The 72,089-nt window shown below is 37.5% G+C and overlaps 1 protein-coding gene across 1 annotated transcript; it reads right to left on the bottom strand.

Moving 5' to 3' along the window:
• Window positions 1–35,021: 35,021 nt before the first annotated feature.
• On the bottom strand, window positions 35,022–36,878 carry LOC115927703. Its single transcript, XM_030993879.1, has one exon. The coding sequence runs from the start codon at window positions 36,876–36,878 to the stop codon at window positions 35,022–35,024; it is 1,857 nt and encodes a 618-aa protein (XP_030849739.1).
• Between the last annotated feature and the right edge of the window lie 35,211 nt (window positions 36,879–72,089).

Raw genomic sequence — 72,089 nt, 5'->3', positions numbered from 1 at the left:
TCTTTTGAAATATGTTGTCATCTCAAGCATAAGCGTATTTAACTTGTACATGCAGTACTTACATCCGCTCCCTGCTGTACTCCTCATCACTCTATAATGAATCAATGTTACAATGTCAAAAGTATAATTATCCTTGCACACGTGTAGTAAAAAATATACCTAGTAGGTTACTTACATGATAGACAATCACCATGGGTGATTTCTGTGAAATAAGAAGCTCACTGACGTGACGTCCTAGTCTACCGCCTTCTTTTGTACCACAGTCAAGAAACCTGCAACATATCAATAAAGTGTAAGATTGCTTAGAAAGGAAGAATGGATAGAAGATATTGCAACCATTTTGTAGATGAGTACATTTAAGAATTGTGTATTGTAAAACAATTGCATAAAGTACAAATGAAAAGTCTTTAGATAGAGGCTAGGTGTCGATTGCCCATGGTAAAATTATGTTAACAAAAAAGGAATCTGTTCAGTATAGTATCGTTGATACTATTTGCGTTACAATCAGGTTATTATGGTTACTAATTGTTAAATGAATATTATTGTTGCTATCAGTAGGCCTATTATTATCATTGACTGACTCAACTTGTGTATAATAAACTCACATTAGATTTGTCAGTGTCTTCACATTTCTACAGGACTCGACGAGTTCAACCAAGTCTTCCTCCTTTGTGCAATTCACTCTTGAAAGCAAAAGCCACTGCATGTTCTTGGTTTGTTCTCTGATCAGATGACCTAGTCCTCTCATCCTCTCTGTCGACACACTCTTATTCTCTGATGGAAGTGATGATGGTGCTTCAAGTATTATGGTTGTGAGCCGCTGTCCTCCAGTCCGACGAAGACCAGCCGTGATCTGATATATGTCTCTCTCTGCATCACCGATGATGATATCGATATCTGTCACGCCAGGGAGCGATGAGAGCAGACCTTCATAGCTTCGTGACGTCACTCTCTCGGTTGATAGCTTCATGACGGATGGAAGCTTAGGGGGAGATGGGGGGAAACTTAGAGAGGAGTCTGATATGGTGAGCTGGTTCAGTGAGGTGAAGGATCTAAGACAGTTCCAAATCCTGACAGTAATCTCAGAAGATGAGTGGCAATTATTCACCACGAGTTCACCATTATCCTGGAATTAGAGAGTAATTTAACATGTAAGTCATATAAGATACCGAAAAGGTAGTTAACGGATTGAATTTCAAGGAATGAACCCGTCTTTATTGATTTTTTACTAACATTTTAGAGATGAAAATCCAGGCCTATCAATACCCATGACACCTGTTGACTTGAATTCATGGTGAATAATTCGTAATCCATCTCTCTACAAATTTGTTACATAAAATGCTCTTAACGTTTCTTTAATCTAAAGCCATGCTTTCATGGGCCAAGTTGTTATGGTTATGTGGCCAATAAAACAATCACTTTCGCTTGCATACACGTGTATCTGCAAATGGCTGGTGGATTTGTTTAGATAGGCAACCTAATTCTTATTCCGAAAACATCGTTTATTATATATTTGTTTGTCATAAGTTTTTTTTTATTAGGGTTAGTATTGAATTTTAGTTTAATTTTAAATCTGTTAAAATCTGTTGCCATCTTAAGCATAAGCATAAGTTACTTGTACATGCAGTACCTACATCCGCTTCTAGCAGTACTCCTCATCACTCTATAATGAATCAATGTTACAATGTCAAAAGTATAATTATCCTTGCACACGTGTAGTAAAAAATATACCTAGTAGGTTACCTACATGATAGACTATCACCATGAGTGATTTATGTGAGATACGAAGCTCACTGACGTGACGTCCTAGGCTACCGCCTGCTTTTGTACCACAGTCAAGAAACCTGCAACATATAAATAAAGTGTAAGATTACTAAGAAAGGAAGAATGGGTAGAAGATATTGCAACCATTTTGTACGTGAGTACATTTAGGAATTGTGTATTGTGAAACAATTGCATGAAGTACAAATGAAGAGTCTTTAGATAGAGGCTAGGTGTCGATTGTCCATGGTAAAATGATGTAAACAAAAAAGGCATCTGTTCAGTACAGTATCGTTGATACTGTTTGCTTTACAATCAGGATATTATGGTAATTAATTGTTAAATGAATATTATTGTTGTTATCAGTAGGTCTATTATTATCATTGACTGACTCAACTTTTGTATAATAAACTCACATTAGATTTGTCAGTGTCTTCACATGTCTACAGGACTCGACGAGTTGAACCAAGTCTTCCTCCTTTCTGCAATTCACCCTGGAAAGCAAAAGCAACTGCAGGTTCTTGGTTTGTTCTCTGATCAGAAGACCCAGTCCTCTCATCGTCTCTGTCGACACACTCTTATTCTCTGATGGAAGTGATGATGGTGCTTCAAGTATTATGGTTGTGAGCCGCTGTCCTCCAGTCCGACGAAGACCAGCCGTGATCTGATGTATGTCTCTCTCTGCATCACCGATGATGATATCGATATCTGTCACGCCAGGGAGCGATGAGAGCAGACCTTCATAGCTTCGTGACGTCACTCTCTCGGTTGATAGCTTTATGACGGATGGAAGCTTAGGGGGAGATGGGGGGAAACTTAGAGAGGAGTCTGATATGGTGAGCTGGTTCAGTGAGATGAAGGATCTAAGACAGGACCAAATCCTGACTGTAATCGCAGAAGATAAGTTGCAATTATTCACGACGAGTTGACCATTATCCTGGAATTAGAGAGTTAATTTAATATGTAAGTCATCTAAGATACCAGCAAAAGCAGTAAACGGAATGAATTTCAAGGAATTGAAACGTCTTTGTTATTTTTGCATTAACATTTAAGACATGAAAAACCAGGCCTATCAATACCCATGACACCAGTTGACTTGAATTCATGGTGAATAAATCGTAATTCATCTCTATATAAATTTGTCACATAGAACGGTCTATACGTTTCTTTAATCTAAAGCCACGCTTTCATGGGCCGCGTTGTCATGGTTATGTGGCAAATAACACAATCACTTTCGCTTGCATGAACGTAAATCTGCCTTGGTTGGTAGATTTGTTTAGATAGGCATTCTTATTCTTATTTCGAAAACATCGTTCATTATATTTTGTTTTTTCATAAGTATTATTATTAGAGGTAGTATTGAATTTCAGTTTAATGTTCAATCTTTTGAAATATGTTGTCATGACAAGCATAAGCATAACTAACTTGTACATGCAGAACCTACATCCGCTCCCTGCAGCACTCCACATCACTCTATATCAAATAAATCTTACAATGTCAAAAGTATATCCTTGCACACGTGTAGTAAAAACAATATATACCTAGTAGTTTACTTACATGAAAGACAATAACCATGAGTGATTTATGTGAGATAAGAAGCTCGCTGACGTGAAGTTCTAGTCTACCGCCTGTTTTTGTACCACAGCCAAGAAACCTGCAACACATCAATACAGTGTAAGATTGCTTTGAAAGGAAAAATGGATAGAAGATATTGCAATCATTTGTAGATGAGTACATTTAAGAATTTTGTATTGTGAAATAACTGCATGAACATACAAATGAAGAGTCCTTAGATATAGGCTACGTGTCAATTGCCCACTTGTAGATGGGTACATTTCAGAATTGTGTATTGTGAAATAAATGCGTAAATATACAACAGAAGAGTCTTTAGATAGGGCTAGGTGTCGATTGCCAATTGTAAAATAATGCTAAACTTTTGTATAATAAACTCACATTAGATAATTCAGTGACTTCACATGTCTACAGGACTCGACGAGTGCAACCAAGTCTTCCTCCTTTCTGCAATTCACTTTGGAAAGCAAAAGCCACTGCATTTTCATGGTTTGTCCTCTGATCAGATGACCCAGTTCTCTCATTGTCTCTGTCGATACACTCTTCTTCTGTGATGGTAGTGATAATGGTGCTTCAAGTCTTAAAGTTGTGAGCTGCTGTCCTCTGGTCCGACGAAGACCAGCCGTGATCTGAGGTATGTCTCTCTCTGCATCATCGATAATGATATCGATATCTATCAAGCCCGGGAGCGATGTAAGCAGACCTTTATAGCTTTGCGACGTCACTCTATCGGTCGATAGCTTTGTGATGGATGGAAGCTCAGGGGAAGATAAATGGAAGCTGAGAGAGGAGTCCGAGATGGTGAGAGTACGTAGCATCGAAAATGATCGCAGGCAGGACCATAGTCCTCTCGTCATGTCGGCAGTTAAAGTTGATCCCTCTAACTTTACTGTCCTAACCTAGTTTTAATATAGATAGAGAGAGAGAGAGTAAAGGAAAGAGAATTAAAGACAGATTGTACGAATAAAATAACATTAGTTAGTTTATCTCTTGATCGTTGTGGTAATCATTAATGCAATAATAATGATAATAATTATAAGCATTTCTATAGCGCCGTCTATCTAGAAATTCTATTTCGAGGTGCATCAATTATTACACCGGCTTTAGCCTTGCTGCCATTACAGCGCTCCAGTATTTTTAAGGAATAAATTCCTGCCAGGCACCCATTTAGCTCACCTGGGTCGGGTGTGGCAAATTAAGGTGAATGCCTTGCCAAAGGACATAAGTGCCGTTTCGGGGATCGAACCACGATCTTTGAATTTCAAGTCAAGTGTTTAAACCACTCGACTACGACACTTCTACGGTAATCAAAACGGTAGCCTGATCTTAGAATATTCTCCGATAAGCTCCCCTTCACTGCTTTACATCATTAACTAATTCATTTTTGTTCGTTTATGTTGAAGATACAGCTCCTTTGTTTTACATAGGCTGCATCCCTATATTGATTGTCCCTTGTCAATTTGTCAACATTAATAGGCCCTAGGAATTTAAAAACAAATGTTAATAATTTGTTTTAAATTGGTAATTATTTGTTTAAAATTATTGTTTTTGTTTCTGCCATGCAGTACCTTGATTGAGGCCTTAGTTGGGTAAACTGAGAGTAACAATGAAATAAAAATCATGAGTATTGATCTTTATTTCATGCAGTAAGATTTATTAACAAATAGCCTGCCATAATGCTGCATGCACGCTATCGTTATGCTGCTTTGTCCATGCGAGAGAGCTACCGTTTGAGTGCCATGTGCGTGCAATGCAGCATTCGTAATAGCAGTTATTATACAACGCCTACTAAGATTCTTGCAACCTCATTGGTCAATTCTTGATCACATGACATGCGCTAAAAGTACCATTGAACGGCATCATTCTCCAGCCGTGCAATTCCGTTTGATCCTTTCGCACCATTGCACTCTGACGTCACTACGATGTACAAAGTATTATGGTGAGCTAAGTGACGTCAGAGTCCAATGGTGCGAAAGGATCAAACGAAATTGCACTCCGCGTCACATTAAACATAAAGGTTGGTACGCACGGCGCATGGTACGCGCATGGTTTGCTGCCTGCTTAATAATGCGCGCTCACTATGGGCAATTTCATCAATAATATTGAGGGGGAAAAAAATCGCTGAGATTTTTAATAGGCCTCGGAAAACTGTTTTAAGCCCGTTAACGTCCGAGGTGTTGTATAAAACAAATATTGAATGGTCTTTATTCGTGCAATGGAACAATATTTTGCATTCGGTGAAAGATGAGTCGCTCCATTCAACTCGGCTGCGCCTCGTTGAATATTATACAAATAATGAATGGTTATGAGTTCAATAGTGCGAATATTTTCATGAGTTGAAAGATTAACATTATATTCAACGAGGCGTCAGCCGAGTTGAATAGAATTAACGTTAATCTTTCAACGAATGAAAATATTTACACCATTGAACGAATGAAAATATTCATTATTTGTTTTATACAACATCGAAGAAGATCTAATAGAACGTTAATCAACAAATTATGCTTTACTCCTTATATAAAAGATAAATTAAAGTTGGAGTCAAGCCTTCTTGATTACATTCAGATTGCCTTCGCGTCAGATACACGCAGGGATACGCGCGCGCACGGCTGAGAGGTACGCAGTCTGCATATAACCAAAAATGCACGGCGCATATAACCAAAACTGCACGACCGTGCAATATAACATCTATTGAATATCATGTGACCATCAATCCTCCAATCAAATGACAAGGATCCACGTAGGTGTTGTATAAAGCGTCTCTTATCTTTCACCTCGTGCAAAATCTTGTACCATTGCACTCATGGCCATTCACTATTTGTATAATGGCGAGCTATTAAAGTGACGTCAGAGTGCAATGGTGCGAAAGGATCAAACGAAATTGCATTTCGCGTAACAATAAACATAAAGGTTGGTACGCGCGTGGTTTGCTGCCTGCTTAATAATGCGCGCTCACTATGGGCAATTTTATCAATAATATTGAGAAGAAGAAAAAAATCGCTGAGAATTTTAATAGGCCTTGGAAAACTGTGTTAAGGCCGTTAACGTCCGAGGTGTTGTATAAAACAAATAGTGAATGGTCTTTATTCGTGCAATGGAACAATATTTTGCATTCGGTGAAAGATGAGACGCTCCATTCAACTCGGCTGCGCCTCGTTGAATATAGCGTCTCTTATCTTTTACCTCAAGCAAAATCGTATACCATTGCACTCATGACCATTCACTATTTGTATATTGTTCATGCTCATTAGACTGTGCTTTTTTTTTTGCACTCGCTGTTCATAGAACCATCGCGTTAATCAGATTATCTCCAAAACAACCTGGCACGGGGGGATTTGGGGCTTGGCACAATGGGGATTAGCCCTGTGGCATGATAAGAGTTAAGATGTAATTGATTATGAATTTTAAAAAATGATACATGAATCAATATTAGCTCTTTGACTTATAGTTACAGCAGAGAAATAAAAACATTTGTTTATGAAATGATTATTGTTAACATATTTTGTCGAATGAAAATGTGCATACCTCACGTTTAAGTTGCTTTGGGAGATTTTGCATCCCAACGGCGGTGTAGACAGTCGGTGACTTTAGAACAATACTTTCTGCATTCACACATCTTCGAACCAACGAAGACACATTTTCTTCTGTACTCGTGGTCTCTGATGAACAGTCAATGAGAATGCGATAACGCTCGCTCTCATCCAAAAAGCTGTTTGTAAGGAGCACCTCCATTATGCGTATACAAAGGTTGCTGTCCGTGCCAGCGGCGAATCGGATAAGATTCTCGTAGTCTCCGATGTTTGCTTTGATCTTGCGTAGTACCGTATCTAATTTAGACATCTTGAAATGTAACAGAAAGTGGTACGTTTGATCAGCGAGGAATTTTCCCGCCGAGTGTTCTTGTGCGATTTTGTGATAAAACTCAATCGTAGTGGAAGTGGTCTCGTTGGACTGAGGAAGGCTTGTTGATGAAACAGTCGTCTTGGATAATACCCCAAGTTCACACGCCATATCAAGTATTGCGGGAACCCCTTGAAAATCATTAGGCGTAAATACTAGTTTTTTAGCATCGTCGAGCAGACCAGTTAGAGCAACTTCTCCTAGTTGGATAATTATTGTCCTTAACATTTCGGTTGTGATTGTCACTCTCGACTTTGATCGGGCGTTTGCATGTTGCATCAGAAAAACATTCACGCTGTCCAGCAATTCTGTTTGAGTAGTAGTACCACTGTGAAGTAGGCCCTTACTCCACAAGTGACATACCATAAGACAAAATAGAGGGGTTTTAACAAGTTCATTAATAAGTGGTTGGCTATCAAGGTAAACCTTTAGACCTTGTCCACTAATAGGATTCGAACTTAAAGCAAAGAATTTGTCGATGTAATCTCGAGAGCTCTCGAGAGAGAATCCTTCGATCCACATCTTTGTGTACACCCTTGGAAGTTCCGCTTGACTGAAGAAGTTCTCTAGGTGAGGGCGTGTCGTTACAAGAACTCGACAGTGTGGAAACTCCTCCCAGCGGATGACATGGACAATGTTGCTCATTAAGCTTCGATGTGAAAAGGAAATACCGGCATACTCATCTAGCCCGTCTAGTATGATGTGACAGATTCCCTGATTCTTTCTGATGAAACTCTCTAGACCCTCTGGTGTGAGATCATCAACATCACTCAAAAGCTGGGATTTGATGGCTTCTCCAATCGATGTAAGCTGACCTGTGTTTCGGAATTTCACAACAAACAGAAGTGGCAGGTGTTCTAATGCTGACCCCCTTTCTCTATGAACCCAGTCGTAAGCCATCTTAGCAACAGCCGTGGTCTTCCCTCGTCCAGCCGGGGCCGAAATGAGGATTCGAGCTGGCAGTCTGCCATTTACTTTCGTTGAGAATATGTCAGATATAGAACCCTGAAGTACTTCCTTCTTTTTCGTGTCTTGTCCACGGGCGTCCTTTTTCACCATTGTGACCACAGTGTGCATATCTTTGAACTCAGCATAGTCATTCTGATCCCAAGGCTTCATTTGAATTTTGCATAATTGATGTAGGTACTTGTTTTCCAACTTTTCACGACATTCCTGAACTGTCAAGGACTCCGAGATCTTCTTACTGTAGTCTTCTAGAATGATGAAAGCACATAAGACAACATTATCTGAATGCATTCTTACCCCTTCACCCTCCGACATTGTTCCGACATTTGTCCGCTTTCCCATGAACTAAAGCAAACGGCTCTGACAAAAAGCAGAACAAATAGAAGCAGACTTGCAAAAATGTAAACGATATAGGACAAAAAATAAGAGCATTTTGAAGGTTTTTAAAGTTGCAATCGGTATACGTATATGACGTATGAGAATTCAAATTAGCTGAATGTTACTGAACTGAATAGTGGCGGACAACAGATCACTCTCCCAATTTGTTCCAACACACGGAATTACTATAACTTCAATTAGTCGAAATGTATTACTCCGGAGGATCTTCCCTTTTTAAAAGACATGTATTGACATGCTATTCACAATAAATGTTGAGTAGTGACTCAAAGGCACAAGGTGCGTATGAAACAAACATAGATTCATATTATTTTTTCATTCGACGAACTGGAGAGTTGTTCGTGACTACATAACAATTTACCGGCAAAATTGCAAAATGTCATGATTTTAACTTTTTATCAATGTTACGTGTTATTGATAGAAGATAAACCGATGAACCCCAACAATATACATTAAATCTAACATAATTTATAAATCAAAAGCAGGCCGGGCTGCTTTACTAATGGTCACTTTATGAACAGTAAACTACAGTTAAACATCTAAATGCCCCCTCACCCAACGCGCTGCGAAGAGACTTAAAAAAAAAGAGAAACAGATAGAGAGACAAAGAGTTAAGGACAAAGGGCAACCCTGTCCTTTTATGTTCAGTGCCACTGGACCCTCGCTACGCCAGTGAGAAATGGAAATGCTATGATTTTATGATCTAAAAACAATTTAAGGCTGAGAGAAGTGATTATAAGCACAATTTTGGGTTTGTTTTATGTTTCGATAGTACAAAGCGTATTCATTTTTATTTTATACAACTCACTCCTAGATCTTAATGAAATTATTGGTCATGCACGGTCACGTGTGATTCATTTGAGACTATCCCACGTTTTTTTCATGAAAAAGCGTTTCCAGTATTATCCAACCATGTTTGTAGTGCGCATCCCGCGTAGAGGTAAAAGCGATTGTACTGTGTGTGCGAAGCACTATGCGTTAATGCGTATGGAGGTATTAAAGTGTGCACTAAATCAAGCCCATTCAACTTGAGATTTATTTTTCAGCCATACTGTCACGAAACAATCTTGAATGGATTCTGTTTACGTCAAATAACAAGGATCTAGGAGTTTCGTTGTATAAAACAAATGATACATGTTTTAATTCGTTCATTATACGATCCACCCCAGCTGACGTATGCAATTAATAGTATATATTTTTATGTCGATCCCACCATTATCTGTTATGTTATATTTATTGTGTATTCTTGTTTGTCTTTTGATTGTTTTTTTATTTTTTATCAGATTGTGGAAATAAACTAAACTTAAACTTGAACTTAATTAACAAATATGCTTGCTGCTTGCATACTTTTCAAAAACTGGTAACTTTCAAGCAAGATTGAGAATTGCAGTTACTGAATCATTAGCATATATCGTAGTATAGCAAAATACGTGTTTTATAATCACCGAAAGTTAGCATGTCTGCAGAATCAACGGGGTATCGGAGGCGCAAAGCATGTGGGAATGTTTATTGCTATATGCGGTAGCGAGATTTTGAGTACTGCTAGGAAGGTCTTGAGGGGGGGGGGGGCTGCCTCCCCAAAAACACAAATATATATTTGTATAGAGAGAGAGAGAGAGAGAGACAGAAAGAGAGAGAGAGAGAGAGAAAGGCAAAAGGTAATGAAAGGGGTGTATCTCATGATATATGTTTTCTATCCAACAGTTTTTTTTCACAAAGATTGTTCGCTTCACGCACTCGGGAACAAGATGGATATAGTGAACTAAATGCCCGAATTTCCTAATATTCGTGTATCCAGATGACCGAATATATGATTTTTGTATTCTTTTATTCGGCACCGAATAATAATAATTAATTAATAATGTATATAATGCTGTCTAGTGTGTTACAACATAACATTTGTATCATACTTATATGTCATTCTTTAGAAAGAAATGTGTCCATACGTGTGTACATGACATTTTAAGAGTACCAAAATGATGCAAAATGATCTCCTGTTATGATTTTTATGATTAGGCTGACGGTTTAAAAACTCTTTGGTAGAGCACACTATATTTCGTCTCTGATGTTCTTTAAGAACTCAAAAATATCAACAATAAAACATCCCGCTCGCATGATATATTTTGGATGATAATAATAATTATAATAACAGTGATAATAATGATAGTAATATAATGAAAGAATTGTATAGCTTTTGTTTGATGTCTACATGACTTGCATGATTTGCATGCCTGGTTACCTGACTTAGCAACAAGGCATGTAGTCAGGAAGTAAATTGTACTGAAATGACTATGTAGCTTTTTTAATGTCTGTCTGACTTGCATACCTGATTGTATGACATATCAACCATTATATATCAACCTATTATTTATGTGATGCAAATTTGTTGTACTCATGCTCTCTTGTGCCTGGATTACCATGCCAGAAGAAAGGATAAAGGGCGCTTGTGTATTGGCACGGGGCAGATAGACTAGGGCCTGACGAGATGTGATGTACCAGTAGGGAGTGGCGAGATTGCCAATAGATAGAGTCTATTAGACCGCCTGTGCTGTCATGTTTGATATTTTGCCTGAAGCAGAATGACTTTGAGCTGTATACACCTGAGCTTGCGTTATTATATTCTGGTGTCACTACAGTAATGATATAAAAATAATAATGTAAAAATGTTTGATAGCGTCAAAAGAGAAATTGGTTTAAACTCTTTGACATAAGTCTGACAGCTATCGGACAAGTCATCTGAACTTTCGCAAGTTTAAATCACAACTCTATGCCTAACATGTGATTCTAAAATCGGCGATTTTGCTATTCCAATTGTTAGAATAATTTCGTTTTCTTTTTCTTCTAAATAACATTCTGGCGTCTGGACGGCATACTGTTGTATAAGCCCCCTCTCCCCTTGAACGGAGACGAATCGCTGTTTTAAGACAATCATACCTGAGCTACTTTGCAGTGGAGTCGCCTCTTGTTTATGTGGGTCCTGCTGCTTTGGGAGATATTCACCTACAGGAAATGTATATACAGTAATTTATGATGTTATTTATGCATCCATGGCTCGAGAGATTCGAACATCTTAACATATTTTAGATTTAGATACGAATAATATTTAAATTTCAGAAATCAAACAAAACAAATACACCTAAATACAAGTAGACTGCTAAATATAGACTGATCAAATTTACTTTGAATTTCATAACGAAATCAAACAATATGGATATTTTTCATACTGCATTTAAGGGACTGTTTACCTTCGGACAATTTCTTTCCCAAACCACCAAGATTCACGGCATGAAGCTTTGCCACCAGGATCGATCGTGATTGGCTTGTCTCTGCTTGATCAGTATTCCACTTGATCAGGATTTCCGTCACAGCCTCATTGTAGTTACCTCGATGATTTGCGAGAATTGATTGATTCCAATTATAGGCGTACCCCATAGCGTCGCACAGTTCTGAGTAACTAGTATGAGGTATTTCTCTAGAAAGATGTATTAACTCGACTTGTTGTAAACATGGTATAGGCTCCATTGCTCTGTGAAAAGTAAAAGATAATTGCATTACACGGATCAACCTGGTTATTAAATGAAACCAAGGAATAACAAGGCGACCAAACAGGTATTGAACAGATATTATGAATTAATTATAATTATTACAAGAAATAGATATAGTACTCAAATAGTGTTTCAAATATTCATGCTTTTTTAGACTAGAAAACTTTTCAGATCGATGAGCTTCTGCACTCAACGTTTCTTTTATTCCTCTCATGCAATCAAAGTCCCCTTGTCCCGTCATGTCAAATATCAAGATTTTTCCTCTACAAAAGTCAAAGAAAATAGTTATCACTGATCTATTAATTTATTTTTAGATTTTTAGATTAATTTTACCCAAAATAAAAACCCAGACGGGGAAACAAAGTTTTTCATTTGATGGTGCGGCTTTCTGGAATACTTTACCTAATTAAAAAAAAAAAATGCGCCATCAAATTCTTCATTTACTCTTTTGTTTTGGCGCTATAATAATTTAAATCATTGAACTGGTCCATAGGGTTTTTTTTTTTTTTTTTTTCGTTCGAAAATGTTTTAATTTAATTGTTTTTGTTTCTATTTTTTTTTTTTGCAATTTGTTTGTTAATTTTGTATTCATGTTGTAGGGTCTCCACGGAAAAAAGTATTTAACTACTGATGGAGCCACCCTACAAAAAAGACTAATATATAAATAAATATCATGTACTATATGTATTCATCTTGTTAAAATATCTCTCTTTGTCATGATAAATACAGTTGCTTTGGTATCTATGCGTATTATTTTATGGTGGGTTCCCACTGCCGATCAAACCAACCCGACCAAGCCCAATCAAGCCCGATCACCTATTGTTTCCCGACCAATCTCGACCACATTCCTAATCACAAGCTCTTGCCGACCGCTATTCGACCATTGACGACCCACATTCGACCATTCACGACTCCTGCACGACATATAGTAAGATGACTCGTGAATTGAGTGGTTGCACAAAATATTATCGTCAGCTGATGGTAAAGTACTCATTTTTTATCAGCGATCAGTTCATCTCAGAAACTCAAGAGATGTAATCGAACAGTAACAGTTGTGGGCAGTGGCGGATCCAGGGTGTGCGGGGGGGGGAGGGGGTGTGGGAGGGCTATCCGTCCCCCCCCCCCCCCCCCTCTGTCATAACAAAAATCGATTCCATAACTGTCCCAATTATATTATTACAATTTAATTACATTTTTGGTGAATGAAAATCGTCACAAAACAATGAACAGTTGGGAAAATTCAAAATTGGTTTGGAGAATAGTGACTCCTTCAAAAAAAAACGTAAATATATTTGTGGTTTGAGAATTTTTTTCTCAGGATTTTTGGCATGTTAGAGAGTTAGTACAGTAGAAGGAATATAATAAGTTACATTTCAAAAAAAAATTAGGCAGTTTTTTCATCAACCTTTAACAATGTTACCGAAAAATTCTCAAACCACATCATTTGTTTTTCTTTCAAAATTGGTTGGGAGAATAGTCACTCCTTCAAAGAAAACCGTAAATATGTTTGTGGTTTGAGAATTTTGTTCTCAGGATTTTTGGCATGTTAGAGAGTTAGTACAGTAGAAGGAATATAATAAGTAACATTTCATAGAAAAATTAAGCAGTTTTTTCATCAACCTTTAACAATGTTACCGAAAAATTCTCAAACCACATCATTTGTTTTTCTTTCAAAATTGGTTGGGAGAATAGTGACGCCTTCAAAGAAAACCGTAAATAAATTTGTGGTTTGAGAATTTTGTTCTCAGAATTTTTGGCATGTTAGAGAGTTAGTACAGTAGAAGGAATATACTAACTAACATTTCATAGAAAAATTAGGCAGTTTTTTCATCAACCTTCAACAATGTTATCGAGTCACTTTCATGCCGCCTTCCACCGCCCCCTCCCCCTCCCCCCCCCCCCCCCAACCCTTAACCGGCTGAATGACTGATAACAAATCACAAGAGGCTAAATCTTCAGGTCTGCGTGTAATTTTGCAAATAATTTGTTTTCTGAAATAAAATCAATAATATAGAGAAGGGCACACCAAAGTTTTAAAAAAGCTGTGCTATACTTCTATTATATTATGTCCTTGATAATACCTCAGTAACACCGGGAACCAGATTTTAAAAAAACGACCAACTCTTCGCCATCAAGAGTAATTTAATTTTGTTTCATGTCCTGTTGGTCTGGAGAATTAGGTCTCTTTGACCTAACTAGCGTTTAAAGTGTAGCTTGTTATTGTCAAGAGTTGAGGTTGAATAAAGCACATTCTTTGACAGATTTTAAACAAAACATTAATACATATTTTCGCCTTCGTTATGCTCTAGTTCGCCTACGCTTTATATGAATATTCATAATGTATTTATATACAAGTATACCTACTTTCTGTATCAAACTTATCTCTCCTATTGTCTTTTCATTTGCTACGTTTCTCTGTCTGTCTGTCTCTGTATCTTTCGTTATGTCTCTCTCTATATCTACACCCACAACAAAAAGTGAGTCATTTGACACATTTAAGCATAATTTTCGTGAGTCAGGTGTAAATTGACTCATTAGTAACAACCAATGAGTCTCTATTGACTCATTTATATTTCACCAGTGTGTCAATCATGAGCTGACGCATTTGCAAAATGTTTCGACTGACTCACATGGTCGTAAAAAATGAGTCAAGATCGACATAAGAGCATTTTAGAAGAAAAAAGTGAGTCAACTTGAAAGTGAGGCTGTATGCATGCGCGCGCATGCTTTCGTGACGTCATCCAAAATGCGCATTCTCGAGCCATATTTGAATTCCCGATCGACGACGCGACGTCGCCATCTTATATCTTGGATTCAGAAGAGTTTTGACTGCAGCTAGTGAAAAATTGGTACGCATAATTATTCATATGGTTTTAAACGATGATTTTTATGACTGGATTCGTGGGCTGAATCTTCTGATTATTATACAAATGATGCATGCGTTCATTTTACGATATCCGCACTCGAGTTGATGAGGCTGTGTGTAACTTAACTATCACTATGAGCATGACTGACAATGAGAGCGGACAAAATATACAGTTCCTCAGGTAGACAAAGGAACATCCCTTATGTAAAAATGTGTAGAACAGGTGTCACATGCATATTCACCTTTTTACATAATAGCTGTGAAGGGATGTTCTTTTGTCTACCTGAGGAACTGTATATTTTGTCCGCTCTCATTGTCAGTCATGTTCATAGTGTATAGATTCTACTGTATCGCACGAAGCCGTGTCGAATGAAAACATGCATGATCTTGCATCATTGTTTTATACAACGAAACTCCTAGATTCTTGTTATTTGATGTAAAACGAATTAATTCAAGATTGTTTCGTGACTGTATGGGTGACAAATAAATCTCAAGTTAAGGCTTAATTTAGTGCGTACAAAGTAGATTTTTCAGATTCGGGTAGCGGGACCACCGATTACATCGCTAAAATGTGATATTTTAGGATATATTTTCCATTGCAAATGTGGACAGTGACTCTGGCATGGTATGGTGTGTGTGTGTGATAGGCCTAGGGAGTAGGGGGTCTATGTCATGATGCACCCACAACAAACAGTGAGTCACCCTTACTCAAATTGATGAGTCACTGGTTTGTCCGTACAGCGAAACACTTGAAGGATCATGTGAGTCACTATGACTCGATACAAATGAGTCTCTTAGATAAATAAGACTCATTTGTATCGAGTCATAGTGACTCACATGATCCTTCAAGTGTTTCGCTGTACGGACAAACCAGTGACTCATCAATTTGAGTAAGGGTGACTCACTTTTTGTTGTGGGTGTATCATTCATGGTCATACGAAGAATTTCATTCCAAAAGGGGCAAAAATCCATTTTAAGCGTAAAAAAAGAAGAAGAGATATAAAATCAAGGATTTTTAATTTACCACTTTTTCTTGTAAGGTATAGCCTCTATATTTTCACACACAATACATATAGGTATATATATTCAGGATATTGCCTTACAAAATATTTATCGTCTTTGAGCAAAATAAGCAATTAATTTTATATTTTCAGAAATGTATAATTTTTTTTGTTTTGTGGATTTATTTTACCACCTTTTGGAATGAAACTGCGGTTGACCGTTCTCTTTTCGGCGCGTTTAACCTCCTTAAACGAATGAGATTGAATTCAAAACACATTAATATTGCTAGCAGAGCATGTTTTATTTTATTTTCCGATGTTTATTGGTTTGAGGGAAACAAATCCTGGAGAAACAACGCTTTTAAATGTTTCATCCAAAAAGGGCTTAATCTAAAAAGATCGTTTACATAATTTGAATCTGTTACATTGATTGAAATTCTGTACTAATCGTCTAGACCTGGTAATTGTACCATAATCGTGAGACCTAGCTTTAGAAAACGTGGTTTAAATTAATGAATACATTCTTAATCTTCGCAGTGGATATAACTCCAATTGGAATGAAACGAGTTTGGATTTAGCCCTTTTGGAATGAAACGAAAATTGTTATCGACATTTACTTATTTTTACAGGTACAGAATATATCACAGACAAATTAATTTACATAAAATATAAGCCTATATAATAATACTCACTTGGCTTGATGTTGGATTCCAGTGATTCGAAGTAGATAATTGTGAAGCCTAAGGAAGATTAACCTGACAAAGCGAAGCAGTGGGATAACGTAGCTTTCTTACAGCTCTCTCTTCATCGGTCATTATGAGATTTCGTTTTTCGGTAGGATTATGGGCAACCAACCATATCTTGGCCGAGATTGATGACACTCAAAATGGACTTCACGAGGCCGGTCGGGATATTTTGAAAGTAGTGTATTAAACGCAAATATTTCAACACGAATCTTGATCAATAGTACTCCTTTATCACGATTACCTCTTCGTGAAATGAAAATGAAGAATATTGTGTCAGTGAAAGAATGTTCCTTCGTATAACTCGCAGTTACGATGACCGAGTTTCCTCAATTCTTCAGAAGTCCTGTAGACCACTCATTAAGAAGACTCAGACGGCAATGATAAATATTCAATGTGCAAGATAATAACACCTGACAGTCAATTTTCCACGCCCTAGACAAAAAAAAATCTTCCACGTGTCATTATGCAAATGTGACCTCTTTAAACAACCAATCAGAATGATTGCCGCGTTTCCTTAACCGGTTATAGCCAGTTTTGCACACGGTTTAAGGTCACATGGCACCAGGGTTAAAGAAGTCCTCTTGATAAGTTTGAATGTAAACATTTATTTCTAGAGGTGTCGTGGTCTAGTACATATACGTCGTCGAACCGCGAATCAGAATATGTATTTTTGTCAGCAAAGAATGAACAATATTCGTTCCTTTATACTCGTTATCGCAAAATAGCTGATACGGAGACTTTCACGATTGATGAATTTTTGCGGAGTTAACAAATATATCAATATTTGCGGTTTCCCTTTATGTGTGGGTAAATTGTATTTCGCTGAGGAGAATATTACAGCAGCAAAAAAAACAGCAGCAAACAAAAGAGAGAGAGAGAGAGTGAGAAATGTAGACAGAGATAGACAGAGAGAAAGATTCACGATATTTTATATATCCATGACAATTAAAACATACAAACAATAATACAACAATACAGTATGGAATATGGAAAGGAGCAATAGCAAAGCAATTGTTTGTGAGGAATGACCTCAACCAAAAAAAGAAACTACGACGAACAAGAAGTCAAAATGATATTATTAGGCTTGTTGATCTAGATTGAACGATATGTGTACTAAATACAGGGTATACTAAAGAAAAGGCCTTAAAATATACAATTCAATTTAAAAATAAAAACGCGTGCATGATAGCAGTGTGTCAATAACTACGTGTATTTGTATTGCAGGCTCATTCGGAGTTTTATGGCCAAACACTAAATGTTTATGATTTCATAATGATCAAGAGAAGTGGTTGACAATGTTAGAATAATGCAAACTCAGCAAGCTACAATTTACCATCCTTCTTTATCACACGTGGTACGTCTTTTTTAATTCTTTGTTTGGAGAAGCGACGTGTATGATAGTGGTATAAATTATAACGGTAACATCATTGCGAAACTTTGGAAAACATTCATTGCACATTCAGGAACATAAAATAAAAGGATAAAGGAGGTTAACCCTGATAACCTTGAACTGTATTGATACAAAAGCAACATATGGATTTAGGCAAAGTGTCCTTTCAAATACAAAATAATATAAATATCGTTTATCCTAAACTCCGCTTACAATACAATTTACGTCTGTTATTGTTGGCCAAAAAAAAAAGGGACTCTTTTTAAAGCAAAAACAATAATAATAATGATAATATGAAGAAGAAAAATAGCAAGGGTTAACCTTTAAATGAAATATATAAAGCTTTAGTAGTAAAACATTTCTAACATTACAAGAGGTTAGATCTGAGTTGTTTATAGATAAACGAGAAATGATTACGTTATAAAGATCTGCGGAGAGCAGGTGGGTGTTTCACAAAACTTTTCATCAGTGAAAAATGACAGTTTTTGTTATAAACTAGTGACATCCTTGCTTACGATTTGGTTATCAGCAGATTTTTCACTGATGTTTGTTACTTGTCATTGAAAAAATGTATTGTGAAACACCCCCAGATCTTCATATAAAGCGGAAACTCAATAAAGCAATGCACTTGTTGAGGAGGCGGCCTTAACATAAAATTTTCTTCGTATGTTTTGGTCCAGACCAAAACAAAAAGATCATTTTGGTATTAACTAGGTGTTATCATATTTAGACAATCAAAACATTTTACCCACGACCAATTTCAAGTGCTTAAAGGTAAAAAAAAACAGTTTTGGAAACGCCCCCTCTCAAAAATGAAATGGATGCTCTTATTACCAATCATTTTAAAGAATATGTTTTCACTAACACGTGATGATACAAATTTTGCCGGGAAACCGCCTACTAATTGATATATTTGATAAATTACCATACTGATCCGGCCTGGCTAATCGCGAATGCAATTCAACATTGGACATTTGGGCATATATTTCTTCTCTTTTTGCGGATTTAGGTTGAAGTATTGCCATCTAAACCTCTGAAGGCAGTATTTAAACAATATTGAATGGATATTTTGCACCCAGAACCCTTGAACCGCAATTTTACCATTACCGATCTATATTCTAAAACTGATGTTTTCGATGCCACTGAATATGATCAATATATAAAATATCATTTGCGTTATATGCAAATGTGAGCAATGGAGGAAAACCACATTTTGTATAAGTTTGCATTGAAATGTTTTTGTGTCGATCCCATTATACTAATGAGTGATGATAAGAATTAGAGTTTATTACTTTGTTCTTCGTATATTTTTGCAACACGTCTTCCTTTTCTTTCTTTTTTTTGCACTATTGATCCAGATATTATGTTATCGTAGGTATTTTTTATTTGTTTGTTTGTTTGTTGTTGTTGTTTTTGTTTTTTGTGGGGGGGGGGGGGTTCTTAATCGAGTGTTTTTTTGTTATTATTATCTAACGTTTTTGTTAGCATTGTTGATAGCGTTTTTTAATTCGGATTAAAAAACGTTCACCACTCCTAATCCAATCATTCTTCTTTAATGATATGTGAGTACTGTTAACGACTCTCTAAATTGAAGACATGTGGTTTATCTATTATAATTTATGTTTAACATCATGTCTCTCCACTCCTATAAAGATGCGTTAAGTGGATGTTTACAAATTCTAATCAAATTACTATTTTATGGTATATGATAAATTGCCTGCAATCTAGTAGCAAAGATCGATATTTTTGATCATGCGATCATCATTTGCATATCTCTATTGACTATTTGAACGAGAATCATGACGATCACGCATGTCACTTTTTTACCAGCGGTAAAGAGGAGGGGTGGGGTGTTCATTAAGCGATGAGGGGCGTTGCGGCATGGGCAGTTCATCTCCTGCGCATGTTTGCATCTTAATGTATGATCAATGGAAAATGCAGTGTATATCCAAAGTCAATATTCACTCGAGTGACACGTAACCTACATGTAGTCACAATACATTTTTAATTAGTTATGTTACATTATTCACTTTGAAAAGGGTGCGCGCGTGGCTGATCAATATCTTTTTGGGTTTATTAAATCCACTATTAAACAATTCATGGATAGGTGCTCATTAATGATAGGTAATGAAAAGTAATATTTTTACACTCAATTTTGCATAAATTTTGAGTTATTTGTAAACAGAAAATGCGAAGACACATTGCTACATTTTGTCGAATAAATACCAAAATATTCCAATAATAGCCTCTTATCTATGATGCCACGTGGATTTTTATTTATCAGATGGATTGGAAGGAAGCGAGACGTGATACATCTTATAAATACAATAATATTTATAGTGTGTGTAAACCTCATTTATTGGGAGGGGCACAAATGGCTTGTCCCTGCTTTCCTCCAACCCTTCCCTACTATCGCTGCTCATGATCTGATGGTCGCCAGTGAAGTTGGTTGAGACCGTGGAAATCTGCATGAACACAAGTTTTAATGGTATTTGTCGTGCTCGTTGATGATGTTGGTATTAGTCATAAATGTTGTCGAATTTATTACTAGATGTTTTTATGTGTTTATTTATATCTGGGTTATCGAACGGCTTGCAATAAAAGGGACGAACCTTTGGTTAGCAGATGTAGGTGAAATGTTATTCGTTTGAAACTTAAGTTAATGAAGCACACGCGTTTCCACAAATTATGGCCATTCAAAGGAAATATAAAAGCTGGACACTATACCCTGTGTCCACACACACAAAATTCATCGTATAGCTATAGGTATAGGTATACCGTTTTGGGATTGCCATACGATGAAATTGTGTGTGTGTACGCTTACTAACGATCCGTCGTATAAAGAAACGTCGTATAACGAAACTAGGGCCTGGGCATCGTTTCGAACTAGAAATCGATAAAGAATCACGGAATGTTTTGATGTGTACACGTATAGTCGAACTACAACGGTATAACTGGCCGGGCTTAACGTGACCGCACACTCATGATTGGCCGGCTGTCATGTCAACCGATCTCGTCAAATCAGTTTCGTTATACATTTCTGTAAACGATGTTGCTTACCTTGTGTGTGTGGACGCTCTGTTCACTTTACGATGATTCTGTATACGACTTTTCTTTATACAGTTTTTGGATAATTGTGTTTGTGTGTGGACACGCTGACAGCCAATTTGCCTTTCTAGAGAGGTAGCCGCTGAGAGAAGATTGAGAGTATTATCATTGGGAGGGGGGTATATGTTTTAAAAGAGGTTCCCAGTTGTAACATAAATTTTTAATAATACTTTTGGTATTTAATTTGAAGAATACATCTAGTCTGTTATGAATCGTAGAGAAGTTAGACGTGTTAAAGGAACCATATACATATATAAATCTCCCACTCACAGACTGGCAGACCCACTTTACTTTCCTCTCCCTTATCCCTTTTTTCTCTGTCCCTCTTGCCTCCATTCTCTCCAATTCAACACCGTCTACCACTTGTCCTTTACGTTATCACTTAATTTTATTTTGGGGGTGGAAACCACAGTAACTGTGCATCTACCCCATCCAATTAGCTGTTTCTAGTTCGTTTATGATGTTACATCACATGATTTTGTGTTCAATGACCCTGTTATAGGTTGCTCCTGATTATCTTTATTTCGGTGGGTGTGCGTTTGAGAGAAGGGGGGGGGGGGGACTCCCATGAAAAATATTGAATTGCTATTTAGTACTACTAGTAGTAATACAAAAAGCATGCATTAAGGCTCGTTCAGATATGACGTTGCAAAACTGCGGCAAAAGCCCGGTAGTTTTTATCTTAAGATGACGTAAACTGTAATGCGCTTTATGTTCTTTTATCTCAATAATACAGAGCTCAGTGAATACGCGCAGTTGTCATTCATTTACACATTAAACAAAATAACATAATACAAAGTTTTAAATTGCAGTGATTTTTTTTTTTTTTTGTGGCGGCTTACCACGCCAATTCTGAACAAGATTTCAATGGGCAAAATATAATATGATAATATTCATCAGTCATGTTAGTTCAAATAGTGTTTTTTGTATGAGTTCAAGAATGTAGCCAGTATGAAGCGTCGAAATGGATCACTTGTGCGTGCCTTAAATGTTACCAAATGCACGGGGAGTGCACTTTGGTGATAACAACCTTTAATTCCTCGACTTTATACTCATATTGTAGACCCATCTTTTAAAACAAATAATACACGTCTTTTTTAGCTCGTGCACTGACCATAATTTATGCACTGCACTTCAGGACGTTACAATGAGATGAACAATGAACTGAACAAGTCACGTTCATTATCCTACTGTGACTTAGTCACCTGCATGCAGTGCATATTCACTAACGCACTCGCAAACATGTACATTTATAGTGCTACAGCAAGTTTCCTTTTTGGAAATATATCTTGGCATGCTCAAAGGATAATAGCGAAATATTTAGTTCTTTATTGGTGCTTGGACACTGTTAGAAAAAAATTTAACAAGTTGTTTAAAATTTTAAACAACCACAAGTTAACCGGTGAATCGCTCAACTGTTGTTTAAAAATTAAACAACTTAAGGTTGTTTACGTTTTGAACACTTAGTTGTTTAAAAATTAGAAAAACTTTTAAACAACAGTTGTTTAGTAATAAAATTGCACAACTCGGTTGTTTAAAGCAAGTTGTGTAAATGTTAAACAATAATGTTTGAATTACTAAGCAACTGTTGTTTATTCAATATTACTGCACAACTGGGTTGTTTAAAAGGAGTTGCTTAAATTTTAAACAGAGCTGTTTAATGGTTATTACCTCATTTGTTTAAATTTGTGAAATGACCTACCGGAACCACTCCTGCAATAATCACAAAGATTACACTGTAACATGTAGAGCTTGTTGCCAATTAACTTCAACATTTGTTCATCATATTCATTTAACAGTGACAGACAATATTATTATTTGTCTCTATAACTTCACCTAAACCCCATCGGCGAAGCCGAAAAGAACCAAGTCGTCGCCTTGCCCTTGTTCCGCCATTTTCATCTGCACTGCACTGCACTAGCACTAGCATTGCATGCTGCATGCGCTATGCATATGTACGTACTTTGTGCATATCGCATGTGTGCGCCCAAATTTCAATCGCGTATCGAGAAAATGTCAACGCGAAGTCATGATTGGTTAAATCTATCTCGTCATTTTTCCCCCGGGACTTTTTAAACAACTCTGTTTAACTAAATCTTTTTGTTTTTCAATACATAGTTGTTTAAGCAAATCGAGCACTGATTTTTCGATTTTGAACAACGTTGTTTACGTTTTTAAACAACATTATTTTAAACAGTGATATTTTAAACACCGTTCTAACTGTGTATAGTTTCAGCATAAAAATAAATCCAACGCCCTAAGGAATCATATCAAAAATAGATACTGATCCCACGGCTATTACTCTACCAAGTGGCTATGACAACAAATTTGAATATGCTAATCATAGTCATATACTCTAAAATATGTGGTTAAATTTATGTGCATATATTTTGTTAGTCGTGGGTCCATACTGCCTCGTGTCAGAAAGTATAATATACTTTCTGACACGAGGCAGTATTATGTAAGTGCCGCCATTGCAGTCACATCAACGAAACCGACATCAGACCGACAAGACCGAACAAAAGATTACAGCAACTGGCAAGGAATCGATCGGTTTGGCGTTGGTGTGAAGTCGGTTGTGGCGGTGTGACTGAGGTATATTGATAAAGGAATGCGCCGTGTCCCTTGTTTTATCTCGCAATCATTAACATATGCTTGACAAAAGAGTAACGAAGTGAGACGTCATACAGGCCAAGTTTTCAATGAAGGTTGCTGGTACCGACCAATTTGGTGCTAAACAATGACGTGGTGATCACAACGGCCCCCAAACTGTGAACATGCCCTTCTCGCCCGGTGCGTTGCTTGAATGCTTTCGCGTAAATCTCACGCACAGGCTCTTTTGTTAAGAACCAGTCATAAACCTGGACGACGATGGGATATAACGTTAACAATTAGATACTTTGTAATGCTCTCTACTGTTGTGCAAAGCAATGCTAAAGCTGTTTTTTCGTGTTCTTGTGTCGATGCCAACCCTTTCACAAACCATGACTCGGTGGTGGATCACGTGACCACGAAGCCTCCACTTACAACCATAGAGCAGCGAAAGAACTCGCTCTTCAAACTGGTCCACACCGGACGATGTCTGAAGAACCACGTGATCAAGGTCAAACCTGATATGACCTCGGTCAAGTGCGGGTCAGAGTGCAACAATTTGGACGAGTGTGTCTCGTTTAATATTGGCACGGGTGTATGTCAGTTGAACTCCCGATTGGTTGGTGATCGTGACGTCACAGCAGGTGACCTCAAAGTAGACGAGGGGTCGAAATATTACGAGAAAGTAGAGAAGAAATAAGTTTTTAGAAGACAAATATTGGAACGAATGAACTAATAACGATTGATTTATCTTTATTATAGCATTGTATTATGAATCAAGATAGAATATTCATGTGGTATCAGTTTGTCTTTTTGGTTTGACTTGTAATGTAGTCCTTACTACAATAGTTTTGCCTAAGTATATTATTTTATGAGCATTTAATTTATCATTTTTCCGTATAGGTTGCTCACCAAATCTGAAATTTAGCATTTAAATAATTTATACATATTTCTATCGTATTCTCCTTTACCATTGCACTAAATTATAATATTTTTTTAATCTCAGTTTTCATGCAAAGATAAATTAAACTTTATTCACTTTTTTAATCAGTTAACATTCTTCAAGCATAAAAAATATTGGCAGAGTATATTTCATTCAAATTGGATTAGTATGTCAACCTTTGGTTGGATGTAGTGACGTCAGAGCACTTGACCTCCGACTTATCTGGGGTGACGAGGGGTCAAAATGTTATGAAAATAAGCAGTTGCAGATCTAAAGATGAGCGAATTATTTAATTACCAAATTATTTAGCCAGATCAACTGTATCATAGGATCGCAAATTTGATGCAAAATAATAATTACTTCATAATGAAAAATATTCTTAAGTGGGACAAATTGGTTATTCATAACTTGATTAACCTTTAAATCGTGCTCTTATAACCTTTCTGTAAATGTATAAACAAAATAAGACATCAACATGGTTTTAGACCAGTGCGTTAACCGTGTCATATATCAGTATCACTATTTACGAACGCATTAGTGAAAGAACATTTTGTTGTGATATCATTATAGTAATATATCACAATAAAATGAATTTTTTTCACAAGAAATAGTTTTATTAATGCATTCCGTATATAGTGCTATTGATGATTTGTTTTGTAAATACAAAATTATGTTAGATTTAGGAAAATTAGGCCTATTTCATTTAAAGACGTTCAAGTGTATTCGGATAAAAACAATAAATGAGTAGATATTGGTAGGCATAGTAACCAATTGCATTGAAGCGTTGTTATTGTCAATATTAAGTTTTGCTCCACTACTATATCACAGTGACATAACCGATGCGGCTAATTTATATCTCTCAAATGTCAATAGCTGTGATATCTTAGGGACGATACGAAATACGCGTTGGCTTCTGGGTATCAACTGCTTAGTTTATCATGTGGTTTATCACGAAATTAGTCACAAGGTGGCGCTAGAACATATTATCTCTTCATAATGAAAGAGTCATCAATTCTTTGGACGTCTGTGATAACATTCATGTTTGCTTGTATCACAATTTCGGGAATCAAGTACCAGACTGATCACTTGCCATAACCTGATAACTAAATGTTCATAATTATATCATTTTGTTAAGATATATGTCATTTAAGTTTTAATTGTCGTAGAGTTATAATAAAACCCATGTTTACTAATGCATTGTATCTTTATGTCTTTGCAATATTTGTTCCATCCCCCTTTTTAGGACGCATACACGACACAAGTGCCATAGTGTAGACCCATATATTCATATATTGATCGTTAGGTTGTGATAGGCCTTCATTGCTCATATCAGACAGCCAATTATCAGTAGATTATAATAACCGTGGATGCATCAACCCACGTGCATTCATTACCTGCCGTCTTGTTTTATGGCATGCATGGCCCCATGTAATCACTTTGATGTTGGGTTGTAATTACGATAGGTGTCATTATCCCCATACAGATATTAATATTACGCAAGATCACGATGAAATACTGGTACTCACATTACCATAGTAGATAAATCGTTTGGAATCATGGCTGAATGATATAACCATGGCTCTTCCCCCTCTTCTAGGGTAGAAGAAAGCTTTAGTAACGTGAGTTGACGAGACTAAATGTGGTATCAATTATATATAATGGGTAACTTGATACGATTAATATGAAGGTCAACGTCGTTCTGGAGTTGAATCCACTTTTATTATAGCAGAATCCAATACAATGCATTACTTTTCTTGAGAATTGGTTCCACCATTTTGATCGTGGATTTCGTTTATAAAACGAAGTTAAACCTAATATAATTACAAGAAGATTGAATTGTTTTCAAATTGTATTCTTTGACTTTGCATGTTTCTATTTTGTATATAAATTCAATTGATTTTGTTATAAAAATAATTTCAATTCTATAAAGTAGATTCATCCATCTGAATTTCTAGTTTAGAGAGAGAAATCACCTGCTAGACTTGTATAACCTACAGTTTTCCCTAGTGTAGATTTGAGCTACACATCCATGACAACGAAATTATCATTCTTTCTTGCATTCGTCTCTCAAACCAATTAGACACATACAAGGTATAGAGTGAGGAACAAGACATTTAATCATCTGCGGGTATTTGTATTTTTAATAGAATATACAGACGCATAAACGTATTTACAATGCAGTTGTCCAAAATTATTTCAAAAACGAAAACAAAAACGTGTATGCATTCTTAAACTCTTCAAGGGTGTATTTCATAAATATAGTGCAATGTTGTCGTCACAATCCACTATAAAGTTAGCACAATCATATCAATTACATTTAATATATATCTGTAAAGCGCATTGAGAGGGCCTGCGGTCCTGAAATGCGCTTTATAAGGACGAACTATTATTATTATTATTATATAAACTGTTCATCATACTGTTTGTACTGCTCATTTAACTGTCCATTATACTGTCTGTTTTTAACATGAAGAACGAAGACGCCCTCCAAAAATATGTGTATTTGTCAAACATGGATAATAAGCTGTTTGATAATGTTAACATAAAACTTGCAAGAATGTTTTTGTTCATTAATTGACTATAGATTCATGTATAATATACAGGCGTTTACACACACTTATGTTATGAATATATATAGCAATCATATATCTAATGTACATCATTACGGCAACAAGTGTTGCTGAATTGTTCAAAGCTTAACAGTGATTTGGAGTACTGGCAGTAAGTTCCATACTTATAGAAATATGAGAATACAATGTATGATCCAAAATGTTATATACATGATTAATTATAATATAAGGCAAAAAATACATTTTTTTTCTGTTCCAGGAGTATCCTACTTGGCAAGAACTAAACATAATGAGACAAATAAACTAACATATTGCTCTTACCTTAAGAACAATAAATCTCTCTATGTAAGTGGTAAATGAGACAATTCTTTACTACCGCTGCTACGAACTTTTTTCTTTCTTCCTTTTTCTTCTTCTGTATCTTCTTCTCCCTACTTTCATTATTATTATCATAATCATTATCATTGGTATTTTAATTCTTCTTCTACTGCTTTATATTGCAACTCATACAACTGGAACTATCAATATTCACAATGCTTCTGTAATGGTACTATAGTATTCATGATAAATTATGATGACATAAATCTCAAATTGTCCTTATCATAGAATTCGTATATTGTTACAGTTGTAGATAATTCTTTGGCACCTATAAAAGAACGGTTTTAACCAAATCTGCTTATTTCCAGGGCACGTTCGAACAGATTGAACACTATTACAATTATTACATTTAGGCTAATCGTTCGTTTTGTAATTTGTCCCTTCTTTTTGTCTATTATTACACTAAGGCGACTCGAACATTCCTAATGTTTGTATCACGCATATTCATTACCTCAATAGACATTTCACTGTCCATTATACTGTCTGTTTTTAACATTAAGAAGGAAGACGCCTTCCGAAAAGAAAAAAATCCTGCCAAACATGAACAATAAACAGTTTGATAATGTATTATAGGTTCGTGTAACATTTACATGCGTAAATACACACCTATTATACAAATATAACTAGCAATCATTAATATAATGTACATCATTACGGCAACAAGTGTTGCTGAATTGTCCAAAGTTTAACAGTGATTTGGAATACTGGCAGTAAGTTCCGTACTTATAGAAGTATGAGAATACACTGATTGATCACAAATTGTATATACATGAAAAATATAATACAAGGCAAAATAAACATTATTTCCGTTCGAGGAGTTTCCTACTTGGCAAGAACTAAACAGAAGTACATAAATCAACTGAAATATTTCGCTCAACTAATAGAACAATAAATTAGACATTTCATTACTACCGCGACTACGATTTGTTCTTCTGTTTTTCTTCTTCTTCTTATTCTGATTCTTCATCTTCTTTTCCTTCTTTTCATTATTATTATCATAATCATTTTCATTATCATTGATATTATTCTTGTTTTCTTTTACTGCTTCAATTGCAACTCCTTCAAACTGCTACTACCACTATTCACAATGTTTCTGTGATGGTACTATAATAATAATAATAACAAATTATAATGAAATAGATCTCAAGTTTATTATAGTATTCTTATATTTTCCATGGGCGTTGTTGTAGATATTTCTTTGGCAATTTCTAATAGAACGGGTTTAAAAAAATCTGCTTATTTCTAAAAACCCGTTTGAACACATTGAACACTAGTTTAATTATTACATTTTGGTTAATCGTACGTTTTGTTAATATTTCCTTCTTTTTCATATTATTACACAGCCGGCGAAAAAAGAGGTGAGCTCAAGCGGCTCGAATATTCCAATTGTTTGTATCACATATATTCATTACCTCAATAAACATATCCCTAAAGGTTTTCTTAAATTGTAGTTTTCCTACAGTAGCTCCGGTGCGCCTATATTATCAATGAATTATAAATCATATTTTGTTCCACAATCCTATATTTGTGTTCAATGCATAACTGATTATCATTACACCTAATTTAGCGAGAACATTCATCATATTTACATTATTGTTTCTATATCCTTATGCAAGAAGAACTTTGAAGTTTAGGGGAAAGAATTACTAAGAAAACGCTCGTGAAAGTGATTGCACTTTAATGAATTCAAACTTAAAACAAATGATACTATCTAAATCTCTTGGATTGTGTGCCATGAGTTAACCCCGTTCGCGTTACACGGTGCAGCTAGCCTGTTGTGCACTTTTAAGCTAAAAGGCCTCTATCTCCTTACATATACAGTACGTATTATGATGGCAAATCACAGGAAGAATTTAAATATGCACTAAAAACAACTTAAGATGTAAGACAAAAGTGTAACATTGACTTAAATATTACGATATTGATATTTTGATACTTTTTGTTATATTAGTGTTTTAGCAAAATCTTTGTATGCGGCCTCAATAATAATTTAATAACCGTGCAAAACACATTGAGATCAACAAGGTATAATTGTTTAGGGTTTATGAATGTGTAGTAATGAACAACATCACCAAAAATATTCAACAATTTCAGGAGTCGCTTTATAATTTATGTTAAAGCATGTGTTATTGCGCGCTTAGCCAAACCTATTTTTCATTCATAAAACTGCGCAGAAGAATTTTTTTTTCGATTGTGCAGTAACAGTCATTTCCTTAAACATAGTGACGTATATCCGATTGACTGTATTGTGCCTAGTCATTAGTGTGACTTAAACAATGTAAGAAATTACGTATGAGATCCGTCAACGAGCATAGTGATGTATGTCAGGAATAAGGCATGGTACATGTCAGCTTAACCGGTGGTGTGTAGTCATCAATACAATTTAACCGATGTAAGGAACGTGATACCAAATAGGATTCACTGTACCATCCTGTAGAAGAAGACAAGTGATATAATAATAATAATTCCGCTTTTATATAGTGCTTAATACATATATGATGTCTCTAAAGCGCTTTACAGATTTATTATTACTCCGGTCATTGGATTCAATAATTGCCCACAGACACTGTGTGCACAATTTCCACTTCCTGGGGAGCATTCCAGCCAGGCGTTATGATAAGCTCAACATATAATTTAGGCATAACCACATAAACCATAATTACCTCATTCTGAAAAGAAAAAAAAACAATAGTTACAAATATAAATACATCAAGAAATTTATTATCGATAATATTTTCTAATCTCTTATTTCAATAAGATAACCGGTAGTGTACACAGATCCCTTGTTATTATAAGCTTTCATCATAAGGAAATACAGGGACTTACTTCAGTAGCATCACATGGAACTAGGCACTAATACTGGCTCCATTGGGGGACTCACACCACTCTTACTAGGTGGATAAAATGCAAGTTAAAAGTCCATCCTGATATTAAGTTGGTTTAAAACAAAAACAGAAAATTGAGAAAAAACAAATTTCGAGCAAAAATACTAAAGTTATGAAATGTTGAAGTTGCATTAGTGAAACACACATTTGCAACACCGCGACGTATCTCGCGAGCCCCTTTCCAATTTGCTCTGTACAGAAAAATGTCATAAAGTTTCATTTGTTTAGTTATTCATGACGGAACAGATTTGTATAAAACCGTATTTGCAGTACTTATATTTAGGGTAAATGTATGATTGAAAATGATTGTGGAGCACTAGGAGGGTCAAGTGTGACAGACAGGTCTGGAGCGCTATACATTACAAGAACCTATTATTAGTAGTAGTAGTAGTAGTATTTGAATGTTTTAAGCACAGAGCAAATGGGAGGGAAGCTCGCAAAATACGGCACAGAGTTGCCAGTTTCTGTTTGTTTGTTTGCACTATCATAAATGCACATTTTCTTATTTTTCATCGGTTTCTGCTTTAACTATCACTGACCTGTTTATCTCATTTGTCTGTTTCTTTCAAAACCAACTTATTATCAAGGTGGAATACCCACTTAACAAAGGCATCGAATAGGGGAGGATAGGGAAGGTTCTCCAACTTGTTCTTCTTCTTATCCTCCTCCTTATTTACACTCTCTCTTTCTCTCGCTTTGTCTCTCTCTCTCTCTCTCTCTTTCAATTCCCCCTCCATCCCTCCCTCTCTCTGTCTGTCTGTCTCTCTCTTTTGTAATGTTTCAGTATACGATGTGTTGACATGTACGTACACCAGTCGCCCGAATTAGCTACGCCACAAATTTACTTACAGATTAATTTTGTTTAAGAAGTACTTAAGAAGTATGTTTATGTAACAATATTAACAAAAATATATAAAAAATGCAACTTGTTAAGATTTAACATAATCGAGAACACTCCGACAACATATACATGCATCATGAGCAGGAGAGGCACCTGACGGACATAATAGACAGAAGAGATCAAAGAATTATTATGTGATTTTAGGAATATGAACAAATACAGAGAATTTGAAAACGGAAACGAAAATAAGGGCGACGGAACGTCTTTCAAGGGGGGGCACCATAACAATATGAAATTACATGATAAGACCTCCGATATATTACATCTACTTAATGAGAGATGAACAACAAAGTGTTGGGGAAAGTTCAAAACGAAAAAAGCTCTCAGTTGTTTTGAATGAGGGGCATGTGTTACGGTGTTAGAGAGGCTTTGACAAATATATTGTTTCGTGGTAGATGAGGCTTGATAAACATATTTTTGTCACAGCGCGTATGATAGTTCATGTTATTTTTTTAACATGAAGGATATATTTTGTAAATGAAAATGCAATTACATTGACTTTGAAAACTCCTTCATTGTCTAAACTGTTATATTCTTAAACATAGGGCACTTGATTACATTCATAGTCTATGACGTTCAAAAGGGCGTAGTTTATAAAGGAAAAGAGGTTCGAAGACGCCATTTAAGCAGTTAAGTATAATATGTCACGGTAGTTTATAGGGACAAACAGAATGTTGTAAAGGGCACACTCATTAAAATGACTTATCTGGAGAAGGGACATTTAAAGATATAGACGTGTTTTGGAAACGCCCCCTCTAAACAAAAAAGAAATGGAAGCTCTTCTTACCGATCATGTGAAAGAATATGTTTTGACCAATACGTGATGATACATATTCTGCTGGGATTCCGCCTACTTATTAATATATTTGGTAAATAATGTCATGTCGATCCGGCCTGGATAGATATCGCAAATGCTCTTCAACATTGAACGTTTGGGCATATTCTTCTGCTTTTTTTGCAAATTTAGGTTAAAGTATTGCTATCTAAACCTCCCAAGGCAATATTTAAACAATATATATTTCGCACCCAAACCCCTTGAACCGCAATATTACCACTCTCGGTCTTTACCTTTAAAAAGCGTTGGAAACGAGCGCGGTTATATTTCTGAATATAGAACCGTTCGTTATCATGAATTCGGGGCATTGCAGCTCTACTGCCTTCATTGTGATGGTAGAAATATGAAACCTGCTATGATACACAAAGCTTTTCACATTGTTTAAAAATATATATGATTCTTTACATGACAGTGGGGAAAAGGGAGACTTATCAGAGAGCAATAATTAGAAAGCTAAAGCCTCCATCACACCAAACTACTTCTAACTGTGTGATAACGGAATGAACGGAGTAACAACTGTTTATGATCTGTTTAATACTTTCATGGACGGGCTCGGACTGGTTTGGACGGAAAGGGTGCTCTAGAACTGCAATTAGACGGAGTGACACTGACCTCAAAACGCGACGGACGTACTATGAACGTGTTACAACGTGACATGGTCTTTTGGACAATTTGCATATATTTGTTTTTAAAGACGTGCATGGTTATTATTTTAATCCATGTCAGCTCAGATGCATAACTGCGATCATGGAATGTTCTCAAAAAACTTTCAAGTCAATCATTCAAATGTGAAAAGGGGTACTTATCATAAATAAATATGATTGCTTGTACTTAGGGAAAAGGGGAATTCATAAGAAAGAAAAGCTTAATTTGTCAAAGTAATACTAATTATAATAAACCACAACATTTATTAGGCGCTTAATACTATCTAAAGCTTATTATAAACACACAAATTATAAATATGTTCTTCATTCAATGAATCATGCATATATAATAATAAAACATAAATGAGATCAAAACATAGGGTCAAACATATTAAGATCAAACAAACAAACAAGGAATACGATGGTGTGCCCCTCCTTCGACCGACTCACAACTGCAGGATATCATTCATATTAAAAAGGTGTGTTTTCAGCAAGGACTTAAACTGGTCAAGAGAATTAGTATTATGAATATGCGCTGGTAAATTATTCCAAAGGATAGGGGCATTCGCTGTAAAGGTTCGATCGCTATCTTTTGTAACAGTACGAGGGCCAAGGGTTAACTGCAAGGTTGATGATGATCGAAGACGTCTCAAAGAACTAGAGGAACGTAAGGAAATCAAATCTGAAAGATATTTAGGGGCTTGGCCATGGAGAATTTGTTTATGTAGAAGCAGGTGTGAATGAGGAAGGCTACACGAAATTGAATTACAATAATCAAGGTGGGAGGATACACAGGCATGAGTTAATTTTGCAGTTGTGGGTCGGTCAATTAGTTTTTTAATTTTCCCAATTTTAAAGAATCCAAAAGATGCAGATTTACAGATGGGTCACCTTTCACATTTTAATAGAGGCACATACAAAAGGGGAAGGGACACTTATTACAAAGAAAAAACAGCACTCATCTGAAATAAAAAGGGAAACTTTTCTTCTGTAAAAGGGTGCTCTGTTAGTGTACTTTATTACGAAAGAACTCATTGTGCCCCCTTCCCCGTGATCGCTGCCTCGCCTTCTGATGCAGATTAAGAACGCCCCCAAAAGAAAGAAATATACAGACGGACAGCAAGATGGGAGGGGTATTAAAACAAGTACAACATACAAAACAGAAAGAATCAGCAGTAATATTAACAATATGGATTAAGAGTAGAAGCATGACTGAGAATAATAGTTAAATAGAAAAAAATGAGAATTAAAATGAACCAAAATGCAACAAAATAAGGTAGAGAGAATGAGATCATGTAATAAAGAAAGTTGGACAAACTGATGCAACGAACAGCCAAACAATGAAGTGATTAAAGACAGAAACTTTAAAATTGCATTCAAGGATAACTCATACGGAAAAGGCATAGCGTCAAAACAACAAAAGTAAAAAACAAACATAATATTGGATGATGTTTGAAGGTTTGCATGGTGGTATGAATAATCACGGAAGAGGTTTACGGTACACCATGTGTAAAGTCCTCGAGGGACTGAGGAAAGTAGATAGAAAATAGAGGTGAGATGGAAGGCGAGAAAGTGGAGGTTAGAAGGAAGAGTATCTTTCGGAAGTGAGTTTAGTCCTGAAAAGGACTGTAAACCAGAAAGTTTGGGCAGGATGAGAGGTTTGAGTAGAAGACTGGATTGAGTTGGAGTAGGCGAGTAGAATTGCAGAGCAGGAGCAGGAGAGTAGACTCGACGTTTCGGACAGGTTGACTGTCCGTCTTCAGGAGTGAGTGTTCGCTAGGCGTGCGGCGGTTCTTATGGCGTGGATGCGGACTTGGGGGAAAGCAATGAGCCGGCGGGCTCGGCAGGTTGGCAGGCAGCTGTCGGTGGTGGCGTGCGGTTGCGTGAATTGGCGGGAAACGAGTGGGCGGCGGTTATGCGGACGTCGTGTGGTAGGTGTCGGCGGGGTAGCGGGGGGGGGGGGGGGGGGGGGGGGTGTGTCGGTCGTTGAGTGGGTGTATCGATCGGCGGTGAGGATAGCTATTAGTGGTGTCGGTCTGTGTGTGTTGGTCGGCGGTTTCGGCGTTGGCGTAGGTTGTAGCGAGGTGTGGGCGTGGGCGGTGCTTGTGTGCGTGAAGTGGCTAGTTGAGAACGTGTAGTGCTTGGTTGAGTGGGTGTGGTTGGGTGGTTGTAGGTGGTGTCCGGGCTAACGGATGGCTGGATTGGTGAAGTGTTGGTGGTTGGCGTGTTGGTTGTGGAGTTGGTTGAAGATTGGTCGGAAGTAGGATGGTGAGGGAGGATTGGGTGCCAGATACTGTTGATGTGAAGGCCTGGGTCTTGGGGTACGGTGTTGTGTTGGTGGATCTCGATGGCTTCTCGGATCCTTCGGGTGTGCCAATGTCGGATGGGGGTGATGAGGTGACTTTTATCCCAGTGAATGTGGTGGAGCTCTTGTTGTGCGTGCTTGACGATGGCTGACTTGTCCCATTCGCTGCGTCGGTGGTGGGTCTTGTGTTCTTTTAGTCGGGTGTCGAAATCGCGGCCGGTTTCTCCAATGTAGACTTTGCCGCCATTGCAGGAAATCTTGTAGATGCCTGGTTGTTTGTTGGATGGGTGCTTGTCCTTGTGAGAGTGAAGAGTGGAGTAAAGCTTGTGGTTGGATTGGTGTCTGACGAGGATGTTAGCTGAGCGGAGGATGCGTTGTAGTCGGTGTGATGTCTTGCCGATGTAGGGAAGTACGATGGTGGCGGTGGGTTTGGTATCAGGTTGGGTTCCGGTGGTGATGTTGTTGGTCTTGTGGTAGGGAGTTCGGGTGTTGATTTTCCTTCTTGGGTACTGGTTGATGGAAGTAAGTGCGTGCGTGATGTGCTTGAGTTCTTGCTGGAGATGTGCTTTATCACTAAGTTGGTGGGCTCGTCTGATGAGTGAGTTGGAGACTGATTGGTGGACTGATGGATGGTGGTGAGATCGGAAGTTGAGGTAGCGGTCTGTGTGGGTTGGTTTCCGGTATACTTGGTGCGCGGGGAATCCTGATGGTGTCTTAGTGATGAGTACGTCTAGGAAAGGGATTGAGTTGTCGTGTTCGGTCTCCATGGTGAACTTAATGCTGGGGTGTTGGTTGTTGATGTGGTCGAGGAACTGGTGGAGGTCTGGTGTGCTGTTTGGCCAGATGACGAAGGTGTCGTCGACGTAGCGTAGCCAGAGTGAAGGAGACTTGTCGGCGGACTTGAGTGCTTGGTGCTCGAGGTGTTCCATGAAGATGTTGGCGATGATTGGTGAGAGTGGAGATCCCATGGTTGCTCCTTGAAGTTGTTTATAGAAGTTGCTGCGCCACTTGAAAGAGTTGGAGTGGAGGCAGGTGAGAAGGAGGTCGTGGATCTGGTCAGGTGTGAGCTTGGTCCTAGATTCGAGGTCTGGGTCTGAGATGAGGCGTTGTTTGATGATGTCGCATGCTTGGTCTACAGGAACGTTGGTAAATAGAGAGGTGACATCGAAGCTGACGAGTGTGTCGGATGGCTGGATCTTGGTTTTGGAGAGGATGTCGATGAAGTGCTTAGAGTTGGTGACGTGGTGCTGGGTTTGGCCTACGAGTGGTTGTAGAATGTTGGCGAGATGACGTGCAGTGTTGTAGCAGGATGATCCTCGGGTAGAGATGATAGGGCGGAGAGGGATAAGCGGCTTATGAATCTTGGGCTGTCCGAAGAGGATGGGTGACTTAGCTGACGAGGATCTGAGTTGAAAGTAAAGTGCCTTGGGTAGTACGTCGGATCTGTGTAGGGTCAAAAGTTGTTGGTTGATCTTCCTTTCGTTGGCCGGGGTTGGGTCCCTCTTAAGTTTGGAGTAGGTTTCCTTATCTTTGAGTAGGTCGCAGATCTTATCTTCGTATGTATCTTGGTCCATGACGACGCTGGCGTTTCCCTTGTCTGCTTATAGGATGTGGATGGATTGGTTCTTGCGGAGGTCTTGAATAGCGGATCGTTCTTCTTTAGATAGGTTGGGTTTGGGTGGTTTAGCTTCGGCGAGAGCGTTGGAAATTTTGAGTCGGATGTCGTTGGCAGCAGCTTTGGAGAGGAAACGGAGCTTGGGTTCTACTTGTTGCACGATGTCGGAGAATGGTATCTTCTTGGGAGCTACGGCGAAGTTGAGTCCTAGGGATAGAACCTTGTGTTCGGCTTGGGAGAGTCTGTGTTGAGTGAGGTTGACTACTGTGTCCTTAATGGGTTGATTCGTTGGAGGGTCGTTGGTGCGGATCCGCTTGCGTGAACGTAATTGGTCGAACTTCCTAATTTGCTTGAGTTTGGTGGTCTGAAAGGCGAGTTGGGCGGTGTGTTCGTTGAAGGACTGTACTTTGCTGAGGTCATCGGGATTCAGTTGTTGGTTGATCTTGGACTGAGATGCAGAGGTAGCGGTGTTGAGATCGTGGAGTTGGTGGCGTGTGTGTACGATGCGTTCTCGGGTAAGGTCAATACTGGCTTGGTGTAGTATGCGCTGGGCTTTGGGGGTGTCAACGGCGGATTTGAGTTGAAGGCCTAGAGGGATGGTGTCGGAGTCGCGGCAGCGTTTGAGGAAGGTTAGGTGGTTGGTGAGCTTGGCTGACTTAACTAGATCGCGCTGGAGTTGTCTGACGCTGAGTTGAGTAGGCTCCCCGTAGAGCTGAATCAGATGATGTTTGAAGGTTTGCATGGTGGTATGAATAATCACGGAAGAGGTTTACGGTACACCATGTGTAAAGTCCTCGAGGGACTGAGGAAAGTAGATAGAAAATAGAGGTGAGATGGAAGGCGAGAAAGTGGAGGTTAGAAGGAAGAGTATCTTTCGGAAGTGAGTTTAGTCCTGAAAAGGACTGTAAACCAGAAAGTTTGGGCAGGATGAGAGGTTTGAGTAGAAGACTGGATTGAGTTGGAGTAGGCGAGTAGAATTGCAGAGCAGGAGCAGGAGAGTAGACTCGACGTTTCGGACAGGTTGACTGTCCGTCACGTTCTCAACTAGCCACTTCACGCACACAAGCACCGCCCAAGCCCACACCTCGCTACAACCTACGCCAACGCCGAAACCGCCGACCAACACACACAGACCGACACCACTAATAGCTATCCTCACCGCCGATCGATACACCCACTCAACGACCGACACAACCCCCCCCCCCCCCCGATACCCCGCCGACACCTACCACACGACGTCCGCATAACCGCCGCCCACTCGTTTCCCGCCAATTCACGCAATCGCACGCCACCACCGACAGCTGCCTGCCAACCTGCCGAGCCCGCCGGCTCATTGCTTTCCCCCAAGTCCGCATCCACGCCATAAGAACCGCCGCACGCCTAGCGAACACTCACTCCTGAAGACGGACAGTCAACCTGTCCGAAACGTCGAGTCTACTCTCCTGCTCCTGCTCTGCAATTCTACTCGCCTACTCCAACTCAATCCAGTCTTCTACTCAAACCTCGCCAACGCCGAAACCGCCGACCAACACACACAGACCGACACCACTAATAGCTATCCTCACCGCCGATCGATACACCCACTCAACGACCGACACAACCCCCCCCCCCCCCCCCGATACCCCGCCGACACCTACCACACGACGTCCGCATAACCGCCGCCCACTCGTTTCCCGCCAATTCACGCAATCGCACGCCACCACCGACAGCTGCCTGCCAACCTGCCGAGCCCGCCGGCTCATTGCTTTCCCCCAAGTCCGCATCCACGCCATAAGAACCGCCGCACGCCTAGCGAACACTCACTCCTGAAGACGGACAGTCAACCTGTCCGAAACGTCGAGTCTACTCTCCTGCTCCTGCTCTGCAATTCTACTCGCCTACTCCAACTCAATCCAGTCTTCTACTCAAACCTCTCATCCTGCCCAAACTTTCTGGTTTACAGTCCTTTTCAGGACTAAACTCACTTCCGAAAGATACTCTTCCTTCTAACCTCCACTTTCTCGCCTTCCATCTCACCTCTATTTTCTATCTACTTTCCTCAGTCCCTCGAGGACTTTACACATGGTGTACCGTAAACCTCTTCCGTGATTAAACATAATATTATATACAATATTTAATAATATTTGATATATATTGAAGCACAAATCCTGACATAGGAAACAAAGTGAACTTCATGTGAAAACCTCATAGGAACAAATAGTAGGTAAATAAAGAAACATAATTATCAAAAATGAATTATGTTATTTAGCATTTGCTGTCTAGGAAATGGGATGACAATCAACAACAATTGAGACAGAGACCTGGGACAGAGACAAAAAGAGCTCGCAAAATAAAGAAACAGTTTGGAAAAATAATGAAGCAGAAGGAGAAGATTTTGCAGAAAAAAATAACAAAAAGGAAATGTTAACATATAAAAAGGACTTACAGATTGAGGTAAATTGAAAAATTATATATAAACAATGATAATACAGAACAATATTAGCATCATAGCGGTTGTTATAAAGATGACAATAAGAGAAAAAGGGTGAACATGTACCGTTGAGCAATACTTACATGAACAACCCAAACAGAAAGGTTGCAGTGTGGTGTGTGAAGACCTTTGAGATGAGATACCAGTCTGCGGCCCTTTCTAGTTCCACAGTTGTATAACCTATGTTCATAAAACAGTGATGGAGGAATTCGGTGCGTTGGGTGTTAGAGTATAGAGAAAAAATAGAGAGAGGAATACATACAGAGGCGGCGCTCCCGGGGGCAGGGGTGGACAGTGCCTCCACCACTTGTTATAAGTACCCCAAAAGTGCTCCTTCTCCCTGTTCATCTCCGATTAGTGCCCCTTCGTGTTTACACGTGCCCATTCTTCTAAGACAAAATCCCATTTTCCTTTGCAATAAATGTCCATTTCACATTAAGTGCCCTGTTTAATCTATAACATATGCCCTGTTCAGGTACGAAGAGTGCCCAGTTTCAATTTTCATAACATATGGCTCCGGTTGTCTCATTTTCGCTCGCTGGAACATTGCCAGCATAAAACACTGACCTCTACCTCCTGGACGGATCATCGCCCATTCCCATTCACTATACGTTACGTTACGTACCGTTCATGAATATTCATGTTTTTGCTTACCTCGGCAAAATGTTTGGTTTAACTAAATGGAAAAATTACGGTGGGGGGGGGGGGGTTGAATGAAATGGACTAAATGAACCAAGCAGAAGTGATCTAGGATAATTCATGCTTCTTATCCTCCGTGTGCTTGACCTATAATCTTAAAATCGCTTGGCAAACTGAGTCCAAAGTTCGACTTGTTTCACATGTGTATTATAGGCAATGACGAGCTTGCAACCTATTTTGATCAAATTACGGAGGGTGAACTTTCAAAAGTCAATGGGACATGAGGGTTCCAATGAAAGAGCTAGGGATAACGTACGTCGGGGTGGATGTCCTTTTCGTTTAAACAAAAAAAAATGAATTTGTAACGATTTTTGTTTGGAACATTCCATAGGCTAACATGTTAGGCTGCTGACTCTGACGATAGGGGGCGTTGTGAAATAAGACTTAACGGAGTAATATGGTGCCCCTTCGCCTGTGATAATTGCTCTATTCAAATCTAAGAAGTGCCCATTTTACTTTGACATGTGCCCCCTTCCATTTGTAAAAAATGCCTCTTCCTCTTTTAATAAAACCAATTTTATACTCAGATAAGCGCACCTTAAATTTCCACAAGTACCCATTTGCTTTTCTAATAAGTGCCCCTTTTACTTATGATATGTGCCTCCATTTAAAAAATAAAAAAAAACATCTCCTTCTCATAAATGCCCCTTTTCATCTATGGCAAATAACCATTTTCTGGTACGAGAAGTTACTCCTCTTTACTTTTCCTTAACTTGGCACTTTGAAAGATTTGAAAATATACCAAAAAAAATGTAAGTCGAAGAGTTAGAGCTGACGGTGGGACTGGGGGGGGGGGGACATCATGAAACTTGATGTTCTTTAGACGATGCACCCAAAAAACGATGTATAATCTTATAAAAAATGAAGTTTGTTTTTAACGGTTCATTGCAGAGCACGAAACTTCATGTCCAAAGAAGGCAAAAAATGGACGAAGAGACTCTTCCTAGATTTAAACTTCTTGATGATGATCAATCACAGGACTTGATTAATTCTGCGGACAGCAAGAACACCAAAAGTTCCGTCAAATTTTCTGTAAAATATTCAAAGACTACCTGCAAGCGATCCACACAAACCTCGAAAGCGTAAACAAAATTTCGAATTCGGATCTGGACAGCATACTCCAAATATACGCTGGTTCTAGACGGAAAAACTGTTCTGTATACATGAAGAAGTCAATGTTAACTATTAGATTCGGACCTTCAGGGTCATTTTCTCAACTCTCAGAATGTGGACATTATCATGCATGAAGACTTTTCAAATTCGTCGAGAGTTTTCAAATGTTGTTCAGCAATGCTTAAACAAAAAGGAAAAGGACTTGTTATTCAAAAACTAGCTATCTCACAAGAAGACATTGACACAATCTAAGATTCGCCTGATTTGGATGATCCTGTTGGTCTTCAGGAAGAGGTATGATGTTATATTGCATTTTTGCAACCGTGGGAGTGAGAGTTTGCGTGAAATGACCCTCGACAGCTTTGACATTTATGAGGAAGGGGAAAATGCTGTATAACTCTCAAAGATACACTCACCAAAAAAAAATCGTGCAGATAAACTAGAGAAAATCCAAGGTGGTGTCATGACTCCAAATAATGGTCCACGATGTCCTGTTGCCTTTTTCTTACGCTACAAGGATAAATTGAACCCCCAATGTAAGTGCTTTTGGCAGAGACAGGCAAATGCAAAGGGAAATACAGCATCGGAGACAAGATGAAAACAATTTCATCCAGTGCAGGTACCAAGGCTTACACCACCATTGCCTAAGGGCAACCAGCATCAGTACCCTACACAATGCAGGGTTCCGAGAAAGAGAGATCATGAGTGTCTGGACACCGCTCAGAAAGTAGTCTAAAGCACTATGCTATGACCAGCAGTGAAGCAAAATAGAACATGAGTATCGCGGCAGATGTTGCTCCGAAATCAGTACCATCGTCATCGGCATCCACTGGTGGCACTGTTAGTTAGCGTAGTGAGAGCCAGGAACTCCGAGAACTAAGTGAAATTGTGAATGAGATCACAAATAACCCAGAGATCTTCCCTCGTATGTGTAACATCACTGCAAGTAGCCATGACCATGTTTCAAGCCAGCAGGTCCAAGCCCCTACATTCAATATCCAGAACTGCGTTGTAAACGTCTACAACAAGTAGTCTAGACCAGGGCTCACATTTTGTCCACGGGGCTCTTTTAGTGCTGACGGAGGCTCTTATTTTAATACAAAAAAAACGAGGCGCAGCCAAGTTGAATAAAGCGTCTTATTTTTCACCGAATTAAAAATCTGGTTCCATTGCACGAATAAAGGCCATTCACTATTTGTTTTATACAACACCTCGGACGTTAATGGGCTAAGAACAGTTTTTTTGTTTTTAATTCATGAAATTGCCGATAGTAAGCGCGCACTATTAAGCAGGCAGCAAACCATGCGCATACCATGCGCCGCGCGTACAAAGATTTATGTTTATTTTGACGCGGAGTGCAATTTCGTTTGATCTTTTCGCTCCATTGCACGGTGACTTCACTTACCTCACCATATACTTTGTACATCGTTAGTGACGTCAGCGTGCAATGGTGCGAAAGGATTAAACGGAATTGCACGGCTGGCGAATGTTGCCGTTCAACAGTACTGTCTTGAAGCGCATATCATGCGCCGCGCGTACAAAGATTTATGTTTATTTTGACGCGGAGTGCAATTTCGTTTGATCTTTTCGCACCATTGCACGGTGACTTCACTTACCTCACCATATACTTTGTACATCGTTAGTGACGTCAGCGTGCAATGGTGCGAAAGGATTAAACGGAATTGCACGGCTGGCGAATGTTGCCGTTCAACAGTACTGTCTTGAAGCGCATATCATGTGATCAATAATTGACCAATGAGGTTGCAAGAATCTTAGTAGGCGTTGTATAATAGTAATTAAACGCAATAATAGTATAGTATTAATGACTGCTTTGAGAGAAATGGTTGTGTTTATACGCTCAAGGGAAGGTTTGAATTGTGCTATTGCCCGAGGCGTGCCCCGGGCAATAGCCCAATTGTAACCTTCCCGAGAGCGTATAAAAACAACTATTTCTCGAATATTAAAGCAGTCATTAATACTTTTATATGCCGAAAACAAAAGAGTCAACTAATGACACCACCTTGGCCTTTCTCTAGTTTATCTGCACGGTTGTTTTTTTATGAGTGTATCTTTGAGAGTAGACTAGATCTAGATTCTAGTCTAAGCAAGATATTTTTACAATTTTGGGGGTGGGCCGGCCCTGTGGGGAATATGGAGAAGAACCTGCGCTTTCATATGACACCTCACTTATTGAGTATCACCTTCAGGATCACAACAGATTATAAAGGTTTGAATCTCGAATTGAAAAAAAACATGACCTTTTTTGCATGGTCGCGGAATGCACGTAGACTGCACGTAGACTGCATTGCGTACAACACATAAAGAAATGAGTGGTCGAGCTGATAATTAAGAAGGACCAATAAAAAAAAAAAGAAGAAGAAAAGAAGAGAAAGAAAATTCCTCAAGTAAAAGACGTGTCCGGCAGAATGAAAAAAAAAAGAAATAAAGAAAAACCCGACATATTTTGTTGAATTTTCAACCCTTGGTACTAGCCGACAAAAGTTAGTGTTAAATAGAGCCATAGCATAGTGTGTCTATACCCTCCCCCCCCCCCCCCCATTCCGCTACATACAGTGGCAGATCTGTTGCGCCCCCTTGTTTGGAAACCACTAATTTCACGTACATTTTTACGTACATGTAGGCCTAATATCAGAAAACTATCGCCTGCCCCCCCCCCTCGTTTTTCAAATTTTCGGGCTGCGCCCGGCCCCTATTTTCGAATCCTGGATCCGCCGCTGTAGTGCGCACCCTTTCCTTACTTATTCCAAGTGCCATTTTAATATAAATTGTCACAGTTGCTACGTGCACCTTATACTTTGACAAAGTGGCCCTTGTACCTTTTATGCATTTCCCTTGTAAGCATGCCCTTTGAATCTGTGATGGGTGTCCCATCTGTAAGTTACACTTTTTTTTCTTTCCCTTTTTTTTTTAATTAGAATACTTCAGTCTCAGAAAGGCCTCATTCTCTGAAATTTCAGATAATTTTCTCATTGCCCATGTAACTGGCCTGCATGGAGTGGTTATCTTTATTCTCATGTGCTTTCGATGTAAAAACTGTGAAGCCAGTCAGTGTGGTGTAAGGAAATACTTGTGATTAACTGATCATCCATAAAAAAATAAAAAAAAGAAACCATGAGCCTGCATGCATGTAACGCAGCAAAAAAGAAAAAAGAAAAAAAAAAGGGGGGATATGGGACAGCGTAACAAGGGTTGCGTTAGTGGGGGGGGGGGGGGGGGGGGCAGGGGGGAAATCTAAATTTTATTTCAAAGGGTCCCAAATGAGAGGTGGTTTTATAAGGGGGAAGGTACCTAAAAGGGACGAGGTCGATCTATCGATAGGTTGACCTCGTAGTCATACTCATACTCAATCATAGTCGTACTCGTAATTAGTTGTACGCAGTCGCGTACACAGGGGGGGGGGTTAACCCCCCCCCCTTTGGTAATTTTGTGTGTGTAAACCCCCCCCCCCCTAAATTTCTCTAACCCCCCCCCCCCCCCCCCCCCCCCCCCCCAACGGAGCAAAATGTCAAATTTTCAAATTTCGAGACCAAAAAAAAAAAAAAAAATGACCTCGAAGTTGGCTGCTTTCTTCCGGAGCCCCCTCTTCTTGTTGTCACTCATCCCTTCCGGAAAACTCCTATTCGCAAGAAACCTTTCGATGTTCCTGCAATCATCAACAAATTGCTCATCTGCCATTTTTTATGACTATCGCTCATACGTACGACTACGAGGTTGACCTACGACTACGATGACAATGAATGCTGAAGGTCGATGCTGTCGAAATTCACGTTGACGTTATCGAGTTCGCGCCCAGATCAGCATGCTGTGTCGCAATATATCGTGCCGAGTATGCACGTGCGTGCATGCATATGATATACATGTACTCTATGCGCATATACTAGTCAGTAGGTTATTTATTTATTTATTTTTCGTACCGCGCGCGGGTAATTCCGTACGAGGTTATAAACCTTATTATTAAGTAATATTTCAAAACAAATAATATTGGTTTTCATTCCAACAATAAATACAAAAGTATCAAGATAAAGCTAAAATTTATTTTTACCATGTTTATTCGACACAAGTAATAAAAATATACGCGATTATATAAGCAGAAACGTTCGGCCAATGTCGGATAAGAACCGCGGCTTTCGAACGTATCTGCGAACGAGTCGATCCAGTAGATTCGTTCCGCGGAACAAATCGCCTACCACACCGGCCCTGTGGGGAATATGGAGAAGAACCTGCGCTTTCATGTGACATCTCACTTTATCACCTTCAGGATCACAACAGATTATAAAGGTTTGAATCTCGAATTGAAAAAAAAAAATTGACCTTTTTGCATGGTCGCGGAATGCACGTAGACTGCACGTAGACTGCATTGCGTACAATCTCTATGGGAATAATTTTAACACACAACATGCATCGGGTGCGCGATCAGACACCCTGACAACTATAGATCTATTTTCGTCTAGAGTCTCACGTCTATGCTTTTTCAGCAACTAAACGAACATGTTTATGGATAATTTCACGTACCCTTTTTGTTGTTCTTGCTGTCAGCGAGTCTTGCATTTGATAAGTTGAAATCTTGGGAGAGATTCTTGAGCCATTTTTGTCTTGTTTGGAATTGTCTTGTCTTGTATGAAAATACCGACCAATTCTTCGCACACGTACGGTATCCTCGATCGCTCAAACCATTTGTTAACATGTAAACCTATGGGGTAACCATGGAGACTGACCTATTTTCCCAATAACCATGGTTATTGGGATTTTGAACTGTTTTAACCATGGTTACCGGGAATTTTACAGGAACAGTTAAAGTTTATGAATGCAATTTCGACCAATCAGATGGCTGGATTTCTTAACTCTTATCGTGCCAAGAACACTGTTCTGTGCATGCGCTGGCGTGCCACGCACACATAATCGGGTTTCTGTTGACTTGCCATGGACACATAAACTCTCATCCGCTCGCGTGCCACGGACACATTTTCGTGCATAAGTACACAAGCTAATTGTTTATGCCTATTGTGCGATGCGCATTGCGTGCACGCATGAATGCTTACTGTATTTGTGGAGGGGGTTTATTGTTGTTTTGATTTTGCGTGCTTCACGTATACCGTTACATTGGATTTTCCTGAGAAAATTGCGATATTTTATCATCAAATTAGTCAGTTTTGATCATGGCCCCTCAGATTGTGTGCGGGAAATGAGACAACGGATTGGTTTGACAACTCACTGATAGTGCTTATTTACTTTACCAAAATTACAGATTCATGAAATGATATTGGTATCAACAGAAAGAGAGTTAAATTTCCTACAACTTTAACGTACAATTCTTTTTTATACAATATACAGATGAGATGTTATAGTGGATCAAACATAGTAACAATTTAAACTACACGCACTTGAACCAACCCTAAATTAACTTAGCACACAGGAGATTAGTAGCGGGCACAATAGGGATTAGCACTGTGGCACTGGGTGAATTGCATAGGGGCAGCTTAAGAGTTAAGTGAGGTATATAACATATGTTAATGATGACAAGGGTACTGATAACGGTGATAATGATGATAGAAGTGGCAGAAATAATAATAACAATAATTATAAAAATATATGATGATGATAATTAATTGTATAAGGATATGAATTTTTATGTCAAAATGGATTGTTCAAAATTATTTAAAAAAACTGAATATTAAAATTTTGCATCGTCAATACAGGTATTCAAATTCTAGTTATTGCAACTTTACATTGAAAATTCTAAAATAACGATAAGGAGCGATAATAAAACTAAACCCATCCTAACTTTAAAGGTAAAGACCAGTTATGGCCATGCGATTGCATTGTGAAAGAAACGTTGTGGAATCGATCAGAAAAGGTTGATCATCTAGCATCTAGCATCTGCAAGGTTCTGGAATCATCAAAATGATAATAAATTTGACCCATTCTTTGTAAAGTTACAAGCACTATACACAGAAAGATGTATATGTGACTACCCTATATCTCTCACAGACCATGAGAGAAACAAATTCACCAAATATATAAATTAGTAGGCGGTTTCCCGGCAAATTTGTTATCATCATGTATTAGTCAAAACATATTCTTTCACATGATTGGTAATGAGAGCTTCCTTTTCATTTTTTGAAATTGGGGCGTTTCCAATACTGGTCTTTACCTTTAAATCAAGAACTTCGAGGTTACGCCCTTGTTTAACGTATTGGATCCCTGCACGCATGTATCATTATGCTTTACCACTGTAGACTAACTGGATAGAATCAGATCATAGGACTTCAATCTATTTTGTAAAAGAGTTGACCAAGAACCTACCACACATCTGTCAATGTCTTCACATGTCTGCAGCACTCGATGAGGTAAACCAAGCCTTCCTCGTCTGTGCCCTTCACCCAGCTCAGATCTAGCCGCTGCAGGTTCTCGGTCTGTTCTCTGATCAGAAGACCCAGTCCTCTCATCGTCTCTCTTGATACGCTCTTCTTCACTGATGATAGTGACGAGGGTGCTGTAAGGTTGATGTATGTGAGCAGCTGTCCTCCGGGCCAACGAAAACCAGTCGTAATCTGAGGTATGTCTCTCTCTGCATCATCGATAGTGATATCGATATTTCTTAAGCCAGGGAGCGATGAAAGCAGACCTTCATAGCTTTGTGACGTCACACTCTCAGCTGATAGCTCTGTGACGGATAGAAGCTCAGGGGTAGATGGGGGGAAATTGAGAGAGGAGTCTGAAATGGTGAGCTGCTTCAGTGAGGCGAAGGATCTAAGACAGGACCACACCCTGGCAGTCATCTCAGAAGAAAAGTGGCATTTATTTACGACGAGTTGACCATTATCCTGGAATTAGAGAGTAATTTAATATGTAAGTCATAAGATACCAAAAGAGCAGTAAATTAATTGAATTTCAAGGAATGGACCCGTCTTTATTAATTTTCCATTAACGTTCAAAAGATGAAAATCTAGGCCTATCGATACCAATGATACCAGTTGTCTCGAATTGTGTGTCAATAATTCGTAATCCATCTCTCTACAAATCTGTCACATAAAACGCTCCATACGTTTCTTTTATCTAAAGCCACGCTTTAATGGGCGATGTTGTCATGGTTGTGTGGCCAACAAAAATTAATCACTTTCGTTTGCATACACGTAAATCTGCAAATGATTGGTAGTTCTGTTTAGATAGGCACCCTAATTCTTATTCCGAGAACATAGTATACAAATATACACTGCCTTGAGAGGTTCTGGTTAAAACTATGCGCAAGAGGTGACTCCAATAGTACTATTTGCTGAGGGGCGCAGCCCCGAAGCAAATGGTACTTTTGGAGTCACCGAGGTCCATAGTTTAACCAGTACCTCGAATAGAAGGCAAGGTATATTTGTTTTATATCCTGCATCAAAAATTTATTTAAAAAAAAAAAAAAATTGGGAAAAAAAAAAAAAAAAAAAAAAATTGGGAAAAAAAAATTTAGAACAAAAAAAATGTCAATTTTTATCTAAAAAGATTTAAAATATTTTGTTTTCATTAAATTAAGATTTAAAAAAAAAAAATAATTTAATTTAAAAAAAAAATCACATTTTTTTTTTTCAACTCCCAAATAGTAAACCAAAATAGTACTCTCATATAGTACTTTCTAAAAATAGCTCAAATATTTTTTGTCATGTGATGAGCTCTCAACCAATCAAAAGCCAACAATTTTTTGATGCAGGATATAATTTATTATATTTTTGGTCATAAGTACTATTATTAGGGGTAGTATTGAATTTCGGTTAAATTTTCGATCTTTTGAAATCTGTTGTCACCACATTTAGCATAAGCATAATTAACTTGTACATGCAGAACCTACATCCGCTCCCTGAAGTACTCCTCATCACTCTATAATAAATCAATGTTACAATGTCAAAAGTATGTCCTTGCAACCGTGTAGAAAAAAACACCTAGTAGGTTACTTACATGATAGACAATCACCATGAGTGATTTCTGTGAGATAAGAAGCTTACTGACGTGAAGTCCTAGTCTACCGTTTGTTTTTGTACCACAGCCAAGAAACCTGCAACATATCAATAAATTGTAAGATTGCTTAGAGGAATGGATAAAAGAAATTGCAACCATTTGTAGATGAGTAAATTTAAGAATTGTGTATTGTGAAATAAATGCATAAACATACAAATGAAGAGACCTTAAATACAGGCTAGGTGTCGATTGCCAATTTGTAGATGAGTACATTTAAACATTGTGTATTGCGAAGTAAATGCATTAAGTACAAATGAAGAGTCTTTAGATAAAGGCTTGGTGTCGATTGCCCATTGTTAACTAATGTAAACAAAAAAGGCATATGTTCAGTAAAATATCTTTGATATTTTTTGCGTTATAATCAGGTTATTATGGTTATTAATTGTTAAATAGATAGTATTGTTATTATCAGTAGGCCTATTATAATCATTGACTGGCTCAGGTTTTGTGTAATAATCTCACATTATATGATTCAGTGTCTTCACATGTCTGCAAGACTCGACGAGTTCAACCAAGTCTTCTTCCTTTCTGCAATTCACTCTGGATAGCCAAAGCCACTGCAGGTTCTTGGTTTGTTTTCTGATCAGATGACCCAGTCATCTCATCGTCTCTGTCGACACACTCTTTTTCTCTGATGGTAGTGATGATGGTGCTTCAAGTCTTATAGTTGTGAGCTGCTGTCCTCCGGTCCGACGAAGACCAGCCGTGATCTGAGGTATGTCTCTCTCCGCATCATCGATAATGATATCGATATCTCTCAAGCCAGGAAGCGACGAGAGCAGACCTTCATAGCTTTGTGACGTCACTCTCTCGGATGATAGATGTGTGACGGATGGAAGCATAGGAGGAGATGGAGGGAAACTGAGAGAGGAGTCTGAGAAGGTGAGCTGGATCAGCGAGGTGAAGGATCTAAGGCGGGACCAAATCCTGACAGTAATCTCAGAAGATAAGTGGCATTTATTTACGACGAGGTGACTATTATCCTGGAATTAGAGAGTAATTTAATATGTAAGTCATATAAGATACCAAAAAAGAGCAGTGAGCGGATCGAATTTCAAGGAATGGACCCGTCTTCATTAATTTTTCATTAACCTTTTAGAGATGAATATCCAGGCCTATCTATACCCATGACACCAGGTGACTTGAATTAATGTCGAATAATTCGTAATCCATCTCTCTGCAAATTTGTCATATAAAACGCTCTATATGTTTCTTTAATCCAAAGCCACGCTTTCATGGGCCGAGTTGTCATGGTTATGTGGCCAACAATCACTTTCGCTTGCAAACACCTGAATCTGCAAATGGCTGGTAGATTTCTTTAAATAGGCACCCTTCTTCTTATTCCGGAAATATCGTTTATTATATTTGTTGTCATACTGTTGTAAGTATTATTATCAGAGTTAGTACTATTATTACATTTCAGTTTAATTTTTAATCTTTTGAAATCTGTTGTCATCTCAAGCATTTAGCATATTTAACTTGTACATGCATGCAGTACCTACATCCGTTCCCTGCAGTACTCCTCATCACTCTATAATGAATCAATGTTACAATGTCAAAAGTATATCTTTGCACACGTGTAATAAAAAATATACCTAGTAAGTTATTTACATGGAAGACAATCACCATGAGTGATTTCAGTGAGAGAAGCTCACTGACGTGAAGTCCTAGTCTACCGCCTGTTTTTGTACCACAGCCAAAAAACCTGCAACATATCAATAAAGTGTAAGATTGCTTAGAAAGGACGAACGGATAGAAGAAACTGAAACCATTTGTAAATGAGCACAAAAAAAAGTCATGTAAGAATTGTGTATTGTGAAATCAATGCATAAAATACAAATGAAGAGTCTTTAGATAGAGACTAGGTGACGATTGCTCATTGTAAACTAATGTTTAAAAAAAGCATCTGTTCAGTACAGCATTAGGTTACAATTAGGTTATTATGGTTAATAATTGTTAAACGAATATTATTGTTATTATCAGTAGGCATATTACTTATCATTGACTGATTCAACTTTTGTATAATAAACTCACATTAGACTATTCAGTGTCTTCACATGTTTCAAAGACTCGACGAGTTCAACCAAGTCTTCCTCCTTACTGCACTTCACTCCGAATAGCAAAAGCCACTGCAGGCTCCTGGTTTGTTTTATGATCAGATGACCCAGCCCTCTCATCGTCTCTGTCGATACACTCTTCTTCTCTGATGGTAGTGATGATGGTGCTTCAAGTCTGATGCTTGTGAGTTGCTGTTCTCCGGTCCGACGAAGACCAGCCGTGATCTGAGGTATGTCTCTCTCTGCATCATCGATAGTAATGTCGATATCTTTCAAGCCAGGGAGCGATGAGAGCAGACCTTCATAGTTATGTGACGTCACTCTCTCGGCTGATAGCTTTGTGACGGATGGAAGCTCAGGGGGAGATGAAGGGAAACTGAGAGAGGAGTCTGAGATAGTGAGAGTACCTAGCATCGGAAATGATCCCAGGCAGGACCATAGTCCACTCGTCACGTCGGTAGTTAAAGTAGATCCCTCGAACTTTACTATCCTAACCTAGTGTTAAGATAGAGAGAGAGAGAGATATATATATATAGAGAGAGAGAGAAAAAAAAGAAACAGAAAATTAAAGACCGATTGTATGAATAGAATAACATTAATTAGTTGATCTCTTGGTTTTTAGCAATCAAGACTGTAGCCTGCTCTTATCTCAAAATAGTATCCGGCAAGTAATGGGAGCTCCCTCCCCTACTGTTTTGCATTATTAAGTAATACATTTATTTTCTTCCATGTTGAATATAAAGCTTCGTTGTTTTACATGGGCTACATGCTTATATTGACTGCCCCTCGTAATTTTCTCTTAACATTAATAGGCCCTAGGACATATTCGAACAAAATTGTTCTTACTTTGTTTTAAATAATGTTTCTTGTTTCTGTTATGCAGTACCTTGATTGTGGCCGTAGTTGGGCAAACATAGAACAATAATGAAAATAAATCATGAATATTGATCGATATATTATGCAGTATAATATATCAAGATGCAATTGATTAGGAATTTTAAAAATACATATATTAGCTCTTTGACTTAAAGTTACAGCAGAGAAGTGAAAGCTTAAACATTCTTTATGATATGATTGTTGTAAACACATTTTGTCCGATGGAAATTTGCATACCTCACGTTTCAGTTGCGTTGGAAGATTTTGCATCCCAACGACGGTGTAGACAGTCGGTGACTTTAGAACAATACTCTCTGCATTCACACATCTTTGAACCAACGAAGACACATTTCCTTCTGCACTCTTGGTCTCTGATGAACAGTCAAGGAGAATGCGATATCGCTCGCTCTCATCCAAAAAGCTGTTTGTAAGGAGCGCTTCCATTATTCGAATACAGAGGCTGTTTTCCGTGCCAGCGGCAAATCGGATGAGATTCTCGTAGTCATCGATGTTTGCTTTGATCTTGCGTAGTACTCTATCTAACTTAGAAATCTTGAAATGTAACAGAAAGTGGTAAGTTTGATCAGCGAGGAATTTTCCAGCCGAGTGTTCTTGTGCGATTTTGTGATAAAACTCAATTGTAGTGGAAGTGGTCTCATTGGACTGAGGAAGGCATGTTGATGAAACAGTCGTCTTTGATACTATCCCAAGTTCACACGCCATATCAAGTATTTCGGGAACCCTTCGGAAATCATGAGGCGTGAAGACTAGTTTTTTAGCATCATCGAGCAGACCAGTTAGGGCAACGTCACCTAGTTGAAGGACTATTTTCCTTAACATTTTGGGTGTGATTTTCCCTCTCGACTCGGATCGGGCGTTTGAATGTTGCATTAGAAAAACATTCACGCTGTCCAGCAATTCTGTTTGAGTAGTAGTACCACTGTCAAGTAGGCCATTGCTCCACAAGTGACAGACCATGAGACAAAATAGGGGTGTTTTGACTAGTTCATTAATAAGTGGTTGGATATCAAGGTAAGCCTTCAGACCATGTGCACTATTAGGATTCGAACTCAAAGCAAAGAATTTATCGATGTAATCTCGAGAGCTCTCTCGAGAGAATCCTTCGATCCACATCTTTGTGTATACCCTTGGAAGTTCCGCTTGATTGAAGAAGTTTTCTAGGTGAGGGCGTGTTGTTACGAGAACTCGACACACTGGAAACTCCTCCCAGCGGATGACATTGACAATGTTGCTCCCTAAGCTTCGATTTGAAGAAGAAATACCGGCATACTCATCTAGCCCGTCTAGTATAATGTGACATATGTCCTGATTCTTTCTGATGAAACTCTCTAGACCCTCTGGCGTGAGATCATCAACATCACTCAAAAGCTGGGATTTGATGGCTTCTCCGATCGATGTAAGTTGACTTGTGTTTCGAAATTTCACAACAAACAGAAGTGGCAGGTGCTCTAATGCTGACCCCCCTTCTCTGTGAACCCAGTCGTAAGCCATCTTAGCAACAGCCGTTGTTTTACCTCGTCCAGCCGGGGCCGAAATGAGGATTCGAGCTGGCAGTCTGCCATTTACTTTCGTTGAAAATATGTCAGATACCGAACCCTGGAGTATTTCCTTCTTTGTCGTGTCTTGTCCACGAGCGTCCTTCTTCACCATTGTGACCACCGTGTGCATATCTTCGAACTCAGCATAGTCATTCCGATCCCATGGCTTCATTTGAATTTTGCACAATTGATTTAGGTACTTGTTTTCCAACTTTTTGCGACATTGCTGAACAGTCAAGGACTCCGAGATCTTCTCACTGTAGACATCTGGAATGATAAAAGCATAATTATAATACCGAATTATCTGAATGCATTCCGAAGATTTCAGCCCCTTCCCCTTCCGACCAAATAGGGTTCGTTAAGGTTTGTTTAATTTAAGTTACATCAAGTTTCATTGCTTCAAAATGTTTCCGCTTCCCCATGAAGCAAAGGCAAGTAAACATACGTAAAGGAAAATCCAACCCCCAAAATAGAGAAGCAGACTGGCGAACGTGTGACCGAATAATCGATATAGGACAAACAATAAGAACGTTTAGAGGTGTTTTTTTTTGTTAATGCAATCGGTTTACGTACATGACGTAAGAGAATTTCAAATTAGCCGAATCTGTTATGTTACTGTGATGTATAATGGTGGACAACTCTCCGAATTTCTTTAAAACCACGGAATTACTAAAACATCAATTTGTCGAAATGTATTTAAAAGACATGTATTGATATGCTATTCACAATGAATTTTGAGTAGTGACCCAAAGGAAGAAGCTGCGTATGAAACAAACATAAAGTAATGTTATTTTTTCACACGACGAACTGGAGAGTTGTTCGTGACTACATAACAATTTACTGGCCAAATTGCCAAACTGCATGATTTGAACTTTTTATCAATCTTACGTGTTATTGATAGAAAGATAAACCAATAAACCCCCAAAATATACATTAACCTAAAATATAAATCAAGAGCAGGCCGGGCGGCTTTACTAATGGTTACTTTATGAACAGTAAACTACGGTAATATCTAAATGCCCTCTCACCCAACGCGCAGCGACGAGAACTTTTTTTCTTAAAGAGAAACAGATAGAGAGACGGAGAGTGAAGGAATTGGACAGCCCTGTCCTTCACCATTCTCAAATGCAGTGCCATTGGACACTCGCTACGCCAGTGATAAATGGAAATGCTAAAATGTTATGTTCTAAAAACAATTTAGAGCTGAAAGAAGTGATTGTAAGCACTTTAGCATTGATAGACCCACCTCTAATTCTTGGTGTCCCCTTGAGATATGTATCAGCAAGCATGACCAGCTCAGCGTCAATGAGAGCTTTTTTCAGTCTGATATGCTGGTCGCAAGGCACCACGGTCTGCCTCCATTTAAACAGCATGTCACGTGTTCCTTTGCAAGTTACTCGGTCACCTTTGTTGTTGGTGTCAGTGTATATATTGATAGCTGCAGCTTTAAATCCAAGTGCTCGTCCTAAGGCCTCCATCTCCTCACCCGTCTCGATGTCTTCAGCCAGCTGGAAGAGAAGACCATCGGCAATACCTTCTTGCGTCGCCATTACTATAGAGACATTGAGACGATGCAAGGGGAATAGAACATACAAGTACAGTCAGTTACTTGAGAGACTATATGTTAATACTTTCAATCCAGCATGTATTGAGTCATGAACTAAATCTGTTCGGTTATGCAAGTATCTTATAATCAGTATTAAAACTCGACCAGCCACTTTCTTACAGGACATTTGAAAGGGTTCACAAGGCCGACATGCTTGTCTCCCTTATGTATTAATATGTTTCGTCAGTCTTGTGTTCTGTCTGTCTCTTGGGCCTTCAAACTCATGGGCTCTGGCTGAACCGGGTTGACCTCGTTCTCTCAGATGGGGGGGGGGGGGGGGGGGAGGGGGTCACGAAAAGGGAGTGGGGGCATAGGGGTGTAACACCCTGATTTCAAATTTCTGTAGGAAAAAAAAAACACTATTGACAAGAAAGGAAAAGAGAAAAGGAGGAAAGAGAGAGTTGGGAAACAGAAAAGGAGAACTTAGAGCAAGAAAACAGAAAAAAGGGAAGAAAAGGAGAATGGGCCAAATAAAAGAAAGGGACAGTAGGAAAGAAAAAGAAGGCTAGAAAGAAAGAGAAAGGAAGGAGGAGGTAAGAATACTCTAAGAGGGATGAAAAGTGAAACACAAAAAAGGGAAGAAGGAGGAACAGGACAGCCCAGTTAAATTGTTTCATAACGTTACCTCCATGACTCCTATCGCCCTAAACAGTTCCAAGTTAAAAAAAATAACAAGGACAAAGAAATGAAAGGAAAAAACAAGCAGAAAAAAAGTAATCAAGAAAGATATTGAAAAAGAAAAGAGATAACTTTTTTTAGGGGGGGGGGGGGGTTCGGGGGAGGTTCGGGGAGACAATAACTAGCGATCCATTTTTGATAATATTAGAATATAGGAAGATCCCGATATGTTATAATATTTGTACAACTCTTGTTCGCTTTGCTCGCTTGGTTTCAGTTTGTCAGTTTACTTTATTTTATATTTCACATTTACATTCATCTCAAAAAATCATAAACAATAAGATCTTATTTCAATAGGTGTAAAATACAATAATATCAAACCATAAAAGTAATACCTATGTATGGGGCACTTTGAGTACTAGAGTGATGCAAAATAAATTGTCTGTAATAGATATTTAGAGTGAGGCAAAACTGTGTATTTCCTTAAAATGGTGCCGTGATTATAAATGGATTGAAACACACTGGGGTGAATATACCATTCGGCTCTGCAGCTCCCTATTAGAATATGAAAACTTTCCTCTCTCGGTCGATAATGATAATAGTAATGGTAAAAATAATAACAATTATAATAATGATATTGATAATGATAATTTTGTTTACACAGAAAAGTCTCATCAATATCCCTACTATACTCCGCATAGTGCATCACATTATCAAGAAAATGGCCATACACATGGTGTGCTGAAAAACTGTACATTATGCAAAGAATAAACCTCTCTCATACACTTTGGTGGGAACTATTAAAGATTAATGGCAAAAATGCATGCTACAATCAATGACCTACTACAATAAACATGTAGAATAATTGAACTTGTTTTGGAGGATGAGGTTTCCTTTGTACACTGAACCATAATGCATGGCCGTATAGAGGATTTGTTCCTGTTTGGGACCGGGGGGATTTGCAACAAATTATTGATAATTTATTGCATTTTCTTCTTTTATTTTCGTTTGTAGGGGCCGCCCACTACCCTAGCCCCAGCTACGTACAGTCAGTGGCAAAGCAATTGCCTCGAAACTGTGAGGCCCCAGGATCAAAACCGTGTCGATGTGCTATAGGTACTAGTGCCCTTTTGTGAGGCATTAATCCTCATCACTGTCAGTTATGACTTAAGGACGTAGGTCCCCTAGTTGTTAAGCATAATATCACACACATGATTTAGCAGTCACGCAAACAAACACTCGCAAATTATTATTCAATAAAATCCGAAAATGTATAATATTATCTAGATCCATTAAGAATAGTTCAATAAATTTGGGTAAAAAAATGATTCCACCTTTATGACCAACAGTGTATTAACAAACACAAACATAGCGATTATCCCTATCACCGCTTACGTTGCAATTTTAGTCTGTAATTGCTGGCAATTTATGATAAAGACTCTTTTGAAGCAAAAAACAAAAATAATAATGATGAGAAGAAGAAGAAAATTAACAACGGTTTCTTTTAATATATGTATATATATGGTTTCATTAGCTTTTCAAAAAAGTGAAAAGTGATAGGACGGTACCGGATAATTTCAAAAAGTGCGATTGATTTGTATTATGTTTGATGCATAATTCTTTAGTAAATTCAATTTCTGTCAAGAGTACATTTAGCACATTTGACATTCTTTACAGACAGGTACAGTATATATCACATACAAATTAATTTACATAAAATCCAGGCCTATACTCACTTGGTTGGATGTTGGATTCTAGTGAAGTAGATAATTGTGGAACCTACGGAAGATCGACCTGACGAAGCGAAGCAGTGGGCTAACGTGGGCTCTCTTCAATGGTCATAATGATAAAATTCCGTATTTCGGCAGGTATATAGGCAATCAATCATACGAGATTGATGACTTAACCAGGCCAAACGGGATATTTTGAAATGAGTGTATTAAATGCAAAGATTTATACCAAAAATCTTGATCAATAGTATATTCCTTTATCACGATTTCCTCTTCGTGAAATTAAAATGATGAATATTGTGTCAGTGAAAGAATGTTCCGTTGCAGTTAAGATGACCGAGTGTCCTCAATTCTTCAGAAGACCTGTAGACCACTCATTAAGAAGACTCAGACGACAATGATAAGTATTCAATTCGCTGTGCGAGATAACAACACCTGACAGTAATTTGTTCACGCCCAAAACAAAAAATCTTCTACGTGTCATTATGCAAATGTGACCTCTTCAAAGAACCAATCAGAGTGATTGCCGCGTTTCCTTAACCGGTTATAGCCAGTTTTGCCCACGGTTTAAGGTCACATGGCACCAGGGTTAAAGAAGTCCTCTTGATAATTATGAATGTAAACATATATTTGTAGAGGTGTCGTGGTCTAATGCATATACGTCGTCGAACTGTGAATCACAATATGTATATTTTGTCAGCAAAGACTGAAGAATATTCGTTCCTTTATACTCGATATCGCAAAATAGCTGATACGGAGACTTTCACGATTGATGAATGCTCGCGGAGTTAACAGATATATAAATATTTGCGGTTTCCCTTTATATGTCTGTAAATTGTATTTCTCTGAGGAGAATATTACAGCAGCAAATCCGAAACAGCAACAAGCGAAAGAGACAGAGAGAGGCAGAGATTCACGATATTTTATTTAACAATAACATAATACGACAATGCGGTTTGGAATATGGAGAGGAGCGATAGCAAAGCAAATACTTGTGAGGAATGACCTTAACTAAAAAAGAAACGACGACGAACAAAAATACGAAAATGTATTATAAGGATTGTTGATCTAAATTGGACGATATGTGTATGAATTTAAACAAATATACTAAAGAAACGCTTAAAATATACAATTCAATTCAAAAATAAAATCGCGTGCATGATAGCAGTGCGTCAATAACTACGTGTATTTGTATTACAGGCCCATTCAGAGTTATATGGCCGCAGCAAATACTAAATGTTTATGATATCATAATGACCAAAAGTAGTTCGTGACAAAATTACAATAATGCAAACTCAGCAAGATAGAATTTGCCATTCTTCTTTATCACGTGGTACGTTTTTTTTGTAATTCTTTGTTTGGAGAAGCGACCTGTATGATACTGGTATAAATTAGTATTGTTATATCATTGTGAAACTATAACAAAAAAGTTCATTGCAAAGGATCGTACCGTATAATAGAAAGATAAGAGAGGTTAACCCCTAGTTATAAGCTAGAACTTAATTGATATCCCAATACCATTACTACTATACTACTGCTACTACAACTACTACTACAACGACTACTAATACAACTACATGAACTAATATTTTAATACTACAAATACTACCCGGGAAGTCGTGGTAATTCTTGCACAAAGGCAGACAGAGAATAGATTCCTCTCTCACTCTCTCTCTCTCTCTCTCTCTCTCTCTCTCTCACTATTGCCTATTATACATAATGAATTGTTTTGATTACGTAATAATATTTTTGCCATACTAACGTGTCATTCTTTAGAAACAAACGTGTTCAATGTATGTAATAGACATTAAATTGACGAAGCACTGTTTACTTCTTGAAAATGTTCGGATGAAGCATAGTATAATTATTTTGGCTCTGCAGTTCCCTAACTATTCAAAAGTGATTTTTGTTTTCTTTCTTTCTATGATCAATACAATATGATCAATACAATGAAAATCATTTGTGTACTATGCAAACATCAGCCATAGAGGAAAATCATATATATTCATAAGTTTGCATTGAAATGTTCTTATATTTATCCTATTATACTAATAATGCAACAGCGTTGAGAAGAACTAGGATTTATTAATTTTTCGTTTGCATACTTTCGCAACACGTCTTCCAATTCCTCTTTTGGCGATTGAAGTGTTTACCAATCAGGATCGAAATATTATGTTAAGGCATTTTTTTAAAATTTTGTATTAGTGTTTTTTATAATTATTATTATCTAACATTGTTTTAGCCTTATCTTTCTTTATTCCGATTAAGAATGTTTACCAATTCTAATCAAAACACTATTTTGTTATACGTGCATGAGTGCTGTTTGCGACTCTCAGAATTGAAGAGATTTGGTTTATTTGTTACAATCTATTTCAATAACATGCCTCTTTACTCCTATAACGGGGCGTAAACTGTTTACAAATTATAATCAAATTACTATTTTATGGTATGAGTATGATAAATTGCTTGCAAAAATTTAGCAGCAAAGATCGATTACCTAAATCATATGATCATTATTTAAATATTTTATTGACTATTTGAACGAGAATCATAAATTTACCGCATGACATAAGTTTTTTTTTACAAGGGGCTAGGAAGAGGGGCGGGGTGGTTATTATACGATGAGGGGCGTTGCGGCATGGCCAAGTCATCTCCTGCGTATGTATGCATCTTAATACATGCTCAATGAAAGAATGCAATGTATATCTAATATTCCCCAGACTGACACGTCACGTAGTCATATTATATTTGTCACTATTTATTCTATTCATTTTGAAAAGTGGACATACGCCATAAACGGATCATAAGTATTCATTATCAAACTCGCCGCTTAATGTGGTGGGCATAAAAACAGATCAAAAATAATAATGCATCTTAAAGTGACTGAGTAACGTTGTTGAAGGTTGATGAAAAAAAGTGTGTAATTTTTGTATGAAATGTTACTTATTATATTCCTTCTACTTAATTTACCCTCTAACATGCAAAAAATCCTGAGAAAAGATAGTTATGGTTTTCTTTGAAGGCCTCACTGTGCAACACCCTCTAACAGTGATTGACAGTACTGAAATTCTCCCAACCATTTTGGAATTTCCCAGACCGTTTTTTCCTTGAAAATAAGACATAAGACAGGCATTTTAAAAATCTCTCAACACTTAATTGTCTAGAATGGTTTATAGAGCCAATTTGGTTTGTGACAATTTACATTCATCTAAAATGTAATTAAATTTTGATAATATAGTTGGGAGAATTAAGGAATTGGTCAGATCAGTTTTTCCCAATTGTTATCATTAATAATGGTCCGTTTTCACTCAAACTCTCAGATTATCTTTAATTGTACATGGCACTGTTTTTTTTAAAACTATGACCAAATAGCTAAATGGCCCTTTGAGAGCCTGAAACTTTTCAAAGATAAAGAATAAGAAATCAATTACAACTTTTTCTTGTAGCATGGACCTAGATTGACCTCCCATAGCTTAATGAAAAATTGTCAACGTTGCTTTATGTGCATGAGGTTGTAACAAAATTGGCATACCTTTTTGGTTGGAGCCGAAAAAAATATATACCCACAAACAATATATTGTTTTTCTATTGATGATTAATGAGCATGGGTGGATCTTAAAGAAAGTTAACAGTAATCTGAATTAACTCCTGTATTTTGATGGAACAGTGCAATTGAAAATGGTGTTTCGGACGTTACATTTTCCGCAAACAATGTAGACCTTCATTTAACCCACTAGAACAATAAATTAATGAGATTGCTTATGGTTTGAATAAGCTTAATAGTTACTCCAAGTCATTAAATTAAAAGAAAATATAATTTAATTGTAGTAGCGCTTATATTAGAAATATACTCAAAATTTGAAAAAAGTTGTCTCATTTTCCGTAAACAATTTTGTAACGTCCGAAACAAATTTCAATCATGAAGTAGCAGAAAATATATGAACTGCAGGACCTATCTTTCATAACATGTTTTAAACATTTCATGGCGGCAACCCACCAAAAAAAGAAATTTGCAATACATCACTACAATACCATTTTATAGTTAAAACCAATTTTCCGTTAACAGTTGTAACGTCCGAAACAAGAAATACCAAATAAATGATGTTAATCCATCCATATTTGAAGGTATTTGGGGTGAATAAATCTTCATGAAATAAGTTATTATAAGTCTTAACCCGTTCCTTCCGGGAACCTGGTATACCAGGCTCCCGTGGAGCCCACTCACAGACGGGAACCTGGTATACCAGGTTCCCATAATAGGCAGGTAGACGACGTATTTACAAGCTTAAAATTGCCCTTCCCTGCCATTAATTCACTAAACTAGTGGATTTGAGGGTTTATCCAAAGTATATGCTATCATTATCCATTACTCCTGTTTTGTTTACTTTAATATTATACATTATATTTGTACTTTTTCATAAGCATGTCAAGTTTTCTCTCACATGAAATTCGTACAGCAGCGTATTGGAGCTTCACGATGTCTGTCCCACAGATATTGACTTTCGCTGAGACCTTCCATGCACAGAATACCAATACTGCTGGTATTTCAATTGGGAGCAGCGCAAAGCCAAAGCCTTTAACGGCACGCGGCACGCGCGGAACAATACACTTCACTGCACATGAAAGGAAAATCCAAAGGTCAGCTCTCTATTGTCAACAAGAACAACAAGCAGTATTATAAGTCTAAAGCAAGATCGCGAGGTTGTACTCGATTTAGTCTCAGAAAACGAGTTTTGATCAGGTGTATGTTGGATTTATTATTATGGCATTTTGTATCACCGACCCCCCCCCCCCCCCTCCCTCAAAGCTCAGATTTATTATTTAGTTTGTCTCTCTTTTTGTTTGTTTATATTTTCTGGCTAAAGTATGATGTCTGACGTATAGTAACGTCAATATAGCATAATAAACATTTTTGTATAGCAGTTTGATGCAACAGAGATTTACATTCAAAAGTTTTACTTTTATAAGTATTGGACAGTAATATTCTTCTCATTTCGACTTTATCAGCCGCTCACTCTCTATAACGTTCCCTATACTAAGGCATATGTGAGAGGGGGAGGTATATGTGAGAGGAGATATAAATTATTTGAGAAAGAGGGGGAGATAGAAAGTTATCTCCGTTCCCCCCCCCCCCCCAGCTCTGATTGTTTTTCTTTTGTGTACGTTTCTTTTTTTGTTTGATTATATCTTTTTGCTAAAGTATAATGTCTGACGTATAACATCAGGGATATGTTATAATAATTAATCCCAAGGAAGGGATGATGCCGGCATGCAAGTAAATGGCGGAATAGTAGACAACATTATGAAAGATGAAGATGGAAAATGACGTAGAAAGAGAGATAGAGAGAGAGAGAGACAGCGAGAGGGAGAGAGAGAGAGAGGAGGGTGGGCGGGGGCAGGGTAGATAGAAAGTTTGACGCAGTCTGTTCTGTATTTATTATTATGATATTTTTCTCACCGACTCCCCCCCCCCCCCCCCCCCACACACCTCAGATTTTGTCTTTAGTTTTTCTCTTTTTTTGTTTGTTTATATCTTTTGGCTAGAGCACAATGTCCGACGGATAATAGTACCGTCAATATAACATAATACAAATTTGTTTATATCAGTTTGATGCAACAGAGATTTACATTCAAATTTTTATTTTGTATGAATATTGTACAGTAATATTCTTCTCATTTTGACATTATCAGCCGCTCGTTTTCTTTTTCGCTCCCTATAATAAATATAAGGTATAATACTGTACATCATCAGGGATAATTTTATGTTATAATAATTAATCTCAAAGAAGGAATGGTGCAGGCATACAAGCAAATGGCGGAACAACATTGGCAGATATACAGAGAGACAGACGGAGAGAGAGGGAGAAAGTGGAGAGAAAGAGAGAGAGAGAGAGAGAGAGAGAGGAAAGAGAGGGAGAGAGACACATAAAGAGAGTGAAAAAGAGAGAAAAAAAAGAGAGAGAAACAATCATTTCCCATCATCATCTTTTTGTCTGTTACATTTTAGCATATCACATATTCTTGTTCATTTCCTTTATCTTGTATGATTGATATTATCTTTGAATGATTGCAAAAACAACAAGACCCCACTCCCCCAAAAACACACACAAAAAAAACCAGGGTTATACATGTAGGACCATCAATGCTGTAAGCCAGGTCATTGTCATTCAATTATACCCTTACTTTACTTCCGCTCTTCTATTGTTGGGGTGTATAACCATGACAACAACCTTTACATCCGTCAACGTTCTTTGTTCCTCTTACGTAACTAAGCTGTGGGATCATGGGCCAAAGACAAAGATATAGCTCTTTTCACATATTCTATATAGGTCCCAAATACTTGCAGACATTAATTTTCTGTGTCATTTGTATTCGTATGTACTTTGTCAATACATACTTACAAACTATAATTGTCAAAATTTGCCAATATATTCATACATATTGATATTATATAGCGCCTTTACATAAAACATGATCAAAGCGCTTTACATTAGTAAATAAAACAGAATATTTATTTCGCTCTCTAGGCAATACTTCCGAACTATTTCGTTTCCCCTATATCATCTTCCGCTCTAGAATCCTATCTTGTTTATATTTATTTATTGTGTATTTGTCCTTGTTTCCCTCTCCATTATTCTTCTGTTTTTGAAAGAGAAAGTTTCATTCTTTCTCTTCTTTCTCTTATAATGTTATCCACCTACTTCTAGATGACCCTTTTGTGGTAAAGTATAATGTCCGATGTATATTATTTCCGTCGATATAATGAACGTTTCATTTTATTTTGATGCAACTGAGATTTACATTCAAATCAAAACTTTTACTTTCTATAATTTGTGTACAGTAATATTTATTTTGACATTATCAGCCGCTCGTTCTCTATTTTTGTTCCCTAGTATTTAAGATGTATGTTTTCATCATCATGGATATGTTATCATAATTTATCTCAAAGAAGGAATGATGCCGGCATACAAGCAAATGGCGGAACAACATTGACAGATAGAGAGAGAGAGAGAGAGAGAGAGAAGGGGGGGGGGAGAGGGAGATAGAAAGTTGGATGTAGTCTGCACTGTATTTATTATTATGCTAGTTGTCTATCTGATCAACCCCCCCCCCCGTTCAGAATGTTTCTTTAGTTCATAAAAAAAATTATAAAAAAAAAAAAAAATCGCAAAAGTATAATGTCCGACCAAGGAGTTATTTCCTTCGTCCGACGTATATTAGTTCTGTCAAAAAAGATTGTTTCATATTAATTTTTTGCAAAAGAGATGTTTTTATATCCAAACTCTTACTTTTAACAATTCTTATTTATATGTCGAAACGTTTTTTCGGAAATCGCGGAACAGAAAACAGTATGAGAGAGATGAAGTATAATGAACGTTTTTTATAGAGTGAGAGAGAGAGAGAGAGAGAAAGTTGGGCGCATCGTTATTATAGTCTGTACTGTATTTATTAGTATGCTATTCTGGCTCTCCTTTCACCCCCCCCCCCCCCTCCCTCCCCCGTTCTGGATTCTTCTTGAGTTTCACTTGATCATGTTTATATATTTTCGCTACAGTATATTGTCCGACGTAAATTATAACAGTCAATTTTGGCTGATAAACTATTTCAATTAAAATTGATGCAACAGAAACTTACATTGAAATAGTTTACTTTTTATAAACTGTGTATTTTCTCATAAAATCGAGTATCAAAATAAAAAGAGATAAATAAGAAGAATAGGAAGAAGAAGAAGAAAAAGAAGAATAAGGAGGAGGAATAAGAGTGACAAAGAAAAAAAAAGATACGGAGGAGAAAAAAGAAGAACAAAATAAGTAGGTAGAAGCGGAAAAAAAGATAACGAAGAAAAAAACCTACAGTACGGAAGAGCTGAAACAACTTAGAGCACGGCAGATTGCCAAATGATCTGCGCATGCGCTAAGTTCCTGCTCGTCGAAGCGACTGGCCAAGCTTTAGGTCGCTTCAACGCACACGCATTGTTCCGCGCGCTGAACAGTCGCACGGTATTGTACGGCAGCGAAGGAGTCGAGTTTTCGATTTTTAATCTCGTTTGTGGGGTGGCTATCAGGCTGAATAATTTCGGAAGGAACGGGTTAACACAAGTCAAAACACAAATCAGGTCTTTCAAATCCAATAATTTTGTATAAGCTCAAGAAGGGTGTTTCGGACGTTACACTATTTGATTGTTAACACATAGTTTCCAAATTTCAACTAATTTTCGATATTATGTGCAAGTTACGATTTCACAGTGCACACTCCTGTTGAAAACACTATTTGATAATTTCATTTAGATTTAAATATAAAAATATGAAGAAATATGATGCAAAAAATCAAATTTTCCGTAAAATATCTAAATTTTCTGCAAAATTGACTTATAAAACATTAAATATTGAAGCCACACTTTGTGATGCAAGGCATGGCTGGCTGCTTGAGTATTTCCTTTATTGCAATTTATCGGAAAAAAAAAATCAATAAAAGTGACTCATAAAAAATATTAAGCCATTTTAACAGCATTTTCTGGTATGTTGTTAGCACGTTTCGGATGTTACATTAAACTGTTAACAGACATTTTCATACTTTAACTAGTTCAAATGAGGGGCAAAGATAGATGTGAGAATAGCAAATTTCTATTTCAACACCTCCTCTTGCTATTTACATTGCTGTGTGTTCGCAAATCATCAGGTTTTCATTTTTACAGAGGTTGTTCCAAATGATGTCATATAACCAGAGATTGTATGGTCAATCTAAACTATTTAGTAGGTTACAAAAGCTCAAAATCACCCACTTAAGCAATACCCAGTGTACATGTACATGACATGGGTATGATGTACAGGTACATGTATATAAAGTTGATAAAATCAAGCAAACTAAAAAAAAAATCTAAAAATGTATGGGAAATCAGGACACTCAGTACACTTACTGTAACTAATCTGTGTAGAAAGAAAAGGGCATTACCAGTAATACCTTATTTAATGATCCTAAATAATGATATACATGTACCGGTAGTATCATCCTCAAATGTATGCATATATACAATATGTATAAGCTAGTGTGAAATGTAAATGGGCTGTCCGTTTTGTTTTCTTTTTTTCTTGTTGTTTCCCCTCTGCGAAATGTCAAAGTTGGGGGTGCGGCGCTGCGGCCTTATCGCCGGCAAATACGGTACATGTTTAACCTACACTGTATATTGTTTGTCTCCTGTGATATCGGCACAGCAAGAGTTAAAGAGAAGGTTGAGTTCTGGGAAGAGGTGAAAAATAATTTGTGAGCATTAGTCATTCTTATTATGCAAGTGTGGAAGAACATCAGTTAAAACATGTTCCCTGAAAAGCATGGCTCTTCAAATGCCTTCATATTCTAAATAAGCATGTAACATCGTAAAAATCGGGGGGCCGGCTTTTTACGCCACGTGTTCGTGTAGTCCCATATACATCTTTCTGTGCAAGTGTTTGTAACTTTACCAAGACTTGGCCAAATTTCTTATCATTTTGATGATTCCAGAACCTTGCAATACACACAAAGTCTTATATGCTAGATGATCAACTTTTTCTGGTCGGTTCCACACCGTTTCTTTCACAATGCAATCGCATGACCAGAACTCAACTTCACCTTTAAGATCTATCAACCAACCAACCAACCAATCAATCCATCCATTCGTCAATCGGTCATCAAGTAAATAAATAAATAAATACTTATTTAAGAGCATTAACAAATGTTGTTGTTTGAAACAGCCTCCTAATACAAATAGTGTTAAAGGATGATTGTTACTACAGTAGTATTGTAACCTAAAACATACACAATTTTAAAACTCATCTAAAATGTCTCATTCTCGAGATGTACATAAATTAGAATTCACTTATTTCTTATTACTTACATGACTGGGGGTACTTTTTTATAGTTTTATTTAAAAAAAGATTTTTCAATGTTTTGCTTACATACATGTGCTAGTGATATTATTGAATGACACAATAGTTGAAGGCAAAGAACATTAGCAAGCTGATTAAACATCTATATTGTAGAGTTTGTAGAAATTGATGATCTGATTGAAATGTTAACATCGTGTAACATCCGAAACAAACCATAGCATAAATTGTACACTGTTGTTCATAATATGCAATAAAGAGTATGTTTCTAAGTGAATTTTCTAAGGAGTTTTGATGACTACAATTGCTATTAGCTTCATATTTCACTCTGTTAGATCACATAAGCATTTTTAACTACCGGTACACGGTCTTGAAATGAATATTATACCTTACATAAATTGAGTGGTCGATGAAGACAAACTTGGTATACATGTATGTGCTAAACTAATTAAAACTGCACTACTTTTTTCCATAAATGTCACAGAAGTATTTTTCTGCAAACAATTAAAGGTAATACAAAGTTTTGGGAAATATCGAAAATAGGGTGGATAGTAAATCTTTACAATTTTTATATATTTGGATGCCCCTGTGGATGTATTATAAGCACTAAAAAAATTAGCCCCTAAAACACTTCTGTTTTCGAGAAAAATTGAATATACAAATTTACCGGTGCTCCCGGTAAATTTTGATAAATTTCAAATAACGCCTATGGCCGTACAATGGTAACTGCGACCATGAAAATCTCAGAATATGTAGTTGTGATATATAATTTCCAAATGGGAATAGCTAATCGGTCGATTTTAGTCAAAAAAACATTGTTTTATAGCGTAATTAATAGCTTGACCTTGAGAGGGAGCTATATGACATAAGAAGTTTATTATTTACAATTTCATAATTTTAGACTCGATTTCAACCGCGACAACGATCAATGAATATTGTAGGAACGCATACGCTTCCAATATGTTAATTTGAACCAAATTCATGACCCCATACCAAAACTTTGTAATAACTTTAATGTAACTTAGGTCAATAATACCTAAAGAGGGGCAACTAACTTGAATAAAGTTATGATGTTAACAGTGTGTGAGAATATCAAGATCAAATATTAAAGAGGTATCTGTTGCATCATTTGTAGGAATTGAAATTGATTGTCACCTTTCATGGAAAGAACACATTCAGACGATAAACAAATGCATAAGAAAAAAAGTAGGTATTCTGTTTAAACTGAGACATTTTGTTCCCAAGAATATACTTGTGTTATTATATAAGGCTTTTATACAGCCTCACCTCTCTTATGGAGTAGAAGTATGGGGGAGCACTTACAAAAGTAATCTAAATTGTATATATTTAAGTCAAAAAATGGCAATGAGAGCAATTACATTCAGTCCACTTAGAACAGACTCCAAAGCTCTTTTCCAAAGTCTAAACATTTTAAATATTTTTCAACTTCATGAACTTCTTGTATCAACATTTATGTACGATTTGGTAAAAGGTTTTTTACCACACTCTTTAGTGGATTATTGTCAGATGATACAGCATAGATATGCAACTAGGAGAAAAGAAAGTGGCTTACTTTATCAACCAAAATGTAAGACAACGCAAGGGCAATTTTGTATTTCGTTAGTAGGAACAAAGCTGTGGAATGACCTGCCAGATGAAATTAGATTAAAAACATCAAGGTTATCTTTTCGGAGACATCTTTCCACCTACCTTCTATGTAAATAACATGGGCTCAATCCCTTCGTTTTTTCCTTTTATATTACTTGTCTTCCTTTTATATATGTATACACTTATAGCGGCCTTAAGCTTTTACAGGATTTGTGCATGTACGTACATGTGTATGATTATTTTTACAATAAACATGTAGAATAATTGAACTTGTTTTGGAGGATGAGGTTTCCTTTGTACACTGAACCATAATGCATGGCCGTATAGAGGATTTGTTCCTGTTTGGGACCGGGGGGATTTGCAACAAATTATTGATAATTTATTGCATTTTCTTCTTTTATTTTCGTTTGTAGGGGCCGCCCACTACCCTAGCCCCAGCTACGTACAGTCAGTGGCAAAGCAATTGCCTCGAAACTGTGAGGCCCCAGGATCAAAACCGTGTCGATGTGCTATAGGTACTAGTGCCCTTTTGTGAGGCATTAATCCTCATCACTGTCAGTTATGACTTAAGGACGTAGGTCCCCTAGTTGTTAAGCATAATATCACACACATGATTTAGCAGTCACGCAAACAAACACTCGCAAATTATTATTCAATAAAATCCGAAAATGTATAATATTATCTAGATCCATTAAGAATAGTTCAATAAATTTGGGTAAAAAAATGATTCCACCTTTATGACCAACAGTGTATTAACAAACACAAACATAGCGATTATCCCTATCACCGCTTACGTTGCAATTTTAGTCTGTAATTGCTGGCAATTTATGATAAAGACTCTTTTGAAGCAAAAAACAAAAATAATAATGATGAGAAGAAGAAGAAAATTAACAACGGTTTCTTTTAATATATGTATATATATGGTTTCATTAGCTTTTCAAAAAAGTGAAAAGTGATAGGACGGTACCGGATAATTTCAAAAAGTGCGATTGATTTGTATTATGTTTGATGCATAATTCTTTAGTAAATTCAATTTCTGTCAAGAGTACATTTAGCACATTTGACATTATTTACAGACAGGTACAGTATATATCACATACAAATTAATTTACATAAAATCCAGGCCTATACTCACTTGGTTGGATGTTGGATTCTAGTGAAGTAGATAATTGTGGAACCTACGGAAGATCGACCTGACGAAGCGAAGCAGTGGGCTAACGTGGGCTCTCTTCAATGGTCATAATGATAAAATTCCGTATTTCGGCAGGTATATAGGCAATCAATCATACGAGATTGATGACTTAACCAGGCCAAACGGGATATTTTGAAATGAGTGTATTAAATGCAAAGATTTATACCAAAAATCTTGATCAATAGTATATTCCTTTATCACGATTTCCTCTTCGTGAAATTAAAATGATGAATATTGTGTCAGTGAAAGAATGTTCCGTTGCAGTTAAGATGACCGAGTGTCCTCAATTCTTCAGAAGACCTGTAGACCACTCATTAAGAAGACTCAGACGACAATGATAAGTATTCAATTCGCTGTGCGAGATAACAACACCTGACAGTAATTTGTTCACGCCCAAAACAAAAAATCTTCTACGTGTCATTATGCAAATGTGACCTCTTCAAAGAACCAATCAGAGTGATTGCCGCGTTTCCTTAACCGGTTATAGCCAGTTTTGCCCACGGTTTAAGGTCACATGGCACCAGGGTTAAAGAAGTCCTCTTGATAATTATGAATGTAAACATATATTTGTAGAGGTGTCGTGGTCTAATGCATATACGTCGTCGAACTGTGAATCACAATATGTATATTTTGTCAGCAAAGACTGAAGAATATTCGTTCCTTTATACTCGATATCGCAAAATAGCTGATACGGAGACTTTCACGATTGATGAATGCTCGCGGAGTTAACAGATATATAAATATTTGCGGTTTCCCTTTATATGTCTGTAAATTGTATTTCTCTGAGGAGAATATTACAGCAGCAAATCCGAAACAGCAACAAGCGAAAGAGACAGAGAGAGGCAGAGATTCACGATATTTTATTTAACAATAACATAATACGACAATGCGGTTTGGAATATGGAGAGGAGCGATAGCAAAGCAAATACTTGTGAGGAATGACCTTAACTAAAAAAGAAACGACGACGAACAAAAATACGAAAATGTATTATAAGGATTGTTGATCTAAATTGGACGATATGTGTATGAATTTAAACAAATATACTAAAGAAACGCTTAAAATATACAATTCAATTCAAAAATAAAATCGCGTGCATGATAGCAGTGCGTCAATAACTACGTGTATTTGTATTACAGGCCCATTCAGAGTTATATGGCCGCAGCAAATACTAAATGTTTATGATATCATAATGACCAAAAGTAGTTCGTGACAAAATTACAATAATGCAAACTCAGCAAGATAGAATTTGCCATTCTTCTTTATCACGTGGTACGTTTTTTTTGTAATTCTTTGTTTGGAGAAGCGACCTGTATGATACTGGTATAAATTAGTATTGTTATATCATTGTGAAACTATAACAAAAAAGTTCATTGCAAAGGATCGTACCGTATAATAGAAAGATAAGAGAGGTTAACCCCTAGTTATAAGCTAGAACTTAATTGATATCCCAATACCATTACTACTATACTACTGCTACTACAACTACTACTACAACGACTACTAATACAACTACATGAACTAATATTTTAATACTACAAATACTACCCGGGAAGTCGTGGTAATTCTTGCACAAAGGCAGACAGAGAATAGATTCCTCTCTCACTCTCTCTCTCTCTCTCTCTCTCACTATTGCCTATTATACATAATGAATTGTTTTGATTACGTAATAATATTTTTGCCATACTAACGTGTCATTCTTTAGAAACAAACGTGTTCAATGTATGTAATAGACATTAAATTGACGAAGCACTGTTTACTTCTT

This window comes from Strongylocentrotus purpuratus, unplaced genomic scaffold (assembly GCF_000002235.5).
Source record: "Strongylocentrotus purpuratus isolate Spur 01 unplaced genomic scaffold, Spur_5.0 spur5_scaffold_20, whole genome shotgun sequence".
NCBI lineage: Eukaryota > Metazoa > Echinodermata > Echinoidea > Camarodonta > Strongylocentrotidae > Strongylocentrotus > Strongylocentrotus purpuratus.
This window is presented reverse-complemented; position numbering and strand designations above follow the sequence as displayed.

Coding starts and splice junctions, on each gene's coding strand:
- LOC115927703 (XM_030993879.1), bottom strand. CDS start 36,878: ATGGACCAAGATACATACGAAGATAAGATCTGCGACCTACTCAAAGAT.